This window comes from Entelurus aequoreus, linkage group LG04, assembly GCF_033978785.1.
Source record: "Entelurus aequoreus isolate RoL-2023_Sb linkage group LG04, RoL_Eaeq_v1.1, whole genome shotgun sequence".
NCBI lineage: Eukaryota > Metazoa > Chordata > Actinopteri > Syngnathiformes > Syngnathidae > Entelurus > Entelurus aequoreus.
The window spans coordinates 16,918,479-16,990,567 of record NC_084734.1 but is presented as its reverse complement, the minus strand read 5'-3'; the positions used below and the strand labels follow the sequence as shown (position 1 = coordinate 16,990,567).

At 38.3% G+C, this 72,089-nt stretch overlaps 3 protein-coding genes across 3 annotated transcripts; 1 reads left to right on the top strand and 2 right to left on the bottom strand.

Annotated features, from left to right (window-relative positions):
• Positions 1–3,950: 3,950 nt before the first annotated feature.
• eef1g (eukaryotic translation elongation factor 1 gamma) lies at positions 3,951–17,695 on the bottom strand. Its single transcript, XM_062044330.1, has 10 exons — positions 17,560–17,695; positions 13,392–13,550; positions 13,237–13,300; positions 8,731–8,873; positions 8,461–8,604; positions 7,722–7,851; positions 6,306–6,501; positions 5,749–5,921; positions 5,188–5,312; positions 3,951–4,283 (listed from the first exon to the last, which is right to left on the bottom strand). The coding sequence occupies exons 1-10, from the start codon at positions 17,569–17,571 to the stop codon at positions 4,125–4,127; spliced, it is 1,305 nt and encodes a 434-aa protein (XP_061900314.1). The 5' UTR covers positions 17,572–17,695; the 3' UTR covers positions 3,951–4,124.
• Positions 17,696–24,757: 7,062 nt separating this feature from the next.
• On the bottom strand, positions 24,758–43,644 carry polr2g (RNA polymerase II subunit G). Its single transcript, XM_062044329.1, has 8 exons — positions 43,480–43,644; positions 43,191–43,300; positions 37,663–37,822; positions 31,162–31,212; positions 31,000–31,065; positions 27,869–27,940; positions 26,785–26,818; positions 24,758–25,007 (listed from the first exon to the last, which is right to left on the bottom strand). The coding sequence occupies exons 1-8, from the start codon at positions 43,489–43,491 to the stop codon at positions 24,994–24,996; spliced, it is 519 nt and encodes a 172-aa protein (XP_061900313.1). The 5' UTR covers positions 43,492–43,644; the 3' UTR covers positions 24,758–24,993.
• Positions 43,645–47,989: 4,345 nt separating this feature from the next.
• On the top strand, positions 47,990–57,426 carry si:ch211-175m2.5 (uncharacterized protein LOC568697 homolog). Its single transcript, XM_062044327.1, has 5 exons — positions 47,990–48,224; positions 48,310–48,477; positions 49,911–50,010; positions 52,025–52,155; positions 56,984–57,426. The coding sequence occupies exons 1-5, from the start codon at positions 48,177–48,179 to the stop codon at positions 57,275–57,277; spliced, it is 741 nt and encodes a 246-aa protein (XP_061900311.1). The 5' UTR covers positions 47,990–48,176; the 3' UTR covers positions 57,278–57,426.
• The last annotated feature ends 14,663 nt before the right edge of the window (positions 57,427–72,089 follow it).

Below are 72,089 nucleotides of genomic sequence, written 5' to 3'. Positions count from 1 at the left end.
CCCATCCTTGTTTGTGAATGACTGAGCATTTCATGGAAGCTGCTTTTATACCCAATCATGGCACCCACCTGTTCCCAATTAGCCTGTTCACCTTTGTGATGTTCCAAATAAGTGTTTGATGAGCATTCCTCAACTTTCTCAGTCTTTTATGCCACTTGTGCCAGCTTTTTTAAAACATGTTGTTAGGTATCAAATTCTAAAGGAGCTAATATTTGCAGTTCAAACATTAAGTATCTTGTCTTTGCAGTCCATTCAATTGAATATAAATTGAAAAGGATTTGCAAATCATTGTATTCTGTTTTTATTCACCATTTACACAACATGCCAACTTCACTGGGTTTGGGTTTTGTAGTTGTCAAAATACTATCAGCATTAATGCCACACAGCTATAGTTACCGGTAATGTATTTATTATATGCTAAAAACACACTCCAATTACTGTAACCTTGTCAATTATGACACCAATTTGCCTGAGATGGAACTACACACACTGAGTAGTTCAATATGTTCAGGTTTCGTGTTGAAAAAAAGACAAACTAAAGTCGATTTGCATGATTTTACAAACGTGAACAAGTACTATCAGACCATGCCTGAAGTCAACAACCACATAAGGAACAGATTGGTGAGACCTTACAAGTAGATTTTGTGCGCCTCCTTTGCTCGTGGCCCTAACCTCGTGTTAGAAAGAAAGGGAAAAACACACCCTCCCATCAGTCACTCGTGTGGACAAAATGTGCAAAGAGGAAGAAGAAAAAAAAACTGTGGCCAGCAGAGAAATGAAGGCTGGTATCGCTGGAAGTAAAAAAAATGTTGCCTTTGGCCCAAAGACAACAGATTGTTCTTGTGGCTTTACTCTCAAATGAGTTGATGTTGTTTAGGAAACCTGACGGCAAACCATAAAACTGTTGATTTCATGTTTCCCTCCAACAACACTCCTTGACCGGCGACATTGTTGTAGCCGCAAAAGTTATTTGCTCAACTCGTAATGCTGCGATCTACAGGATGGGTGAGTCATTCGTTCAAGGCCTCAGCCCCGCTTGACTGTTGTGGGAACATTTCCATTTTCTGGATTTCCATGAGAGCACGCAGCAAAACTAAAATGGCCTCCCTGGTTCGACACGAGAGCCAGTCTGCACTTGGAAAAAATGACACACGAGGAGTCATTGTGGGATGTTTTCTCATGCATCTTATTTGGGTTAGTGTGTATTGGGGAGGGGAGTGGCTGAATCAGATGCCATCCATTGGTCAAACAACCCATCCCCACCCCAGAACTACAAAGTGTGAAGTAATAATGAAAGGATGAAGTGTGTGGAAATCAGTAAGCCAAATGCGCACAAGGACCCATCTTAGCTTTGATCAGGACATGAGTCATTATTTGTACAGGAAAATAAGTCTGAAATCAACTTGCACACAAGTCTCAAAGACTGCACCTACATTGGGTGCGGTTCAAAATGTTGTAGCAGGTTTGAGCCTGTCATCAGATAAAAGTTACTATTACACTGTACAAGGTTGAGAAGTCATTAAGTTGCCCTTTAAAATAATTCCAGTAGAGAAGTCTAAAGTATGTTTTGTACTAAAGCAGACACAAGCACCAACGGTTGAATATAAACAACATTCCCATGGTTTTATGCAAACCACCAAACAACCACAAGACTCGTTTTGTGTATATCAGGTTCCCAAAAGCAGCCTTAGGACTGCACAAGAGTGAGCAGTGGCTGCCCTCTGCAGGACGGAGAAGTGCAGAGAAAGTAGTCTCAGATATTGAACTGTGGTACACTCTATGGTTTTAATTCAGCTCAGGAAAGTTCTGCATACCCCATCCATCCATTTTCTACCACTTATCATAACCCTTCGGGGTCGCTGGAGCCTGTCAGCTACAATCGGGCGGAAGGCGGGGTACACCCTGGAGAAGTCGCCACCTCATCACAGGGCCAACACAGATACAGACAACATTCACACTCACTTTCACACACTAGGGCCAATTTAGTGTTGTCAATCAACCTATCCCCAGGTGCATGTCCTTGGAAGTGGGAGGAAGCCGAAGTACCCGGAGGGAACCCACGCAGTCACGGGGAGGACATGCAAACTCCACACAAAGATCCCAGGCGAAGGATCGAACCCAGGACCTTTGTATTGTGAGGCAGACGCACTAACCCGTTTCACCGTGCTGCATACCTATTTCCGCAAATCGTTAGGATTTGTCCTTAAAATGTATATTCCGGTCATTAGTGATAGTAACTGATGGTTTCTTATACAATAAGCAGCTCCACTGCTACTGATCATTTCAAAAATGTGCTGAGGTATAATTGGAGCAGGTGTTTCCATGACTTCACCAAGGCACCCAGTCTGGAACACATCCTTTTTCAGTAGGTTGTAGTCTTTAACTTTAGCTCAGTTTTTAATAAATCTGCCTAAAATATTCCTCTATTCTTTGAATTCACTTGCATTGTGAAATTCAAACCCTTATGTTGATGTCATCTCAGGGCATTCAATCGTCCGCAACTGGACTGCTTGGTTTGTCTCGGAAGACGTTTCGCCGCTCATCCAAGTAGGCTTCATCAGTTCATGCTCATATACTTCGATTGGTCAGTTCTAGTCCAACGCTTGGTTCAGGCCAAGACTCAGTGGTCTACTTACACATTAGGGAGAAACAGCACTCCTTTGGTACGATGGTACAAAAGAGGAGTGAAAGAAGCCATCTATGTCAAGGTTGAAAAACCATCCCTGAACAGTCTGCAATTTAGCCTCCAACAATTAAAAGGGGTTGGAAACATTCTGGCCACAGAAGGTGACCAGAATGCCATTTGTTTACCACTGAATGGAATGTTTACGTGGGGGATTCAGAGTATTTTGGACTGGTAGTAGTCGATCCACAGCAATTGTTCTGCCAACACCTCAATGCTAACGAGGGGAATTTACACATTGGCTTTGACAGTTAGGATTGCTCGTTGGCATCACAACAGTTGGTTTTCTCACTACGATAGGGAAAACCCATTCTTGCCCAGGCACACCCTTCAAGGTTTTTTGGGGTATAAATATTTGGGGTTTTGGCACCAACTGACCTAGACCTGACCAATCTAAGTCCATGAGCACGAACTGATGAAGCCTACTCGGATGAGCGGCGAAACGTCTTCCAAGACAAACCAAGCATGAATGGATGAATGAAAACCTTCAGATACCTTAGGTCTTTGGGATGTTCTAATTCATTCAGATCATTGTGTTCTCAGGGCATTTCATTTTTGGTTGTTTCATCCAAGTAGGTTTTGTCAGTTCATGCTCATTGGCTTGAGATTGGTCAAAACTAAGATCTGACTAGAGCTAGACTAATGTAAGTCTATGAGCATGATGTGATACTTCATATTGGTCAGATCTAAGATCAGAAGAGATCTGACATATCTAAGTCTATAAGCATGAACTGATGAAGCCTTTGATGAGATATGAAACGTCTTAGGACAATCCATTAGAACCTTAGAAGATCAGTGTAAAATGAACATTAAGATTTTGACGTGTGTAACTGAGCAATAAAGGTTATGGTTTATAATTCGGTTTACAGGATGACTGCTGAGCAAGATAGCTTAACTTTGCCGTAATTTGTCCTCAAAGACGTTATCAGGTTATCAAGTAGATTATGGGCCAGGTTTCTACAGCGGTTTAAATTCCCACAATTGAGCACACAAGTGCATTCATGCAGGAAAGTATGGCACAATGCAGTAATGTCAGTACCTGGAAGTGGCGAGCAACACAAGGCGCAAAAAGACCTCACCTTCTTAATGGCATGGGACTAACTCCTGTGGTTGTACTTACTTATTCACATTTTAAAAGAGGAAAGGAAGAAAACCTGTAAATTTCAGTCAAAGCAGTACCTTGCCAAAATTCACAGCATCACAGAATTAAAACAGGGTACAATTTAAAACAAGCTACAAGGGTCATACCACACAACTCAAACATGGGCATTGTGAAAAACACTTTATTTTGCAAGTCACAACAAAAGTTTTGGGTCACAGACAAATCCAAAACACCTTCAGTTGCAATTGTGTTTGCACCTGGCAGCTCAAAGTTTGTAGGGTGAAAGTGTTGAGAGCAGAAGCCTAAAGTGCTTTGGTTCCAGACTGTCCAAGTGTCCACTCACTTGAAGATCTTGCCCTGGTTGACGTTTTTGCCCACATGCTTGAATTCTCCCTCCCACGTGAAGTATTCTCTCACCATGGTCTTGCACTCCTCACTGTTTGGATCCAGCTTGCGCCAGTCATATGACTCATAGTCGATTTGCCAGTCTGCACTCAGCTGAGGAGTGGAAAGAAAAATAGGCTCTTTTGAATATCTTCTATCTGCCCTCAAGTTTGTTTTGCGCTACAGTGTCATATGAGAGATCGCAACACTGCCGCTGGCTCATCTGACTGAATACTTACCATAGCAATGTGCAAAACAAACAAGTCAACATTTACTATTAAACAGCCTTGTATTCTCAGTTCAAATCATGTAAGAAATGTTAAAATGTATATTTTGATTAAATGTGACCACGGCATGAACCAGCCTTTAACTCACTGAACTGAGACGACTGGGATGAAAGTGGACTTACTTTCTCTTCCCCCGTCAGATTAAGATCATGTGCCATGACGAGACACTGCCTTGCCCATAGACAGGGGATTGCAACAATAAGTGCATAGGTAATTTACTGTATCATTGTGAATGTAAGGAAATACAATAATTAAATATTGCCAGGTCTGTCAACATAACACTTCCACTACCACTTAAAAGCAACACTTTGAATAAAGCTTAACAGCTTTCCACCTTTACAATCATTAAAAAGCATAAAGCCTATCTGATGCTGTATTCAGTAGCAGTAAATTAGCTGTCAGTTAACTAGTGCATGGCCGATATACATGCCAATGCACACTAGCATTCCTTTACAGATAAAAGTGTACGGCTTACCTTTAAGCAGACAAAATGTGCCAGCAGATGTCAAGGATTCAACTGACTATGCCGATGGTCTGTTCTGTGGCTTGGCAAAGATTCAACTAATTACGCAAGGCTATGTTTGATTTTTTTGTTAACCTAAAATGCACATGTGAAATGGGCAGTGACGCTTAAGATCTGTACAGTTGATGCTGCTCGAGATTTACATTAACAAAACATTCCAACATTCTGACAAAGCAGTGGATTCTTACTTCTCAACAAGAGCACTTACAGGGAAAGCCAGTTGTTGGCCTCTGAAGACCCACAGTCCAGAGATGGCGCTGTCATTGTTGCCACCAAACAAGAGGACACTAGCAAAGGCATTCTTTCGAAGTTTGTCAAGGCGCTGGAACATACCTGGGGACAATAAAAGGACTATTTGTAAAAAAAAATATATATATATATATATATTTTTTTAAATCATTTCAGACGTGGGCCCAGTATAAATTAGCTTGTTAAATGTGCCCCAAGTACAATTAAGTCAGTCTACATTGTGACCACAGCATGAACCAGCTTTGGACTCACTAATCAGAGGACTGGGATGAATGTGGCAAAACGTTCTCTACCCCATTTTGATTAAGACTTTGTGCCACAAAAAGACACAGCCTTGCCAAATGATAGGGGACTTCCTACATTTATTTTGCATCTACAATTTAATAAAGACAATTGAACTAGTACTTATCAATACAACTGAATGACGCTGAATAAATTCCTGTCAATGGACAAAAGCGGAAGCCACACCAACCAAATGTGCGAATGTCTATTCATGGGATGTCAGAATAGGTCAACTTACCACCGATAAGGTTGCAGCTTTTGAAGACTTCAGTCAGCTCGCCTGGGAATTTGTACTCTGAATACCAGATAGAGTAACCCTCGGGATCAAAGTGCTCCCAGAAATGAGGCAGTGCGACTTTCACGGTGTCCTCATTTGAGTACTTTTTCTTGAAGTCGTCCATGACAAACATGCTGCAACATAAGAAATAAGGCAAGTTAGTAACATCAGAAGTCTCGTTCATCATTTGGTGAATCAGCATTTGCTCTGCATGTCAATTAAGACTCTTGATTTCAAATGTGAGCACAGCATGAACCAGCCTTTAACTCACTGAAACAAAGATGGCTGGGATGAATGTGGACTCATTATTTTTTTCTTCCCCCACCAGATTAAGACTGTGTCACAACCAGACACCACCTTGCCCATTGACAGGGGACAAATATTTCCTTAATGAGAACTATTACAAATAGATAAATGCCAGAATTAACTATTAAGTAACCCTTTACAATAATCAGATTAATAATAGCATTACAATAAACCACCATGAGTCTTTATTAAATAGTGTTGGTTTTCTCTACCTCTTTGGTAGCTCTGCAAAGGGGTCCTTGGTTTTGGGCTCTGCAGCCAAAGCAGCATCACAGTCATCCATTTCCTCCTCCTCTGGTTCAGGCTTCTTCTCTTCCTTTTTCTTTTCTTTCTTCTCCTGGGGCTTTGCTGCCTTCTCTTTCTTGGGGGGTGCTTCTTTTTTGGGCTGCATCTCAGCAAACTTCTTTGCTACATAAACAGTTAACATGTTTTTTATTTCCAAGATACAATAAATCTGACTTTACCAATTCAGTTTTTGGCGATCCGAGTGTCACAAGAAACATTCTAGACCACAGCTAAGTATGTCATCAGTAAGACCCACAGACCCAAAAAAAGTAGACATTTACTGATTTCAATGGTCGCTTACATTGAACAGGTCAAATCAGTCACATCTCTAGAGATGATCTACTTAAAAGGGGCCGTTTGCAGCCTGCTCTGTTGTAAACCAATAAATATGACAGGACCACCACCAGCCAGATTATGTTACAATTAGTGGTTTAAACAGAACACATTTCTTTAAAGTGTCTATATTTTACATTAACGAAAATAAAAATTGCTTGATGGTCAAAATAGTTTGGCATTCAGGCCTTGCCTCAGAGGTGCAGCTTTTTTTTTTTGGTAAAGGGTAATGATCCTTCCGCAGGTTCACATACAGATACTTTTTTTTACAACTTTTACTGCCTCTATTTAATCATGTTTGACATCTTGTTGGCACAGCGCCAGAGCCGAGGACCTCACCAAACAATCCTATCTGTATCTTGTTCATTTTTGTTTATCAGAGTGGTTTAGCCTTCTTTAAGGTGGAAAAATGTGCATATGAAATCTTATTTTGTTCACTGTAGTTAAAGATTGTATTTATTTTATAAATATCTGAAATCACCTTAGTGGGTAGATTTACATCATGTCAGTATACATTATCACAATCTGTTTTTGCTCTTAAACGCCATAGATTGGACAAAATCTATACAAAATCGAAAGAATCAGATTAGACTATGAAAATCCTTCGTCGAATAGAGCCCTAGTCATTAGGTGCTGAGAGCCATAAGAGGGTGGGATTTAATGCTCAACGCATTTAGGCATCGTCATAAGGTTGCCCCGGTGCTTTTAAATTACATATTTTTACCAACCTTGATATATTCTCAATTGTGCATCTTAGTTTGATTTCAAATGTGACCACAGTATGAACCAGCCTTTAACTTACTGAACAAAAGATGACTGGGATGAATGTGGACTCAATGTTTTTTCTACCCCCATCAGATTAAGACTTTGTGTCACAACAGACACTGCCTTGCCCAGACAGGGGACAACGACTCCCGCAAAAGAAGACTTTCAAATAGTTTAGTGGCCATTCAATCATCTATAAATCAAAGGTAGCGTGAGCAGACGAGGTAGCTTATCTGGTGACTTACCGTCAAACTGGGCCATTTTTTCACACAGCTTGACATCCCCGAGGACAGACTTGAACTTAGGCTGGTTGACACAGGTGACAAACCAACGGGTGACGTTGGTGTAAGGTTGACGGAAAGATGGGTCAAGGACCTTTAAGGGGGAAAAAGGGCTGTAAGATCATCTGCTCCAAAATATTAGGTCAGTATACAGTACAGGCCAAAAGTTTGAACACCTTCTCATTTAATGCGTTTTCTTTATTTTCATGACTATTTACATTGTAGATTGTCACTGAAGGCATCAACACGTGTGGAGTTATGTACTTTAAAAAAGGTGAAAACATGTTTTATATTCTAGTTCCTTCAAAATAGCCACCCTTTGCTCTGATTACTGCTTTGCACTCTCTTGGCATTCTCTCCATGAGCTTCAATAGGTAGTCACCTGAAATGTTTTTCACTTCACAGGTGTGCTTGAAGCTCATGGAGAGAATGCCAAGAGGGTGCAAAGCAGTAATCAGAGCAAAGGGTGGACATTTTGAAGAAACTAGAATATAAAACATGTTTTCAGTTATTTCACCTTTTTTTGTTAAGTACATAACTCCACATGTGTTCATTCATAGTTTTGATGCCTTCAGTGACAATCTACAATGTAAATAGTCATGAAAATAAAGAAATCGCATTGAATGAGAAGGTGTGTCCAAACTTTTGGCCTGTACTGTATATTCAAGTTGTAGGAAAGCAAATTTAAGGCTTTGTGGCTAACCTGCTTGAAGAGCCACAGCATGGAGCAGGCCACGGAGATGTCAGCAAGGCTGACCCTCTCGCCCACCAGGAAGGTGCGAGTGTTCAGGTGCTGGTTGAGGACTCCAAGCACCTTTTTCACATCCTCCTTTGCCTGCTCTGTGGCCTGGATACACCCGGACAAAAGAATGACTACGCAGGACATTCAAACAAAAGGGTGGTAGGCAGGCGGGAGGCATAAAATAAATAAACCACATTATGTTCAATTGTACTGCTTTATTTGGCTACACACCTGCTTGTTGAACTGCATGATCCCAAGAGTGGGGAACACCCATGTGCTGGCTGGAGGCACAATCTCAGAGTCCGCAAAGCTCACCCACTGCAGCACCTGAGCTGCAGCCTGGGGAGTGGCACCACGCAGGACATCATTGCTCACTGCATTAGAGAGGGACAAAGGTATGAGACATTAGAGGTGGGAATCTTTGGGCATCTCACGATTCAATCACGATTATGATTCAGGAGCTACGATTCCAATAAAAAACGATTGATGCATCTTAACTTTTATGTATATTGATACAGTTTAACATTTTTTGTTTCACTGAATAAGCGTTTATCACTTGCAACTTATAAAAACAATGCATTTGTAATTAGTTAAATTAATTCCGATCACATTTATCAAATAAATGGAAACGTGTACAAAACTGGAACATAAGTGCCTATAATAAGGAGCTGGTCGGATCTCTCGATGAGGTGGCTCGCTGCAGTCAGACAAATTTTAGAACTCTGCATTACTTTATTTAGAAATAATACGATTACCGATTGACGTTTACTAATCGATTTTATAACTCATCCATGTCCAAAATGTGATGCATCGGAAAATTTATTATTTCCCCCACCTCTACTAGGCATGCCTGAAAACCAGGGTATTGAAAATGTTAAAATAGACCTTTTTTGAATTAGTTTAAAAAAAAATGCAATTGGTTTTAAATAAGTTACTGAGCGTCCACATCACTCAAGTTAGTTAAGTAATATTAAGGGGTTTGCAGTAATTCTACACTATTTTAGTCTTGATTGCCAGGAGGGTTGCACGATATAGACAATATAAACTTGGTCAACGGTAGTTTAATACTATCGTCATGTAAATGACACATTCTAGCTGTGTCTGTAAATTTGACAGCAACGAGCAAACAAACGCGTCAACGCAATGTAGGATTCTAGCTAGCAGCTAACTTCCTTCCACAGTGCAAAGCCTCTTCTAAATCAGCAATCTTCGCCTCCATGGCTGCAAATACGTTTCTTACACGTATCACCCTTAGAGAATGAATAGCTAAACATGCTGCACTACACACTGTCAAGAGGATAAGCTAACCGCAAGCTAGAGGTCTTAAATATTTGATATTGTTACACCGTAATCCTGTGTTTTTGCCAGATTAGAATTGTGATCAAAATAGCCCCATTGAATGATCATGAAAATTTCGAGTATCAACATTGATATACTTCCCCTTTAACTACATTGTATTGGCTCGATACCAAAATTTGTAGTATTGCCCAAAACTAATGTTAAGTATTGAAACAACAGAATAATAAGTGTTTTACATGTTAACAATATAGTAAATAGAAACATGTTATAGCAGAGAGTAACCACCCATGATTAGCAATATATATATATTATATTCAATATCTATATTAGTAGATTACTAATAGTTTGACAACTGGAAATGAGGCAAAATGTTGCAGCATACGTCAGCAGCTAAATAAAAATGTACATACCAAATACATCGTATATATACCAATACATATCGCAGTAGGCTGCAATATGTATTGCGTTATAAATTTCAGGCCATCTCACACAACTGGAGTGCTGGGCATAAAATCGTAACAGTCACTGCATTTCCATGCACTAAATTACTCTGATTTCACAAATGCTTCAGTTTTTTTGTATTTTCACACCTACATGTGAAGTTCCAGTGGACAGCACACTCTGTGACTATTGGTATTACGCTGCGTGTCTCCCGTACACTCGGGAGCACTTATTTCCTTTAAGCTCGGTTAATGGTATTGTTTCTCCGATTTACGTATTATGTCACACCAAGCACCTGCGGCCCCTGACAACACTCAGCAAAGCTCTTTTATTGACATAGATTAGAAATGTTACAGCTCTAATGGCTATGCTGATGTTTTGAGGCAGACAGCATCAATAAATGATCTTGGATTGCGCTACGAACATGACGCTACCACCAAGAATGTATCAGAGCGGGTGCAGGTCCAAAGCAAAGACAGACCGACATGATATTTTCGAAGGGAGAATCATGGAAACAAAACTTTCGAATGTCTGAGTTCATTCATAAATCTCTGTGGATTGATGGGAAAAAAATGTAATCTGAAGGATGCTATTATGGACTATCTTGCCAGTTGTGTAGAATACGGAGTTATTGTAAATCAGTGGGGTGCACAAATGTAGCGTGAGGAGATTTGTACGCTAGGGCTGGGCGATATTGCCTTTTATTAATATCTCGATATTTTTAGGCCATGTCACGATATACGATATCTCGATATTTTGCCTTCGCCTTGATGCATGATGATTCTAAGTGTCTACATTAAAACATTATTGTTCATACTGCATTAATATATGCTAATCTTAAACTTTCATGCAGAGAGGGAAATCACAACTAAGTCAATTGTTCGCCCAGACCTCGTGTACGCTTTGTTATTCGCCTTTATATACCTGCTTCATTCTCTTTCATCTCATGCGTATTTCGTTCGGGAGTCCGGATGAAACCGGCATTCTAAATTTCCTTAGCTACCTTCAAAACTCCTTATCTTTTTTTCCTCCCATTGATGCACTTCAAAATGTTCCCTTTTAATTTGTAAAGCACACATACAGTCACCTCTTCATTACAATTGTTGCTTATGTTTTTATTGGATGTTATCTGCTTCCGGGTTATGTCCCACACGTTGAAACTGGCACACGCGTGATACGAAAGGTCCCCCACCCCCGAGAGATCTGGTTACCAATTGCATAATCCAAGTGTGTTAGTCAGTCAAAAACCGAACACTATCGGATTAAGGTGTTTCCATGAGTTGTCAAATGCATATTTAGAGCCTAACTATTTGGTTACTAATTTAGTGCATAGACATGTACTTAGTGATGCGCTACATCAGTTTTTCTGTGACAGGTCTCAACCCCTGGGAACTTGCTTCGCCCGTATCATGTTTCAAACCTGGCTTCTAAAAGCTGTGCACTACAAAACATGCTCATTTTAGCCATTAATCCGTACTTCATCGTTTTGAATAAACAAATCTGGACATTGTTTTATTCGTTTTTGTATATAGGTTAAAGTGATGAATATATTGTGCTCCCAGTTAATGTTGCTAATCCATTTGAAAGTTTGAGTTTTTGTATTTTTCAGTATTAAATGGTTCAAATTGGTAAAAAAAACAAAAAAAAAACAATTTCAGGCAAATTGATGCACTTTAAATAAGAAAATAAATAAGCCCGGGATCCTGTTTATGTGCCTTGGTTGGTGGGGGGAACAAGGGGTCAATATAATTATAGCCAATTTCTGTCTCTTCGACTCCCTCTCTACTTATAACTGCCCCAAATTCATAATCATGCAAAAATAATAGTACAAACAATGTTTATTCTATTAGCCAACAATGTTTTCTATTATCTGAATAGCCATTTGCGGTTTATAGCATGAAATAACATATCTTGCAGTCATGTTTATGTTTCAAAATGATTCAACTATTCAATGTCAAAATATAAACAGTAGAAATAATGAACAAAATGTCAGCTACTGTGTTGTAAAACACCAATAAAAATGAAATGTAGCATTTAGACAGGCTATACAGTAGCAAAAGTCATCATGTCTGCCACAATCATGTGTGTTCTTAAATGTGTATTCCACCTATTCCATGTCAAGAGCAGTTTTGATTTGGGCTTACATGGTAAATAACTTAATGTTTTATCCAGACGCATACCTTTGTCCAAATGTGGCCAAGTAGACGTATTGTGGGTTTCCTGGACGTCGTCTACATCGCTAAAAGAAAAATCTAAGAAAATCCCTCTACCATCATCCATTAGTTTTTTATATATAAATCGCCTTGAATATTCTGTCTTCTCATCGTCATTTGGCAGGTGCGAGTCCCTTCCTGGTTCAATTAACCGCCCTATCTTGCCTCTGATTGGCCTATCCTTAAAGTTTTGCCCTAATCTTAACCAATCGTGACTCATCATAGTAAACGGGATGTTCTTATACGTGAACCAACCTATCATCATTGATGTTTCCCGCATAGTTTGTCCCCTGCCCGTGGAGTTGCTTCGCTACGTAGCTTCCAATTTTTAGTTAATCGTTTTTTTTATGGAAAACCGTAGTTTCTAACACTGGATCAGCAAACACCGTACTCATTACGAAACAGCCATAGTTGTTGGCAGGTATGGCAAAGAGATGGATCAAGATTAACACACATTGTCAATTGGAAAAAACTTTGAAAAACGTTATTTTTTTTAAAATACATTTTTACAGAAATAAAAACACGGATTTCAGACGAGACGGAAAAATCACATGCTAACTAAATACAATACTGATATTTATTGTAAGTTGAGCTATAGTTCTTAGTTTTCTGGTTCTATTTAAAGTTTAAGGATACAATGTTATTCAGCAGTGTACTTAGAACAATTTTATAGACAAATGGTACTATTTATAGTCGGGGCGGAGCACAAAATGTTCTTTTCTTCCTTGGGAGGGTGTAATTGAGAAGCACTGCTCTACATCAACAATCGAGGCCCTATACTCACAGTAGTGAGCAATGGCGTTGCTCTCGAACAGACAGAAACCGTCATCTCCTTGGTAGGCAGGTACCTATTCCAACAATTACACAAAAGTACTACATGTTAGTCAGTCAAACTGGTTTGCAGTTTATAAACACCATTGTTTGAGGGCATGCACCAACCTTGCCCAGTGGAAAGTTGTTGAGGAAGACCGGGGTACGGTTTGTCTGCCCGAAGGTAAAGGCAGGGGCGCTACTGGCCACTTTGAGACTAGCGCCACTGTACTGGGTAGCAATCTGAGCCTTGAAGGCCCGCCAGTTCTCCGGGTAGGTATACAGAGTCTGAAAAGAGGGAGAAGTGTAGAATGATATGGTCAGATATACCGTATTTTCCGCACCATAAGCCGCACCTAAAAACCACAATTTTTCTCAAAAGCTGACAGTGCGGCTAATAACCTGGTGCGCCTTATATATGGATTAATATTAAAATTTATTTTCATAAAGTTTAGGTCTCGCAACTACGGTAAACAGCCGCCATCTTTTTTCCCCGTAGAAGAGGAAGCGCTTCTTCTTCTACGGTAAGCAACCGCACCCGCCCCCGTAGAAGAAGAAGCGCGCGGATATTACGTTTCATTTCATTTGTGTGTTTCTGTAAAGACCACAAAATGTCTCCTACTAAGAGACACGCGTACAAGGTTCCACTGACTTTTGATATTCCTGTGAACCGCACTGTGGATACAACGGGAACACGTACGGTGAATATTCGCACCACAGGGAATGAGAAGTCGTCCTCACCGTGGTTCTAGCTTGCCATGCTAACGGCCAGAAACTTCCACCCACGGTGATATTCAAAAGGAAGACCTTGCCAAAAGAGAACTTTCCAGCCGGCGTCATCATAAAAGCTAACTCGAAGGGATGGATGGATGAAGAAAAGATGAGCGAAAACACCGGGTGACTTTTTTCACGCAGCTACGTCCCTGTTGATCTACGACTGCATGCGCGTCCACTTCACAGATGGTGTCAAAAAACAAGTGAAGCACACCGAAGAAGAATTCGATGGATTTGTGGATGAGTAATAACTTCAGAAAGTGAGCTTTAAATGTTTATTTTGTGTGTTGTGTGACATTAACGTTCGAGCAACGTTGAGTTATTGATGTTGCTATTGCTCTGCACTATTTTGAGTGTTACTATTTTTGTGATTGCACATTTGCACATTACATTTTGGGAGTGAACAGAGTTGTTAGAACGCTGGTTTGTAATATATTATTAAAGTTTGACTGACCTATCTGACTGTTTTGTTGACATTCCCTTTAGCGTAGCGTAGGTGCAGCTAATAGCACGGGGCAGCTAATAGGTAAACAAAGTTTTGAAATATGCCGTTCATTGAACGTGCGGCTAATAACACAGGGCGCCTTATGGTGCGGAAAATACGGTAGTCAAAATCCAAACTCATTAAAACTTGTTTTTAGCAACCAGCTTTACCATTTTGTCTTCATGCACAAGGAAGCCCATATGTTACCACAATCAGTGTTGGCGTTAACGCACTGTCTTTTTCCGCATTGAAATCAGAGAGGACACAAAAATCCGGAAGTCCATGCCTGGGAAGGCGGTTTTTTTTATAACTGATTATTTTTGTTAATCATATTTCCCGGACTATAAGGTTGAGCTTACTCACCTCAATGCTTTTAAAGCGTTGAAAGGGGTGAAATTGATACTAAATTGAATAGGTCAAGAAAAGCTGTATTTCTTGACGATCATTGCCAATTTTGAATGATTATATTGATTTCCAACACACGATGTACAAATGAATGAAAGGCATTCTTACTCAACAGCCATACATGTCACGCTAAGGGTAGCCGTATAAACAACTCCAACACTGTTATAAATATGTGCCGTATTGTGAAACCACACTAAATAACAATGACAAACATTTCGGGAGATTATATGCATCGCAACACAACAGAACAAATACCCAGAATTCCCTGCAGTACAAACTCTACCTGGACGCTACACTATTTTATTTGGTACAGGGTGTATAAGAGATAAGTCTCAAACACCAACATTTTAGATGTTCCATTAAAAATATAGAACATTACACACAGCGCTCAAAAATCTATCAAAATGTCTTAGTAGTAAATGTTTAAGTGCCATTTCTAACATAAAGTAGTGTAAAGTTCTTATATCGGTCAGTAAACTCGCCATGAAAGCGGTAAAACATACCGGTGTAGTGAGTTTACATTATTCACCCAAGGAACTTTAGTTATTAGAGAGTTCCGGTCGGACGGTTTTTCGCGGGACACATTTCTGGGCGTTGTTGTTTCCGGTATATTTGCCGGGTCAAATTATTAATTATCATACGCACATTCTGGTACAGTTTCTTAAATTTAGATTCGCCGAAAGTTTTATCGATCACAAATACTGCATTTATTTTTAGAGATGTCCAATAATATCGGACTGCAGATACTATCGGCCGATAAATGCTTTAAAATGTAATATCGGAAATTATCGGTATCGGTTTCAAAAAGTAAAATTTATGACTTTTTAAGACGCCGCTGTACGGAGTGGTACACGGACGTAGGGAGAAGTACAGAGCAGTTGCATCTCCAAGTCATACTTGCCAACCCTCACGATTTTCCCGGGAGACTCCCGAATTTCAGTGCCCCTCCCGAAAATCTCCCGGGGCAACCATTCTCCCGATTTCCACCCAGACAACAATATTGGGGGCGTGCCTTAAGGGCACTGCCTTTGCGTGCCGGCCCAATCACATAATATCTACGGCTTTTCACACACACACAAGTGAATGCAATGCATACTTGGTCAACAGCCATACAGGTCACACTGAGGGTGGGCGTATAAACAACTTCACCACTGTTACAAATATGCGCCACACTGAGAACCCACACCAAACAAGAATGACAAACACATTTCGGGAGAACATCCGCACCGTAACACAACATAACACAACAGAACAAATACCCAGAACCCCTTGTAGCACTAACTCTTCCGGGACGCTACAATATACACCCCCCGCTACCCCCTACCTCAACCTCCTTATGCTCTCTCAGGGAGAGCATGTCCCAAATTCCAAGCTGCTGTTTTGAGGCATGTTAAAAAAAAATGCACTTTGTGACTTCAATAATAAATATGGCAGTGCCATGTTGGCATTTTTGTCCATAAGTTGAGTTGATTTATTTTGGAAAACCTTGTTACATTGTTTAATGCATCCAGCGGGGCATCACAACAAAATTAGGCATAATAATGTGTTAATTCCACGACTGTATATATCGTATCGGTAATTAAGAGTTGGACAATATCGGAATATCGGCAAAAAAGCCATTATCAGACATCTCTATTTTCTTTTGTTTTATTTTTATTAATGAATTAAGTGACGTTTGACAGCCTTTTTCCAAAACACAATGTAGAATGTGAGATGAAACAGGATAATTCATACATTTATCATTTGTTTTCAAAACAGTTGCAAAAAAGTGGGACCCCATTTATATATAGTGTGGGGCGGTATAGCACGATTGGTAGAGTGGCCGTGCCGGCAACTTGAGGGTTCCAGGTTCGATACCTGCTTCCGCCATCCTAGTCACTACCGTTGTGTCCTTGGGCAAGACACTTTACCCACCTGCTCCCAGTGCCACCCACACTGCTTTAAATGTAACTTAGATATTGGGTTTCACTATGTAAAAGCGTTTTGAGTCGCTATAGAAAAGCGCTATATAAATATAATTCACTTCACTATATGACTTGATGGGGTCCCTGGGACCACATTTTGAATATTCCTAGCTCCAACACTAACAATGTGCTAATACAATTTCACAAAAAGTATCAGTTAATTTAACATGGAGGGTGGATAATATACGTGTTAAATACAACTTGAGAGTTTATGTTTTAATATAACCTTTAAGAAAAAGGTTATATTATTGCCATCATTGCATCATTTGTGCTACCCAGCAATCTAAACCAAAAATGTAACATTTTAATCAACTACAAACAAGCACAACACTGTTGTATTTTTAGAAAAACATGTAAAAAAAACACTGGCATTTTGAAAAGGAGAGACTGCCAATATGTTTGGTTGATTTAGAATCGCTACCGTGGCACAAGATGGGCGTCATTCTGTTCGAATGCAACGTCAATGTAGCAATGGGCTAACGATTGTTACATCGTTCCCCAGGTGAATTACGTGACAAATACAGCCCGATACCGCAACGGGAGAGCCCCAACGTACAGCCTTCGTTCAATTCCGCCATGTGACGGCTACGATGACAAAGATTTCGGACGGATGGTGAGGCTGGAACCCAAAAAACGAAAGGGATATTCGGGAACACTCCATCTTACTCACCCCTGCCGCCATCTTCAGGACGAGAGAAAGAAAGAACGACGGCGCGCTCCGATGACGTATTTACGCCACGTGACGTGCGCGTACACGAGGGGGTTTTCCCTCGAAAAGGAATTTTTACCTTCGCAACCTGGCTAAGTTTTTAAATTCATAAATGCAAGGTTCTCGATACGAAACCCGCTTTTGCGCCTTTAAAAAAAAAGAGTTAGAATCAGATTTGTTTTTATTGCCATTGTTTGAGAACGGGTTCACAAACTAGGAATTTTTCTTTCATATAACACAGAATAGGTAATAACAATTATAATAAAAACAACTTTACTTTAAAACGCTATGTACCTCTAGCAACCAAAAACCCGTTAAAACTATAATGATAAAAAAAATTATGAAAGTAAGGCCTACATTTTCTAATTGGCTTAATGCAGGGGTGTCCAAACTTTTTCCACTGAGGGCCGCACACAGAAAAATTAAAGCATGTGGGGGCCATTTTGATATTTTTCATTTTCAAACCATAACCAAATATATGGATTTTGTATTTATTTTACCTTTAGGGGTCCCGGGGACCATAAAGGGTCTCAGTCATTAAAATGTTAAAAATAAGTCAGATTATTATTTTTTTTAAATTATTTAACTCTTACAGTAAATCTCTATATCAACTTCTAGTTGATATAAAGTAATACAAATTAAAATAAATGTTTTATGGCTTTTCTGTCAAAAGCAACTTAGTTTTTTTTAATAGTAAAACTGAAATATGCAATATTTAGTAATTAGAGCCCTAAAAGATCAATAATGCAGGACACCATTGATTTTAATTATTTCATATTTTTGAGTAATCACAGTGAAAAGATAAATAAAAAATCACTAAATATATTTGGGATCCAAAAGGTGCCCCACTCATAAAGTGATACATTTTTATTAGGTTTTTCTTTTACTTTCAACACTTAAGTTAAAGAGATCAACTTCAGATATATCTGTCGATTTTATGCTGGAACTATTATTTTGTTTGTTTTATACGCTTTTGTCAAAGAAAACTTTGATGTTTTTATACGGCTACTACACAATATATGCAATATTTACCACATAAAACATTTTAAAGTGAAATATTTGAAGTAATTGGAGCCCTGAAAATAATTCATTATAACATGGATTTTTTGTCATTATTTTTTTTGTTGTTGAGCAATGGCAAAAAAAGAAAAATAAAGAAAGACAAAAGAAAAAAAAACAGCCTGCATGGCAGCTTTTGTGTCAACATTGCAACTTTTTCTCGTTAGATTTCACCTCATTCCACTTTTTTTAATGTTCTTTTTTATTTTTACAATAGTATTTCCAGAATGTGTGGCGGGCCGGTAAACAATTAGCTGCGGGCCGCAAATGGCCCCCGGGCCGCACTTTGGACACCCCTGGCTTAATGTTTACAACAGTGGTCCCCAAACTACGGCCCACGGGCCAGATACGGCCCGCCAGCATCCAAAATCCGGCCGGCGGGTAGTCCCGAGTAAAAAAAAAAAAATTATTATTTTTTAAATCTGTCCTTTCTAGCCCATCTATCAATCCATTTTCTATCACTTGTTACTCTTGGGGCTTCCTAGTTGCTCAGGCAAATCATATTGTCTAAAAATGCATTTTTCCATCGATAACGTGTCGGCATCACGCTCGCGCCGCAGTGTAGGGCGAGCGTGTGGCAAGTGCAATGTATGTATGTCGGTATATGTGTGTGTATATATACATACATATATATATATATATATATATATATATATATATATATATATATATATATATATATATATATATATATATATACATATATATATATATATATATATATATACACATACATATATATATATACATACATATATATATATATATATATATATATATATATATATATATATATATGTATATGTATATGTATATAAACATATACATATATATATATATATATATATATATATATATATATATATATATATATATATATATATATATACATATACATATACATATATATATATATATATATATATATATATATATATATATATATATATATATATATATATATATATATATATATATATATATATAGCCCGGCCCCTGGCTAAATGTTTATAACCCAATGCGGCCCCCGGGTCAAAAAGTTTGGGGACCCCTGGTTTACAATTATCAATGAAATCTTGGAGAATGATTTAGAGTACAAAAGCCCTTAAATTACTTTTGATTGGAAGTGTATTGACATCTTAAAGAATTGAATCAATGTAATGCTTTAAAAAGGCAAATGAATGGCACAAAAAGCCAAAAGGCTTGTTTCCATTGTGGCCCATTAAATATTCATCACATTTGATACCATCCATCCAGTGTTTCCCACACATTCATTTATTTGTGGCGGCCCGCCACGAAAGAATTACGTCCGCCACAAATTAAAAAAAATAAAAAACTTGTTTTTTTTTGTGTCCTGTCCAGCTTCTCAGGCAAATCATATAGTTGATGTAGATGCCCATATAGGCTGTTCAGATTTACTTTACAAAAGAGAAGTGTAGGATACTTCTCTTGTTGCCTTATTTGTATTTGACCACTATTGTTTTCTGTTTATTTGTTACTGATTGTGGCAGGACACCTCTGCCTCTGTTTCACTTTATGTTGCTGGTAAATAATATGGTTGTAGTAGTAGGCTAAAGTTAAATTATTTAGTATGCACTAATTAAAGGGGCAGAGCTTTAAGAGACATTTTATATTTTATAAGATATATTTTTTGTAAGAACCACAATTAATAAATATATTTTAGTGAATAACTTATTGTTCAAATCTGTATATAAATATGTACATAAAGTGTTGTAATTATATTGTAAAATGGATGGATGGATTGACGTTTAAAACAAAACTGTTATTATTATTTAGTAAGTAAACATTTTTTTAGCCTTTTTAGAGAAAATCATATCATTGTAGTAAATTATGCAAATTACTTGATGTAATGGTGACCACGCCCATAGCCACGCCCCCACCGCCACAGGTATCTTGGCAGTTTATGGGAAACACTCTTCTTCTGCTTATCCGAGGTCGGGTCGCGGGGGCAGCAGCCTAAGCAGGGAAGCCCAGACTTCCCTCTCCCCAGCCACTTCGTCCAGCTCTTTCCGGGGGATCCCGAGGTGTTCCCAGGACAGCCGGGAGACATAGTCTTCCCAACGTGTCCCATACTTGCCAACCTTGAGACCTCAGATTGGCCCGCTGGGGGTCATATATATATATATATATATATATATATATATATATACATACATATATATATATATATATATATATATATATATATACATATATATATATATATATATATATATATATATATATATATATATATATACATACATATATATATATATATATATATATATATATATATATATATATATATATATATATATACATATATATATATATATATATATACATACATATATATATATATATATATATATATATATACATATATATATATATATATATATATATATACATATATATATATATATATATACATATACATATATATATATATATATATATATATATATATATATATATATATATATATATATATATATAAAATTTAATCTTAAAATACAGGACGACTCCGTATTAGGGACGGGTGGCCAGGGGCGCCGAAAAGGCGGGGTAAAGGAGACGGACTCTAGGGCCCCAAGATGGAGGGGGGCCCAGAGAGGCCCCTAATGATGATGAAATTATAATACTTTTAAAACTGTGATGCTGTTCTTCTTTCAAAAATATGGTAATGATAGTAAAAAATACCATTAAAATGCATAATTGTATGTAAAATAGCATCAAAAAATGTTGCCGCTGTGTTGGGGGCCCTGTAAAGATTATTTTCATGGGGCCCAAAATCCCTAGCGGCGTCCCTGCGGGTGGCAACCCTATACACTCACCTTTCACTATTTGAGTAGCCTTTGTTCTGCCATTTGCGTACTGGTGAGCGATCTCGAAATCCGGGAACATATCCTTCACGGATTTGTTGAAAACATCCGCAAATGAGAACGGGATGTTGCTTGCAGCTATCAGCATAGCCATCTTTGTCTCGGCATAAGTTACACCCTCGGGTCTCCATTTAGCAAGGTGGCCCATAATACTGGGCAGTGACCGGTGCTGCGTTGTCGCAGCCTTGTGCTTCTCTGACCGTTCATGAATGACTATATCCGTTCGGCCACCGTGTTCAATGGAGAAGTCTGATCTACAAAATTTGCAGGCAGCATACACCTTCCCCTTTGAGCTGTCCTGGATGAACTGAAGTTATTTTTTCCAATCATTTTGGAACTTGCAAGCGTACTTCTTCTTCTTACTCGTCGTCGACATGTCTCTTCTTCTGCTTCGTCTTCTTCTTCTGTTCTGATTGCTGCGTTTCACTTCGAGGTGTAACCGTTAATATTGTCCGGCCGGAAACTGCGCCCAGTGAAGAATGGTGTAGCAATATTGTTGTCTGGGTGGAAATTGGGGGAATATCGTGAGAATACTTGCCCCGGGAGATTTTCGGGAGGGGGCACTGAAATTCGAGACTCTCCAGGGAAAATCGGGAGGATTGGCAAGTATGACGTGTCCTGGGTCTTCTACCTCCTACCGGTCGGACATGCCCTAAACACCTCCCTAGGGAGGCGTTCGGGTGGCATCCTGACCAGATGCCCGAACCACCTCATCTGGCTCCTCTCGATGTAGAGGAGCAGCGGCTTTACTTTGAGCTCCTCCCGGATGGCAGAGCTTCTCACCCTATCTCTAAGGGAGAGCGCAGGAAACTAATTTCGGCAGATTGTACCCGTGATCTTGTCCTTTCGGTGACAACCCAAAGCTCATGACCATAGGTGAGGATCAACCGGTAAATTGAGAGCTTTGCCTTCCGGCTCAGCTCCTTCTTCACCACAACGAATCGATACAGCGTCCGCATTACTGAAGACGCCGCACCGATCCGCCTGTCGATCTCACGATCCACTCTTCCCTCACTCGTGATCAAGACTCTGAGGTACTTGAACTCCTCCACTTGGGGCAAAGTATCCTCCCCAACCCGGAGATGGCACTCCACCCTTTTCCGGGCAAGAACCATGGACTCGGACTTGGAGGTGCTGATTCTCATCCCAGTACATATACACAGTATACATGTCAGGTGATTTGAAAAACAATATATACAAAAACTGGGAGGGGTATATGCACTATGTACATGACACTATGTACATGACTATGCACATGTTGAACTCCAAGAGTGTGCAAAACAGAATGAGAAAACATATGTACACTATAACCACATATAAACCTGTTTGATGCTCCGGAAAGTTGATGGGGATCAATTTTGGTTCAGATCAGGTAGAGGTTGAGCTGAGCCATGATTAAATTAAAGGCACAGATTCGGTGACCACAGATAAGGCGCTAGCTGTCCAAAGTCGGGCCCAAGGGTGGACCACTCATCTGTGCATCAGTTGAGGACGTCTCTGCGCTGCTGACCTGTCTCCTGTTAAGATGATCTCCTGCTGGCCCCACTATGGACTGGACTCTCACACTATTATGTTAGATCCACTATGGACTGGACTCTCACACTATTATGTTAGATCCACTATGGACTGGACTCTCACACTATTATGTTAGATCCACTATGGACTGGACTCTCAAACTATTATGTTAGATCCACTATGGACTGGACTCTCACAATATTATGCTAGATCCACTCGACGTCCATTGCACCGGTCGCCCAGAGGGCGCGTCCCCACATCTGCGGTCCCCTCCAAGGTTTCTCATTGTCATCCCATTGGGTTGAGTTTTTTCTTGCCCTGATGTGGGATCTGAGCCGAGGATGTCGTTGTGGCTTGTGCATCCTTTTTAGACACTCGTGATTTAGGGCTATATAAGTAAACATTGATTGATTGATTGATTGATTGATTTTATGGCAGTTTTTAAATTTAGTAGGGGAATTCGAATTTTAAGGTCTGTTGGTAGTGCATTACACTGTGTGGTAGCAAAATAGTGTAATGCATTTTTTTCCCATTAGTCTTGAATTTGGGGGGGACGAGGTCTGAATAACTCCCTCTCGTGTAGTACCTGTGAGCATCAATTACTCTGGTGTGTGTGTGTGGGCCCAGCCTACAGGGTGTTGTGATGCATTTAGTGCAGTAGTTAGAGGGTTGCATGTCTACTTCCCACCTGCTTGCTAACCTCTCGCTTACAGACACTGCCACTGGCTAGCCCTTGTGGTGAACGGAGAAGCAGCCTTGTGTCTATGTAGATATTGCACCAAAAAACAGACATTTGCAGCTAGAATAGTCATTTACCACATTAGCAATGTAAAGAGTGTATTTCTTTAAAGTTAAGACTAGTTTAAAGTTATCTTCATTGAAAAGTACAGTGCTTTTCCTTAAAAAATAAGGACATTTAAATGTGACCCCAAACTTTTGAACGGTAGTGTATAAACTCAGTAAATACATCCCTGGACACATGAGGACTTTGAATATGACCAATGTATGATGATCCTCCTGTAACTACTTGGTATCGGATCGATACCTAAATTTGTGGTATCATCTAAAACTAATGTAAAGTATCAAACAAGAGAAGAATAACTGATTATTACATTTTAACAGAAGTGTAGATAGAACATGTTAAAACAGAAAATAAGCAAATATTAACAGTAAATGAACAAGTAGATTAAAAATTCATTTTCTACCACTTGTCCTTTATAATGTAGACAAAATAATAGGTAGATAAATGACACAATACGTTACTGCATACGTCAGCAGACTAATTAGGAGTCTTTGTTTGCTTAATTACTACTAAAAGACAAGTTGTCTAGTATGTTCACTATTTTATTTAATGACTAAATTGCAATAATAAACACATGTTTAATGTACCGTAAGATTTTTTTGTTAAAATAAAGCCAATAATGGCATTTTTTTGCGGTCCTCTTTATTTAGAAAAGTATCCAAATACACTTTGGTGCCTGTACCAAAATATTGGTATTGAGACAACCCTAGTATGTTCCAAGAATGCCTCTTGAGAGACTCTGCAAGACACTTGCAAGAGCCTCCCAGTTGTCAATGTCGAAAGTCCCTCTTGATTAAGTCTTTAAAACGTAGGCGAGGATGTACTTGTTTGCAGCGGAAGTGAAATGCATTGAGGCGATACTAATATAGAGCCAAATAAGAACCCCAGATTTAACAAAAACATTTTATTATGATCGTGACATACAAAAAAATAGAATACCAAGTTAACATGTAGATGCAAACTATAATAAAGTAAGGTGTAAATGGAAGGTAGTTCCCCACTCAAAACCCCCTAAAAAGTCACTGTTTAGTTAGATGAAACACACTTTAAGAGTCTACAAACTGTAATTTAAAAAAATAAAGGGGTTTTGATAAAAAAACAAAAACAAACATTTGTATACTTCATGGCTGATCAGCTCACGAGGCCTAGAAAAATACAAAAACATGTAATTATTATTAATTCACAAAAATAGGACCGTAGAATCAACTGGTATTTTAACTTAACTTTTAACCAAACTTTTTTGACAATCAAAAAATGATCGTAACAATGCCTATTTTGTGTTATTGATGCACGAAAATTTCAGTGGCGGGCCGTGCAATTCCCACCTAGGCCTTCAGTGATGTCAGACTTCAATGATTACCTCTCAAAACACCATCATTTATGTCACCACATGACTACTGCTATAGAAATACCATACAGAAACACATTTATGCACTGCTGGGCATTGTACAAAACGGGCTATTTTCTGGCGCATTTAAAAATCAATGAACCCGCATCAGCAATGAAAACATATCTTATGTGGTACCGTCCAAATTAAAATGGCAAAAAACATATTAAACGTGAAAAAATAAAGAAATAAAATATCTGAGCTCACATCGCCAGGACAGCTGAGCTAGCTTCCGGGGTTGGCCGACATTGTCTCACAAGATGTAGTTTATCTCTAAATATCCTTTTTGAAAATGGCCTTGAAAATATATGTGTTGTCTTGTCTAATCAGAAAAGATGCAGACGAGGTGTGTTGGCTGAGTTCTTAAAGTTTACAGTTTACTCCTCAGCGTGCTTATCAAAAACATCCAGCTGCCAGCATGTCTACGTTCAACAACCTAAACATGGCTACTGTGGCTTGCTGGGTAATGGAGTTCTTATGTTACCTAGCTCATAGCATCACTATATATCTGCCTTAGGCAATCTAGAAGGCCTTACTGACAACTCGTGATCTGATTGGCTAACGCAACTGTCTTGTCAAATGTTTTTGTCCGTGTACAGACACCCACATTGCTGACTCTGAAGGCCCCAGCAGATTTCGTACAGCATGGCAACATAAGATAGCTTTAATTCTGATTGGATAAAAAAACTCTATAACCTAAAAATAAAAACAGCGCTGGAAGGAGCATAATATGAGATGAAGAGAATATGAATATGTTTAGATATTTAGGGAAAGTAAATAAAAAATTACTTTTATCTTTAGTTATGATCATGATTTCTGGTTATGTTAGGCCAGCAGAGAAACACGGAAGTGTAGCTCCTTCTCTGCAAACAAGTGCTCCGACAGCAGGAAATAAAATGTTGTATTCCTACAAAATACAAAATCTGGCAAGACAACAACCCACTGCAGGTATTTTTTTTTTGTAATTAAAAGCGTGTTTATGTTCATTTTGTGTTTAGCTGTTTAAAAAAAGCATAAGGTTTCATAAAACATTTCATTAAAGCTAACCAGTTGCCCAGTCATGGTATTAAAAACTTGAAAATGATCTGTCTAGGGTACCTCTATTAATGATGAAAAATATTTGCGATTAATTTATGAACAAAATGTGATGACATATTTTATTTGTTTGACAGCCTTACTATTTATTGATGTCTATGTAGTGAAGGCTTTTAGTTACACATTTAATTATTTTTTAAGTAAAAAAGCGAGTGGAAAAATTTTACGAAAACCATCTAGTGTGGCCTGACGTATTTTACCCAAGTCGAATTGATATTAAATACTCTTTGATCAGACCAACCAAATTGATTCGGACCCCTTTAGATTTGTTTTCTTTTAACAACAAATACCCCAAAAATCTCACATCTTTTTTAGGCAATGACCTCATCTAACCCCCACCCACATTTTAGGTGCAGTTCTGTGGGAAACACTGAACATGTGTTATACATTTTCTTACACTATTGTGTAATGTGCAGTACAGTACAATACAGTACACTCACCTAAATAGTCATCCATGAGAGAGCCAATAGCAAACTGGAGAAAAAAAAAAAGGAATGAAAGTTGATTTTCAACTGGTTTGTTAGACTGACATGGAGGGTCAAATGGGACAGAATGAAATAAATACATCTTAAAATAATTACCTAAATGTGTCATTAATTAATTGAAATTGGATTTTAAAACATACACATGTTATTAAATGTGTCAACTAATTTAAGGTAAAATATATATAGTTATTTTTATATTTACTGTATATTAATTTTAATAGTATTTAATGAATTATTTCTAAATTAAATTATTTCCTGATTTAAATTAAAAATATTGCAGAAAGCAATTATGAATTCTCTGATTTAATTGATTATTCCTGGCTTAATTAATTATTTAAAAGTTTTTCATGAGTCTGTGGAGGAAGCGCTTCATGGACTTACAGTAGTTATTCTGTGAAATTTACTCACCAAAGTCAGTGGGCGGAGATAAATCCTAGTCTAATGGTTGCTATGGTCTGAGGCCTGGAAGTCTTTCAAAACATGGCGGCTAAGGAGGATATACTCCTACTTTTTTAGACCTTGCACAATACGTGGAAGCAAGACCTGCTGATCCAGAGCATGTAGCAGCTAAAGTAGAGGAATTTATTGAAGCTAGTTCTGCGGTTTCCGACCTAGATATCGACCAGCATTCCTCCACTTCTCTGACAAGCAGGCGTGCCGGGGAACCAAACAAATGTTAGGATCTGCCCCCGGACTTTGACGGCTGAATTTGACAGATAAAACACATTCATGAAGTGCTTCCACACAGGTTGACTCATGAAATAGTTAACATCAAATTGTGTAATAAATATTTTAATTATGAAATAATTAAATTGTAAAAAAATATATATTTCTACATTAAATTATTTATACGTTATTTCCATTTACTTAATTCAAATAATTTTAATTAATGACACATTAAAGTAATTCAAGATTTAAAGATAATTTCTTTTTGTCCCATTTGACTTTCTATAGACTGACACTGTACATCACTTGCAAATAAAACACAAATGAAGAATGCCAACACATTATAGCATTGCAAACTGACAAAAATACGTACAATATCATTCTTGTCCACTCTCGTTCCCACAATCTTAAGCCTGATCTCATCATCTTGCTGGATTACGATATCCTTGAAAACAAAGCATTGTTTATTAAGGCAACTTCCTTTAGAAAAGCATGGGGGAAAGATAGTTTGCTTAGGGACCATTTAGACAACACTTTAACCAGGGGATCAGCAACCCATAGCTCTTTAGCGCCGTCTAGTGGCTCTCTGGTGGTTTTTAAAAAAAATTATGAAATGGAAAAAGTTGGGGAATATGCAGTACGGGCCAATAGTTTGGACACCTTCTCTTTCAATGCGTTTTCTTAATTTTCATGACTATTTACATTGTAGATTGTCACTGAAGGCATCAAAACTATGATTGAACACATGTGGAGTTATGTACTTAACAAAAACGGTGAAATAACTGAAATCATGTTTTATATTTTAGTTTCTTCAAAAAAGACACTCTTTGCTCTGATAACTGCTTTGCACAATCTTGGCATTCTCTCCATGAGCTTCAAGCACACCTGTGAAGTGAAAACCATTTCAGGTGACTACCTCTTGAAGCTCATCGAGAGAATGCCAAGAGTGTGCGAAAAGGTAGTCAGAGCAAAGGGTGGCTATTTTGAAGAAACTAGAATATAAAAAATGTTTGCAGTTATTTCACCTTTTTTTGTTAAGTACATAACTCCACATGTGTTCATTCATAGTTTTGATGCCTTCAGTAACAATCTCATACCAATCTGATATTGATACTTTCCTGGTGAAATTAAAAAATGAGTGTATTTCAAATTTTGCTGCTCTTGGGGAATTATCTTCAAACACTAAAAAAAAAAAAACACAGGGAAAAACTAATTATGGCGTTTTTCTGCACTGAATGTTCTCTTATGCAAATTCGACTCTGTATGCAGTGTCTCCAGATAGCCTACAATAAAAGTATACATACACTTGTTTTTTTTATAATACTGAGTGACTCGTTTTAATTGCCGGTTGTTTTCTTGCTAGCGCATTATCTACTTACCTGGGGGAGGAAAATGTTGTTCCCACCAATCATGATTCATTTAGACAAGATTTGGTTATTAAGTCATGTTACACTGTGTTGCTGCTGGTGATATGCAAACCCCAAAACCAGTGAAGTTGGCACGTAGTGTAAATGGTAAATAAAAACAGAATAAAATGATTTGCAAATCCTTGTCAACCTATATTCAATTGAATAGACTGCAAAGACAAGATCATTAACTGGTAAACTTTGTTACTTTGTTATTTTTTTGCAAATATTAGCTCATTTTGGATTTGATGCCTGCAACATGTTTCAAAAAATCTAGCACACGTGGCAAAAAAGACTGAGAAAGTTGATCATCAAACAAATCATCAATGCTCATCAAACACTTATTTGGAACATCCCACAAGTGAACAGGCTAATTGGGAACATGTGGGTGCCATGATTGGGTATAAAAGCAGCTTCCATGAAATGCTCAGTCATTCACAAACAAGGATGGGGCGAGGGTCACCACTTTGTCAACAAATGCGTGAGCAAATTGTCCAACAGTTTAAGAACAACATTTCTCAACCAGCTATTGCAAGGAATTTAGGGATTTCACCATCTACGGTCCGTAATATCATCAAAAGGTTCAGAGAATCTGGAGAAATCCCTGCATGTAAGTGGCAATGCCCGTGACCTTCGATCCTTCAGGCGGTACTGCATCAAAAACCGACATCTGTGTGTAAAGGATATCACCACAAGGGCTCAGGAAGACTTCAGAAAACCATTGTCAGTAACTACAGTTTGTCGCTACATTTGTAAGTGCAAGTTAAAACTCTACTATGCAAAACAAAAGCCATTTATCAACAACACCCAAAAACGCCGCCGGCTTCGTTGGGCCCGAGCTCATCTAAGATGGACTGATGCAAAGTGGAAAAGTGTTATGTGGTCTGACGAGTCCACATTTCAAATTGTTTTTTGAAACTGTGGACGTCGTGTCTTCCGGACCAGAGAGGAAAAGAACCATCCGTACTGTTATAGGCGCAAAGTTAAAAAAACAGCATCTGGGATGGTATGGGGGTGTATTAGTGCCCAAGGAATGGGTAACTTACACATCTGTGGAGGCACCATTAATGCTGAAAGGTATATACAGGTTTTGGAGCAACATATGTTGCCATCCAAGCAACTTGCTTATTTCAGCAAGACAATTCCAAGCCACATTCTGCATGTGTTACAACAGCGTGGCTTCGAAGTAAAAGAGAGCGGGCACTAGACTGGCCTGCTTGTAGTCCAGACCTGTCTCCCATTTAAAATGCGTGGCGCATTACGAAACCTAAAATATCACAACGGAGTCCCCGGACTGTTGAACAACTTAAGCTGTACATCAAGCAAGAATGGAACATAATTCCACCTGAAAAGCTTCAAAAATTGTTCTCCTCAGTTCCCAAACGTTTACTGAGTGTTGTTAAAAGGAAAGGCCATGTAACACAGTGGTAAAAATGCCCCTGTGCCAACTTTTTTGCAATGTGTTGCTGCCATTAAATTCTAAGTTAATGATTATTTGTTCTCAGTTGGAACATTAAATATCTTGTCTTTGCAGTCTATTCAATTGAATATAAGTTGAAAAGGATTTGCAAATCATTGTATTCTGTTTTTATTTACCATTTACACATCGTGCCAAATTCACTGGTTTTGGGTTTTGTACATTATCTCAAATAACTGAGGTACAAAAAGTATCGTTATTTTGATTTGAGAATCGATATTATAGCATAAGTATCTGGTATCGGCGCTATCGATATTCTAGTATTGATTCACACATTACTGGAGTACCAGCCGGCAGAGGAGGTGTGCCGCCTCAACATGTCTTGCCTTCCTTATAAGGCTTATAAAAGGCTTTTAATTTTTTGCGGCTGCAGACTTATTTGTTTTTGTTTTTTTCGGTCCAGTATGGCTCTTTCAACATTTTGAGTTGGTTCATGCGGTTTCTTCTTTGCATCAAAAATTGGAAAGCAGGTTTCAAAGTGTTGTGGTTTCATCCATCCATTTTCTACCGTCTACACTAAAGATGGTCGTCTGTCAAAGTCAGGCATGTTCATAACGTGTTCAGTGCAGGCCAACGTTCTTATATTTACAAGGGAGTTGTCGTGTAAAGGTTTTTCCTCACCTCATCAACTGTCTTATAACATGGCGGGTTAGAGTTGGGATCAAACTCCATTTCTGAGGGGATGGACTGTAAGGAGAACATATTTGTTTAGAGTGGATCGGGGGGAGTTTAGAGCATTGCAGACCAGACCGTGTCTAGGGTTCAGCTTGAAAGTGGACTCACGTGACGGGAGATGAAACAAGACATTGGTCCAATTTCTGTGAACAAACCAACCTGCAACATACAAGAAAGACAAGTCAAGTTTATTTGCGGGGCACGTTTCATGCACAAGAAAATTCTAATGGAATTACATGAAATATCATACGTCAGTTAACATTGTACATCAGCACATTACATAATCACCGTCCAGAACAGCATACAATGGATAAGATAATGAGATGGACGAATATAATAATAAGAGACAAGCCAAAATAATGTAAGAGTAAAGAAGGTGGAGTAAGCTGAATTACAGAGAATTTTTTTAAAAGTACAATACCCCGTTTTAGGGGTACAGAGTGGTGTATAAATATGTTTTTACGTTAGATTTAAAAATGCTGAGAGTTTCAGCAGACTTGCCATTTTCAGGAAGTTTGTTCCACAGAAGACGAGCATAAAAACTAAATGCTGCCTCTCTGTTTTGTTCGGACTCAGGCAACAGGAAACAAACCTGCTACCGATGGTCTGAGGGCTCTGGATGGTTTAAAAAAACAGACCAGTTGATCAAACATGTCTTTTGGTCCAAACCCATTAAGTGTTTTTTCAACCAACAGTAATATTTTGAAGTTGATTCTTTGTTATAAAAAGGAAGCTAGTGTAAGGATCAGAGTAGGGATGGGCGATACCACACTTTTAGGATTCGATACGATACCGATACTTTTTCTTGCATTTTCATCGATACCGATACCATTAATTTCTTATTGGCAATTTTTGTCAGTCATAAATACTATTACTATTGTTATTATTTAAGACAAATCACAAGACAAATACAGACCATTTATACCACATTTATTATGGTCAATATATAATAAAAGTAAAATTTAAATAAATAACATAAATATGAAAAATAAATTAAATATAAACAAAAATATACACATTTTCACTTTTCTTATTTCTCAAAAAAAAAGTCTTGGTAGAAAAAGCTTAAAAAAACAATTATTCATAACAATGTTATGTTTCAAACCTCTTTGTGGAAGTAAACTTGTAACACTTCTCTGAAGCAAAGTCAATAATTTCCTTATCACAATAAAATAGGATTTCCTTGTCCTATAAACCTGCATACGAAAGACAGTTCCCTGAGAAAATGAACTTGGAAAAATTATCTACAAAAATGTCTGACACCATCACACCTTTAGTGTACTCGAGATATGTCGTCACACGTCACACTTTACTGAAGTCTCAGATTGCTGTTCAGGAAAAGTAACATCTTCACGTTTTCTGCTTTGATACGATTACGCCTCCGGCTGATTATTTATCCGGCCTTAGAGAAGAGTCTCTCTGCTGGAACAGACGTTGCAATAGTTCCAAGGTATTTTTTCGCAACTTTGTTCAGCATTGGGAATGTGGTTTCATTTTTTTTCCACCAAACCAAAGGGTCCTCACTCATAGGGATCACCTTTTCCTCCATGTATCTTCTCATTTCAACATACGCATCTGTGTTTGCTGTGCGATTGCTCTGGCTGCATCGCTGTCGGCTGGCTGTGTGTGTGTTGCACGTTGACGACGCTCATTCGCTGTCTCCTGTCACGTGACTGGGCCAGCTCTATGCTCTGCCAGGTACAGGGGTGTCCCAGCACATAGTAAGTTAAGTAAGTAATCAAAAACATCTGAAAGTGATGCTTGCACCCCCCACACGCCGTTTTTTGGTTTATATCGATACTTTTTTCAGAAAAGTGATGCCAAATGCGTAGCGTGTGAGTATCGATATATCGATACCACAGGATCGATACGCACATCCCTAAATCGGAGTGCTGGGGGTTTGTGCCTTTTTTTCTTGGCAGTTGTAATGATTCACACAACAGGATTTTGGATGAACTCTAGCTGTTTGATAGATTATTAGGAGACCGGTAAATAGGGCTGGGTGATGATCGTGATTAATTTTAGTTTGATCGCTATGATCAGCTGTTAGCATATATTACCTCGATCAAACATGGTAGGAATGTCTGTTAGAATATACCGGAGAAGTAAACAATAAGGATGCAATGGTGCTTGGCATAATCCTGCACGGAACAATCCACCTATATTGATCGTGATCCTGTGTGTGTACGTGTGTTTGTGTTATTGTGTGTGCAACCATTCCTGTCCATCGTCGCAAAAAATCAGGCTGCTCACGCCGTAATAAAGTCCAATCAGCGTTGTGCCTCTTCCCCTTACAAAGCTTGAAGTGCAGTCCAGAAGAATAAAATAAAGAACTATGGCTAACACTAGCATAGAAGTTGAAACACAAGATTTATAAGACGTAGCAATTTCAGTGACGGCTGAAACTCAGCAGTAATCCTGCCCTCAATGCGGACTCGCAGGCACTCACAGAATGTCTTTGTGATTAAACTACTGTGTTGGTCGCAACTGGTCGAATAAACACACTTTTAATCAGAAAATGTTTTTATTTTTATATCAGTTAGAATAATTATGTATATATTATCACACAACTCTTATGCTTAAGGGCCGTTGCTATAGTTATTATCAATTGTGCTGAAGTTGTACTTTTTCTATCTGTGCAAAGGGACATCGTCTCGTATCAGTGTTTTCAGACCCTGAATCGGCCTGCTGACTGCCAAGAGAACATCGAGTGCCGTGACGCAGACAGAACAGAGACAGGGCGATATCACGAGTGTCAACACATTTGTATTTCATTAATAGTCATATATTGTGTCTAACTGGAGCTGCTGAGATTAATCCCTTCCTTCAGCGGCAGCTTCAGTGATGTAACCAGGGACCTCCCAAATAAATAGAGGAAGCACGTGGGCTGGACTTTAGAGCGTAGTTTGGATCTGTAACTAGAGTACAGCCCAAAAAACGTCTCTCCTCATTTGAGCCAAATTGAACTCTGTCTCTGCATGATTCCTTGCTTCTTATCTGTTTAATAATGTCATCAGTGTTTGAACCTGACAATATCTAAATATTTTGAAACACTTTTTATTTATGTTTGCTCTGATTGAACTCCTCCGATATAACATGAACTAAAAAACTATGCAGACACTTTGTGTTCAAATTATTTTTGTGTTAGTGGATAAAAACATTTTCATTCCTGAAATAATCATTAAACTTGTTGTTTGTGTTAGTACACATTATTTAACAGTACTTCGAATTTAAACTGCATTTTATTGTACTTTCCTTAAATATAAGCTACGGTATTTGAGTTTTAAAAAAAAATGGTGATATTAATTGTGATCAGATGATATGAAAAAATTAATCATGATAATTTTTTTGATATCACCTAGCCCTACCAGTAAGGACAGCCTTACAAATGTTCAGTGTACCAAAAATAAACAAATGTGTTTTTAAATGACAATAGGCTGATTCAACAAAATAAACTTCCTTAATGTGGATGTTGAAATTCAGGCCATATACCTAGGTTTTTAGCTTGGTTTGTGCTTTATAACATTACTGACGGAAGCTGAGTGTGGACTTCAGATTGTTCTTCTTTGGCTCCAAAAAATATTTCAGTTTTTCCTTAATTTAACGGAAGAACGTTTTGACGTATCCAATCTTTCAATTTGACCAAGACATCTGGTCAAATTTGACTATTGTCTCTAGGAGATATGGTTTTATAAACGTGTGTGTTGTCTGCGTAATTGTGGTTACATATTATTTCCATGAGCTCTGCCAGTGGGAACGTGTGCTCAGCTGGTGCTGAGAGCGGAGAACCTCACAGAACCCCCTCCACATCCCACCCCCCGGATTGTAAATAATGTAAATAATTCAATGTATATACTCTGATGATTAACTTGTGTGATGACTGTATTATGCTGATAGTATATATTTGTAACATGAATTGATTAACGTGGACCCCGACTCAAACAAGTTGAAAAACTTATTCGGGTGTTACCATTTAGTGGTCAATTGTACGGAATATGTACTGTACTGTGCAATCTACTAATAAAAAGTTTCCAATCAATCAATCAAAGGGAGGGAAGTGCAGTGCGCAAATCATTTGTCGTCTGGACTTTTATGGTGCGTTTCATTAATAGTGGAGAGTCTGAATTTCCGAGTTCCTGGCTGGAAGTTTCGACTGGATTTTTAAAATGCAAATGTTTCTTTACTGTCACACTTAAATAAATCCCCTAATTTGATTTGCCTACCATACACCGCCTCAGTCACTTACTCACCTGGAAATTGTCTGTGTGTGTGTGTGTGTGTGTGTGTATGTGTGTCTCTGTGACAAAAGTTGAACATCTGGCTAGCTAGCTCATCACATCAGTGCAGAGGAGACCCATACGCCTCCAGACTGCAAATGAATTGCACATGTGCAAAGCTGCCCCTGTTGCCACTTGGTTTAAAGAGTGAGATGTAAATATTGCTTTAATGTCATTAGATGTGAATATCATAACTAGGGATGATGTTTAATAAGAAATTATCGAGTTCGAGCCTATTATCGAATCCTCTTATCGAACCGATTCCTTATCGATTCTCTTATCGAGTCCAGATAGGTTGTTGTATATGGAAAAAAACACACAATATTTGGTTTAACAAAAGCTCACTTTTATTATATGAGAAAAAAAGAAAATCTGATAAATAAATATTGACTGTTACCCCCTAAAAAAATAAAATAAAATAAATAAATATTGACTGTTGTTACCCAAAGTATATTAAGTGGGATTTATCAGAAAAACAAAAATATACAGTAACACAAAAACAACCTGTCTCTGTGATCACTATAGGTGTATAAATAATAATATAGTGTTAAATAAAATCAGTCCCTTGGGCACAAAGCTGAAAATAATACAGCGCTCCAAAAAGTGCACTTCTGCTGCTATTGGAACATACTAACTACAGCTATTACTCAGGAAAAGGCTCAACAGGACTCAGCTGGACCTGCAGAACTTGCTGACACGGAGCCTGACCTTGCTGACCAAGGACTGACAGCAGTGTCTGTGTCACCTGCTGTTGAGAGACTGTCTAGACCTAAGAGACATGTTCAGCCACCTAAGAGGCTGATAGAGAGTTGTAAGAACTCTTGGTTTTTTCGAGTTGTTTTAAAAATTAAAAATAAAAAAATAAAAAAAGCGTGTTGACATAACTGTTTGTTATGATGCTTTGACATTTTTGCACTTTATTTCTTTATTGAAAGAAAATTCTATGAAGAGAAAAGTTGTTTGCAAATGTGGTTACAATGCTAAAAAATGAAAAGTTAAAGCTAAAAAAGAAATACACTTTATGAGTTAACATTATTTCTTGATAGGGGGAAAGATGTGAGCTAGGGAATACAACAACTACACTACCCAGCATGCAACGGGAGTGACGAGCATGCGTGGTAGCCCCGAAAAGTGTAGTTGCATGCCGCCACGCCGGCAGCTAAGAATGAGGTTATGAGCACGCTGTGAAAGTAAACGTCAAGAACTCAGCCAACACGGCTCGTCTGCATTATATATAATTACACAGACAACACATATACAGTGTGATTTTGTTTTGTTTACAAGGAAAGAAAAACAAAAGTTAAAAAAGGGAGATGTCATATATGTTTTATATATATGTATGTGCTGCGGTTGCTTTAAGAACGTTGCGACAGCTGCCGTAAAGGAGGTGCGTTGCTGGCCTGGTTGCTATGTTTCCGGTTGGTCGTAAAAGTGTTCGTCATGTGTTTGTACCCTGCTCAAATCTCTCAGTAAAGTTATTCATTGGATTATACCTTTTGTTTTGAACTTTATTACACCTTGGAGCACTTTTTCCGGTGCATTTTGTTCCTGTTTCCCTATCTGCGCCTAATGACTGAGCTACGTGACGTAATTTCTTGTGATGTCTCACGGGGCATTTCTTGTTCGGCGGGATTCGTTCGCAGGGATTCGAATAAAGAACCAACTCTTTTTCTTTACTATAGTGGTCTCGATAACGGGTACCGGTTCTCAAAAAGGGATTCGAGTCCGAGGACTCGGTTCTTTCCTTATCGAACAACCGGGAAAACCGGTTTCGAGCATCATCCCTAATCATAACCCTCCATTCTTTTAATCTGAGTCATCAATAGTCCCAAAGTAGTTGTCGTTTTGCTCTCATGAAGTCTGTCATGATTAGTAGTAGTAGTTGTTGAAGGAAACAGCGACCATTGTGAGGCGTCTGTGAAATAATGTGCTGCTATATGCTTAAAATGGCCAAAATACGTAAATACTACATGTTATTATGGATGTGCCTGTTACTACTATACTTTACTGTACTTGTTACTATATACTTACAGCGTGTATACAAAATGTTGGAGGTTTTTAGAGCGCTTTATGGGCGCAATTACTTTTGCAAGCATTTATTTACGAGTTACAATGCATAAAAATTAAAAACATGTATTGTGAAAATTCCATAAAGGTGTAGTTCCCCTTTAATCGAAACTACATTTAAACTTGGACTATTTTCAGGGCAATGTGACGTGTGTATTCTGAACATGTTCTTATTATATTTATATATGGTGTTGCTAAGCAAACACAAAAGTCAACAGACTGTGACAAAAGCAGTTCAAAATGTGCGCCCTAATAAGGACCTTACCTTGTTGACCTGAGTCACGACCGCGTCAACCACTTCCCCTTTAAATGGCCGGAACACTATTGCCTTGTATTTGACTGGATACAAAACAAAGCCTCTGCCCGGCTGGATCACACCTGCCCCGATGTTGTCGATGGTGGTGACTGCGATGACAAAACCGTATCTGCAAGAGAAGCATAAACAAAAAAGGGCCTTTTTGGTCGTGTCTGCAAATGGGGCTGTGGCACTCACACTATCCCACCCACTGGCACACACTCGCACGATGCTGTGCGCATATTTTTGCGCGTTGCAACACTTACACTGCAACATTCCTGGCTTTGCAGATGTAAATCTGTTTTTTTTAATGCTAAGTGATGTTAGTTATCATTATCGCAACTAGAGATGTCCGATAATATCTGACCGCCGATATTATCGGCCGATAAATGCTTTAAAATGTAATATTGGAAATTATTGGTATCGGTTTCAAAAAGTAAAATTGATGTATTTTTAAAACGCCGCTGTATGGAGTGGTACACGGACGTAGGGAGAAGTACAGAGCAGTTGCGTCTCCCAGTCATACTTGCCAACCCTCCCGATTTTCCCGGGAGACTCCCGAATTTCAGTGCCCCTCCCGAAAATCTCCCGGGGCAACCATTCTCCCGAATTTCTCCCGATTTCCACCCAGACAACAATATTGGGGGCGTGCCTTTGCGTGCCGGCCCAATCACATAGTATCTACGGCTTTTCACACACACAAGTGAATGCAAAGCATACTTGGTCAACAGCCATACAGGTCACACTGAGGGTGGCCGTATAAACAACTTTAACACTGTTACAAATATGCGCCACACTGTGAACCCACACCAAACAAGAATGACAAACACATTTTGGGAGAACATTCGCACCATAACACAACAGAACAAATACCCAGAACCCCTTGCAGCACTAACTCTTCTGGGACACTACAATATACACCCCCCGCTACCCCCTACCCCCACCTCAAACCCCCCCACCTCAACCTCCTCATGCTCTCTCAGGGCATGTCCCAAATTCCAAGCTGCTGTTTTGAGGCATGTTAAAAAAAACATAATGCACTTTGTGACTTCAATAATAAATATGGCAGTGCCATGTTGGCATTTTTTTCCCATAACTTGAGTTGATTTATTTTGGAAAACCGTGTTACATTGTTTAATGCATCCAGCGGGGCATCACAACAAAATTAGGCATAATAAGGTGTTAATTCCACGACTGTATGTATTGGTTGATATCGGAATCGGTAATTAAGAGTTGGACAATATCGGAATATCGGCAAACAAGCCATTATCGGAAATCTCTAATCACAACACAAATTGGCTCGAGTTCAGGCTTTCGACATGTGACAAAAAGGAGACAAAAAAATGTTTGTGTTTAAAATAGTCGAATTATGATTTTTTTTCTACATTTAAAATACTTCCTACCCCGACTTAAACAAGTTGAAAAACTTATTTGGGTGTTACCATTTAGTGGTCAATTGTACGGAATATGTACTTCACTGTGCAACCTACTAATAAAAGTCTCAATCAATCAATCAATCCTTGTGGTCTACGTCAGTGTTTTTCAACCTTTTTTGAGGCAAGGCACATTTTTTTCCCTTTAAAAATACGGAGGCACACCACCAACAGAAAACGTTAAAAAATGATACTCAACCAGGTCGTTGTGCCTTATTTTGAGTTTGTTGGTGTTTTCCTGTGCTTTAGTTCTTGTCTTGCGCTGTTATTTTGGTGGCCCTTCCTGTTTTGTTGGTGTTTTCCTGTAGCAGTTTCATGTCTTCCTTTGAGCACTATTGCCCGCACCTGCTTTGTGTTAGCAAGCACGGCTATTTAAGTTGTTGCTATCCTTCTTTGTGTGGACATTGTTGTGCGGATGTACTTTGTGGACGCCGTAAGTCTTTGCTGTCGTGCAGCATTCTGTTTCTGTTTCCTTTGTAGCCAGTTCAGTTTTACTTTCGTTTTGCATAGCCATTGCCTTTTCCTTTCCCTTTCGTTCATTTTTGGTTTAAGCATTAAATACCTATTTTACCTACACACTGTCTCCCGCTGTGGTCAGCATATTGGGATCACAACAAACCATCCTCGTCTCACCCGACACGAGTGGCCTAGTGGTTAGAGTGTCCGCCCTGAGATCGGTAGGTTGTGAGTCATACCAAAGACTATAAAAATGGGACCCATTACCTCCCTGCTTGGCACTCAGCATCAAGGGTTGGAATTGGGGGTTGAATCACCAAAAATGATTCGCGGGGACGGCCACTGCTCCCGTCACCCCTCACCTCAAATGCAGAGGACAAATTTCACCACACCTAGTGTGTGTGTGACAATCATTGGTACTTTAACTCTTAACTTTAACTAAAACGGTTACAAAATAAGTGGAACCCCAAAAATTTACTCTGGAACCCATTTTTATGACTTGATGGGGTCCCTGGTACCCCATTTTGAAAATTCCTAGCGCCACGGAGTATCGGTGCGTACAGCAGGCAGCTTTGGCCTGCGGGCTGATTCTAATACTAATCAAATATCATCCCGGGGACCATAGATCATTCATTGGCGGGCCGGATCTTGACTTTGACACTCCTGCTTTACAGTTTGATTTCATATTTTCGGGACTTGTGCAGATCCTAAATACACAAAAACAGGTACAAACAGGTAAGAAAATGTTGTTTTTAGAATGTTATTTCTAACATGTGAGCAGTGTTTTTAGAAAAATGGAGCTGATAGACAACACACAATTTAGTTGGAATCGAAAACAAAACACCCCTTATTCGGTGTGATGGCGGGCTGAGAGTAAGAGGTTCAAATATGACAATATGATCTGGTCCCTACACACCGGAGCTCTTCTAAAAAGAGCTCAGCAGCGCATGCACTTTTTGCGTCGGATGAAAAGAGAACAGCTCCCCCCCCCCGTCATTAAAGTTTGTCTAAGTCTAAGTCACCACATTCTACAGAGAGCCTACTGACCAACTGCATCTCTGTCAGGACTGGAGCCTGCAGTGCCTCAGACTGCAAGTCTCTGTAGAGGGTGGTGAAGACGGCGGAAAAGATCATCAGGACTCCTCTGCCACTATGTAAAAGCGCTTTGAGTCACTAGAGAAAAGCGCTGTATAAATATAATTAACTTCACTTCTTCCTCCTATCCAGGAGATCGCAAAAAAGCCGCTGCCTGACCAGGGCTCGCTCGGAAAATGTGCAGAGACTCCTCCCACCCCCACCAAGGACTGTGTTCACTGCTGGACTCTAGAAAGAGGTTCCGCAGCCTCCACAGCAGAACCTCCAGGTCCTGTAACAGCTTCTTCCCTCAGGCCGTAAGACTCTTGAACGCATCAAAATAATCCCCTCAATTCCCCCCCCCAAAAACGGATTAACTCGCTGGAATATAAAGACAATATAACATACATCCATAAACCTGGATGCATATGCAAAAGTGCAATATATTTATCTGTACAGTAATCTATTTATTTATATCTGCACCATATTTGTATCCCCACCTAGAACTGCCACCCTCGGGCAGACGCTATAGGGTGCTAAAAGCGGGCACAGATAGACTGAAAAACAGTTTTTACCCAAGAGCCATAGTAGCATTAAACAGGCCCTGAGTGAGCACAATGTGTCCGTCATGTCTTTTTATTTTTCGGACTATAATGTGCAATAATGTTGGACTGTGCAATATATCCCAAATGGCCTCTTGATAAGTGCAATAATACATACATGTGTATTTATATATATGTATATATATATATATATATGTGTATATATAAGTGTTTTGTATATATATATGTATATATAAGTGTTTTGTATATATATATATGTATATATAAGTGTTTTGTATATATATATATATATATATATATATATATATATATATATATATATATATATATATATATATATATATGTATATATAAGTGTTTTGTATATATATATATGTGTGTGTGTGTATATGTATATATATATATATATATTAGGGCTGCAACAACTAATCGATTAAAATCGATTATAAAAATAGTTGGCGATTAATTTAGTCATCGATTCGTTGGATCTATGTTATGCGCATGCGCAGAGGCAATTTTTTTTATATATATATATTTTTTATAAACCTTTATTTATAAACTGCAACGTGTACAAACAGCTGAGACACAATAATCAAAATATGTATGGTGCCAGTATGCTGTTTTTTTTCCAATAAAATACTGGAAAGGATAGAAATGTAGTTTGTCTCTTTTATCCGATTATTAATCGATTAATCGAAGTAATAATCGACAGATTAATCGATTATCAAATCAATTGTTAGTTGCAGCCCCAATATATATATATATGTGTGTGTGTACGTATATATGTGTGTGTAGATATATGTATATATATAAATGTGTATATGTAGGTATACATATGTGTATGTATGTGTGTATGTATATATGTGTATATACTGTATGTATGTGTATATATATGTGTGTGTGTATATGTATATATGTGTGTGTACATATATATATATATATATATATATATGTGTATATATATATATATATGTATACAAATGTGTATGTATATATATGTGTATGTATATATATGTATGTGTATATATATATGTCTATATATATATATATGTGTACATCCATCCATCCATCCATTTTCTTTCGGTACATGTATATATATATATATACATATATATATATATATGTGTCTGTGTACGTATATATGTATGTGTATATATATGTATATAAATGTGTATATGTATATATACATATGTGTATATGTATGTATATATATGTATGTATATATGTGTGTGTGTGTATATATATATATATGTATATATGTGTGTACGTATATATGTATATTATATGTATACATATGTGTATGTACGTGTGTATGTATATACAGTATATATACACATACATATATATGTGTATATATATATATGTATATATATATATATATGTATGTGTGTGTGTACATGTATATATATATATGTATGTGTACGTACATATGTTTGTGTGTATATATGTATATAAATGTGTATATATATGTGTATATGTATGTATACATGTGTGTATGTATGTGTGTATGTATATATGTATGTATATATATATATATAAAAATATATATGTAGTATATGTATGTCTATATGTATATATGTGCATCTGTATGGATGTATGTGGAAATATACATATATATAGATATATATCTTCTTTTTTTGTTGTTTTGACTATTAAATTACTATATTATTGGGTATGCACCTTAGGGGATCTGCTCCAATTTGGTTGTTCTTTGAACCTGTTCACTGTAATAATGACAATAAAACTCTATTCCTATTCTTATTACTCTTTTATCCTGCACTACAACGAGCTAATGCAACGAAATGTCGTTCTTATCTGTACTGTGAAGTTCAAATGTGAATGACAATAAAAGGAAGTCTAAGTCTAAGTCTAAGTCTAAGTCTAAATGCTGGCATATCTGGCTATGTTGACATTTGTTTATGCCCAGAATCCACACAGGACCCCAGTTGGCCCCTGATGTCAATTTACTCACTTTCCGGTGCAAGTCCCCTCCACCTCAGTAAACAGCTTCTGCTTGACGGTGTTAAGAAGGTTGGGGCCAAAATACCTCGGGTGAAGTAACGTTTCATGTTCCAGTGATATCTGGGATCATAAAGGACACATGTGAGTCAAAGATGTTGGATTTGGGGTTACTCGAGTACATTTTTTTACCACAAAAGGCCCACGACATTTTTAAAATTGTTCAGATAGATAATGATGGCCACCAATGAAACACGTGCAACAAATCCAATTTGTTAAACACTATGAAAAGAACAACTTACATGATAAAACATTCCCTTGCTTTGTGTGTTCAATTTCACTCGTTGAAAGTGTTTTAGAGAAATAAATGACCTCAAAGTGAAAGAATGCTACAATGCTAGACCTATCTTTAAAAAAAATGGACGCTAAGGCGGGACTTCCGTTTTTTTTTGACGAACGTCTTTTTTTTTTTTTTTTAGGTGTTGGAACGTTCATAAATGACGCATTAAATTTCAACATTAAGTGACTGGAGGACACCACCGAGTTGAATGTCTCACCGGAACAGTTCGAAAACGAGAACAGATTCATTTTGAGGGACAAATGTGATATATTTGCTGCTATGTCATTTTGTTAAAGACTGAAACGACATCTAGTGGCGCGGAGAGAAATTACACCAAGTCACATAGGTCGGAAAAATGATGCCGTATTCCGAACGACCTGTCGCAAAAAGAATTACCGTAAAACGGATTGACAGGAAATTACGTAGTTTTTTGTTGTTGTTGAGAAATTTACATTCATGAATATAAAACTTAGCCAATAAATATTTTGCATTCTATTTTAGTTACTTTGAATTTACAACCCCCCGGCGCTGTTTTGTACGGTTTTGACCTGTTTTTGTACATACCATGAATTGATTACGTGGTTAAACAAGTTGAAAAACTTTGTTCGGGTGTTACCATTTAGTGGTCAATTGTACGGAATATGTACTGAACTGTGCAATCTACTAATAAAAGTTTCAATCAATCAAAAAAAAAAAAGACTGATTATTATTTCTCAACTGTTTGTAAATGTCAAAATTTATAAATAAAGGTTAATAAAATTTAAAAAACAACAACAAAAAAACTTAGCCAATAGTATAATGGGGTTGCAAAGGTAAATTTAATTTTAAATGTCTTTCTCATACTGTGTAAATCCAAATAGCACGTCTTTAAAACAAAGTGTTGAATAAGTCCTTTCTCCGCCTGAAAACAGGCAATTGTGCAATGTGCCACAGTGGGACTTGTAGTCTTTTAGGCAATAAACAATCGGAAATACAAGTAAAACCTCCAAGAAAATGTCATCCATCCATCCATTTTCTACCGCTTGTCCATTTTGGGGTCGTGTATCATAAAATGGAGCCCGGTCAAAGAAAGTGAGGTATGCCTTGTTTTTTTTAAATGTATTTTATTGAACAACAAACATACAGTTATAATTCACATAAAAGTCAAAGCACTATCAACATCAAGGACAGAAAACAAAAGCAAATACAGATAGAGTATTAATACTAAAAAATATGAAAAAAAGAAGACAAAAAGGTCTACCTAAATCTCTTTAAATGTTTTTTCTTTATTGAACAACAAACATAATTCACACAAAAGTCAAAGCACTTTCAACATCAAGGAAAGAAAACAAAAGCAAATACAGATAGAGTAATAAAACAAAAAAATATGAAAAAAAAAAACACAAAAAGGGCTACCTAAATCACTTTAAATGTTTTTTTTCCATTGAACAACAAACATACATTTATAATTCACACAAAAGTCAAAGCACTTTCAACATCAAGGAAAGAAAACAAAAGCAAATACAGATGTTAGGATCCGCTGCTCGGATCACAGTTTGTTTACTTTTTAGTGTCACGTGTGTTTTCAGCACCTTGTTTTTGTTTCTGTTGCCATGACGGCAGATTGTGCTCACCTGCCTCTGGTTAGCGTTCGGGACGCACACCTGTTGCCCGAGCGCTAATCAGAGGGCTATTTAGTCTTTGCCCGGGCCTCACTCGGCCTGGCTTGCTAATTTGCTTATATGCAACAAGTAACGACAACTTCGATTCCCGCTAGCTTACACGCTATGCCTTTTTTGCTTACTAGCTTCCACGCTAGTCCCTTTGTTTTTTTTGTATTCTGTGCTATGAGCACGTTTTTGTTTTTCCTGTCTGATTTATTTGCTTAAATAAATCATTTTCCTACCTGCACGCTGTGTCCGAAGCCGTCTGCATCCCTGAGAGAACACCACGATGCGACCCAGTCGTTACAACAGATAGAGTAATAATACAAAAAAATATGAAAAAAAAGAAGGCAAAAAGGGCTACCTAAATCACTTTAAATGTTTTTAACAAGGATATCAGTTTAAGGGCTTTTGTACTATTATACTTCTCCAAGATTTGATTGATAATTGTAACCCATTAAGCCAATTAGAAAATGTAGGCCTTACTTTCATAAATTGACATTTATATACAATAATGTTGACAAACATTTCTATGTTACAATCGTTTACAAAAATACCAAATGTGATCTTTTCTATAGGCGCGGAGAGAAATTAAACCGAGCCACATAGGTCGGAAAAATTATGCCGTATTCCGAACGACCTGCCGGAACACAAGTTGACGGGAAATTATATAGTTTTTTTGTTGTTGTTGTCGAGAAACTTACATTTATGAATATAAAAGTTAGCCAATAGTATAATGAGGTTGCAAAGGTATAATTCCTTTGCAAATATTTTTCTCATACTGTGTAAATCCAAATAGCACATCTTTAAAACAAAGCGTTGAATAAGTCCTTTCTCCGCCTGAAAAACGGCAATTGTGCAATGTGCCACAGTGGCACTTGTAGTCCACATGATGTTTGTAAACGTTGCCTTTAAGGCAATAAACAATCAGAAATACAAGTAAAACCGCCAAGAAAATGTCATGTTGTGTATCATAAAATGGAGCCCGGTCAAAGCAAGTGAGGTATGCCTTGTTTTGTTTTTTTAAATTGAACAACAAACATGCATTTATAGTTCACACAAAAGTCAAAGCACTTTCAACATCAAGGAAATAAAACAAAAGCAAATACAGATAGAGTAATACTAAAAAATATGAAAACAAAGAAGACAAAAAGGGCTACCTAAATCACTTTAAATGTTTTTTTTTATTGAACAACAAACATACATTTATAATTCACACAAAAGTCAAAGGACTTTTAACATCAAAGAAAGAAAACAAAAGCAAATACAGATAGAGTAATAATAGTAAGAAATATGAAAAAAGGGCTACCTAAATCACTTTAAATGTTTTTAACAAGGATATCAATTTAAGGGCTTTTGTACTATTATCATTCTCCAAGATTTGATTAATTGTAACCCATTAAGCCAATTAGAAAATGTAGGCCTTACTTTCATAAATCGACATTTATGTAGAAATGTTTTTGCCTGGAGCATAATAATGTTGACAAACATTTCTATGTTAGAATCGTTTATAAATATACCAAATTTGATCTCTTCTATAGGCGCGGAGAGAAATTAGACCGATCCACAATAGGTCGGAACATAGACATCTTATAAGTAGAGGCAGCATTGGCTGCTGTGACGCGAGAAATTTGGCCGCCATCTTGAAGTGGTGATGAGGAGCCGGCGAGCAGCCTAAACTGACAGTTGACAGGTAGAAAACAAAGATGCAGGACTGGTGTTCAGCGTTTTCCTGCTCAAATGAGCGGACTGTTGAAAATAGGAATCGTGGGATTACTTTTCACAAGTAAGATTTAACATTAACGTACTATGTTGTATTTTGTGAAAATAATATTTACCACAGAGTTGAGAAGGAGCAAAGATCTTCAATAGTACTGAAATCGTAGCCGCTAGCAAACAAGAGTATGACCATATTAGAATTGCTTGTCAATGAAATTAATTAAATTTAAAAATGTCATGAGGTGGCGACTTGTCCAGGGTGTACCCCGCCTTGCGCCCGATTGTAGCTGAGATAGGCTCCAGTGCCCCCCGCAACCCCGAAGGAAGCGGTAGAAAATGGAAGGATGGATGAATACTTGAATAACATAAAGTTGAAATAAATGATGAAGATAAAGATTGTAAAAGCCAACAGGGGTAAAATTTAGGACCACAGTCCAGATTGTGTAGGGTGGGTATAAAGACTTTCAGGTGTTTATATCTGTTTATGTTCAAGTATTTGGCAGACGCTTTTATCCAGAACGACATACATAAAAATAAATATAAGACAATCACTGTAAACATGATCATTTAAGGGAAGAATGTAATACCAAATATCAATACAAAGTGTCTAGACAGAATAAACTCTCTGCTGCTGCAGCAACAGAGTCTATAGGTCCCTAAGATACATAGATATCTAATGTATTCATACATTGTTTATGTAGGATATACGCATGTATATATAACCCAATCATATTGTTTCTTGAACATAAAAATAGCTCACCGTTTTTTGCCCCCTTCCCAGTTTTGATCTCGGACGTCTGGTCACTTATAGCATATTAGAATATTGGTAAGCAAACTATGAATAATAGAACACGCCAAAACATGTGTCATTTATCATAGCTACACGTATGACAAAAAACCGCGTGAAAATCAGTGGTATTCAGTGAGGTAAGATGAATTAAATGCGCTGACAGTTCATTGCTCCTGCCAAATGAATTGCACTGAGTGGAGCGGATCACCACTCCAAGATGGCAGCCCCGCGTCTCGTCAGCGCCAGTAGGCAGTAGCGCTCGATGCTGCGTACCCTTATCGGAAAAAGGATACCGTATTTCGAACGACCTGTCGCAAAAGAGATTACCGTAAAACAAGTTGACAGGAAATTACGTCTTCTTCACGCATGCGTGGACCGATCGTGGTATGTCACCACAGGCGGTACCCCAACACGGCACTATGATTGGATAATGAAAGTAAAACTTCATGTTCAGACTGATTTAAAACAAATAGCTAACTTCCTCCTTCTGATACTAAACAAAATCTAATGGCGAGCGTCTTTGTTCGGAGGTTGTTTTTGGCGTCCCGTCACCTTGTGAGTTGCCCCAACAAGTCGTGGTGCGTTTACGTGTCTGTTTGGTGCGTTTACATGTCTGTTCTAACGCATGTTTCCCGTGCAGACGTCCTCGCGTTGGGGTTGCCTGCTCCTGGCCAAGCGGGCCGAGGGGACGGCCAGGGTCAGACCTTTCTCCAGTGATCCCCCGGAGACCATCAGCCGCTATCCGGTGCCGTACAAGAAAGACCTGCCTTATGACATAGTGGAGCTTATGGAGGAAGTGGAGTCCAAGGTAGCAACAAAAACAAGCATTTTTTTTAATGCTCTAAACTAGGGGTGTCAAACTCAAATACCGAGTGGGCCAAAATGTAAAACTGAACAAAGCCGCTGGCCAAGGTTGTACAAATTAACCTTTTAATAGGGACCCAAACAAGTTTTGCATTGAATATTGAACAAGCAAGGCTTATATAACTTTATAGTGACATGCAAAATCGAGTTTCAAATAATAATAATAATAATTAAAAAATATCAATAGCATATCAAATACAATTTAAATAAAAATTGAATGCCTCTTTTCAATTTGCAGCCTTCTGAGGTAAATATCAACATTACATTTTTCCACAGGCTAATAAATTAGAAAATAAAATAACAATGAATACACCAACCATTCAGGACTTTAAACTGCTCAGTTTGCAACACACTGATCTAATCTGATGTGCCCAAGCCTGGCATCTTTTCTTGGATGCTAGTTCATTAATGTTGGGGCTCAGGCTTTGAGCTGAGGCAACCTTCATTATCGAACGAAGATGTTCATCAGTCATTATATCTCGTAGTCCACCCGGACTGCCTTTAACGTCCTCTACAAGCTGTCGTCACGTCCGCTTTTCATCCACTCTAACAACGTGCTTGCCCAGTCACAAGATACAGTATGTGCAGCTTCTGTACGCACACTCACGTGAATGCAACGCAGACTTGATCAACAGCGATACACGTTACACTGAGGTTGGACGTATAAACAACTATAACACTGTTAGAAATATACGCCACACTGTGAATCCACACCAAACAAGAATGACAAACACATTTCGGGAGAACATCCGCACCGCACCGTAACACAACAGAAAAAATACCCAAAACCCTTTGCAGTACTAACTCTTTCGGGACGCTACAAAATACACCCCCGCTACCACCAAAACCCGCCCCCCACACACACACCTTGTAGCGTCCCGGAGGAGATAGTGCTGCAAAGGATTCTGGGTATTTGTTCTGTTGTGTTTATGTTGTGTTACGGTGCGGATGTTCTCCCGAAATGTGTTTGTCATTCTTGTTTGGTGTGGGTTCACAGTGTGGCGTATATTTCTAACAGTGTTAAAGTTGTTTATACGGTCACCCTCAGTGTAACCTGTATCGCTGTTGATCAAGTATGCATTGCATTCACTTGTGTGTGCGTGGAGAAGCCGCACATTTTATGTGACTGGGCCAGCACTCGTTGGACTGGATGAAAAGCGGACGTGATGATTTTCGGGAGGAGCACTGACATTTGGGAGTCTCCCGGGAGGGTTGGCAAGTAGGAGAATTAGCGGTGAATGCGGTGTTACCGCGGCACCGCCGCTGTATATAATCGGCGGGCCAGCTCTAGTGTTAATTTGATATTGCCACAAGGGCCAAGTGAAATTACACGGGGCCAGAGTTTGACACCCATGCTCTAAACATATCTGTTTACAGGGAGGTTTCCTACCCAATGTCTTCAAAGTCCTTTCTCATAGACCTGCAGAGTTTAGAGCCTTCTTCTCCTACTACAATGAACTCATGAACAAGGAGACAGGTGTGTGTTTTATTTCCATTTGAGCAAGCACAATAAATACAGCAGCATTAGTTGCTTGTGTACTTTGAAAGTTGTTGTTTTTTTAAAAATCAGATGGATAAACAAACACGTGTAACATAGAAAATAATAACCATACTAACCACAAAGTAGCCAGTGACAATATACTAAAATAGATAACACCATATATATCAACATTATACAAAACCCAAAACCAGTGAAGTTGGCACGTTGTCTAAAAGGTAAATTAAAAACAAAATACAATGATTTGCAAATCCTTTTCAACTTATATTCAATTGAATAGATTGCAAAGACAAGATACTTAATGTTCCAACGGAGAAACTCAATTTTTTTTTGCAAATAATCATTAACTTAGAATTTAATGGCAGCAACACATTGCAAAACAGTTGGCACAGTGGCATTTTTACCACTGTGTTACATGGCCTTTCCTTTTAACAACACTCAGTAAACGTTTGGGAACTGAGGAGACACATTTTTGAAGCTTTTCAGGTGGAATTCTTTTGCATTCTTGCTTAATGTACAGTTTAAGTTGTTCAACAGTCTGGGGTCTCCGTTGTGCTATTTTAGGCTTCATAACGCGCCACACATTTTCAATGGGAGACAGGTCTGGACTACAGGCAGGCCAGTCTAGTACCCGCACTCTTTTACTATGAAGCCACGTTGATGTAACACGTGGCTTGGCATTGTCTTGCTGAAATAAGCAGGGGCGACCATGATAACGTTGCTTGGATGGCAACATATGTTGCTCCAAAACCTGTACCGGTATGTACTTTTCAGCTTTAATGGTGCCTTCACAGATGTGTAAGTTACCCATGCCTTGGGCACTAATACACCCCCATACCATCACAGATGCTGGCTTTTGAACTTTGTGCCTATAACAATCCGGATGGTTCTTTTCCTCTTTGTTCAGGAGGACGTACATAGTTTCCAAAAACAATTTGAAATGTGGACTCGTCAGACCACAGAACACTTTTACATTTGGCATCAGTCCATCTTAGATGAGCTCGGGCCCAGCAAAGCCGGCGGCGTTTCTGGGTGTTGTTGATAAATTGCTTTCGCTTTGCATAGTAGAGTTTTAACTTGCACTTACAGATGTATCGATGAACTGTAGTTACTGACAGTGGTTTTCTGAAGTGTTACTGAGCCCATGTGGTGATATCCTTTCACACTGATGTCGCTTTTTGATGCAGTACCGCCTGAGGGATCCAAGTTCACGGGCATTCAATGTTAGAATGTTAGTCTCCAGATTCTCTGAACCGTTTGATGATATTACAGACCGTAGATGGTGAAATCCCCAAATTCCTTGCAATAGCTGGTTGAGAAATGTTGTTCTTAAACTGTTGGACATTTTGCTCACGCATTTGTTGACAAAGTGGTGACCCTCGTCCCGTCCTTGTTTGTGAACGACTGAGCATTTCATGGAAGCTGCTTTTATACCCAATCATGGCATCCACCTGTTCCCAATTAGCCTGTTCACCTGTGGGATGTTCCAAATAAGTGTTTGATGAGCATTCCTCAACTTTCTCAGTCTTTTTTGCCACTTGTGACAGCTTTTTTGAAACATGTTGCAGGCATCACATTCAAAATGAGCTGATATTTGCAAAAAATAACCAAGTTTACCAGTTCGAACGTTAAATATCTTGTCTTTGCAGTCTATTCAATTGAATATAAGTTGAAAATAATTTAAGTTAAGTTAAAGTTAAAGTACCAATGATTGTCACACACACACTAGGTGTGGTGAAATTTGTCCTCTGCATTTGACCCATCCCCTTGATCACCTCCTGGGAGGTGAGGGGAGCAGTGGGCAGCAGCGTAGCCGTGCCCGGGAATCATTTTTGGTGATTTAACGCAAATCATTGTATTCTGTTTTTATTTACCATTTACACAACGTGACAACTTCACTGGTTTTGGGTTTTGCACGAAATCAGTGAGTATATTTTCCTGCTATGGCTTCGGAATTTACCGCACAACCTGAACTCAACACCTGTGTTTGCAGGCAGATTAACGAAGGCCGATCGCGAGCTGATTGTGGTGGCGACCAGCGTGCACAACAAGTGTCTTTACTGTGTGGTTTCCCATGGTGCATTGCACCGCATCTACTCCAAGAACCCCACACTTTCAGACCAGGTAACGTGAACCCGCCTCTCGTTCCGTGTCTGCTAAGTTAGATCCAGTTGTGTGTTCATCTACAGATCTACAGCAGTGGTTCTCAAAACGGGACTAGGGATGGGTATCGTTTAAAAAAATGGTAGTATCAACTAGATACGCTATTGTACTTGGTATCATTACAGTGGATGTCAGGTGTAGATCCACCCCATGGCATTTGTTTACATTGTGACGCCGGTGAGCTATTGTATCCTCCTACGATGTGTAGTGAAGCATGTTTAGCTATTCCTCGTCCTCCAGTGATACTTGTAAGAAACTCACTTTATTTGTCGCCATGGAGGCGAGGATTAGTGATTTAGAAGTAGCTAAAACACTGCCGACTGCGGATGGATGTTAGTTGCTAACTAGTGTTGCGTCGGACTAGTCTTCCTCTCAGGGAATACAAATCACTGGTCAATCCCAAATTCTTTCAGATGACATATATGCAGAGTAAGAAGGACCATCAAGACAGAATAGGAATATTATCAAGTTTTACTAAAGCTTTAGGAGACCAGTCCTACAGTCCGTTAATAGCGGCATCTAGAAGCGGTCTGAAAATCAAACTGGAAGAGACAACTTATTGAATACGAAAACAGCCCCCACCCTGCCCAGAAAGGAATACAGCCTCATTGTTCTAATACTGATAAGGTAAAAAGGGAGTATGCCATACTCCCACATTCCAACCCTTTAAGGTAAAGCACAGAGTTTACTTGCGGACATAAGATACAACTTTCTGGTACGAATCCAGCTTCTGCCATCCTGGTCACTGCCGTTGATGGGTTGTCAGTTCTCACTGCAAAGTGCTTTGCGTGTCGAGAAAAGTGCTTATGAATCTAATATTAAAATTTCTTCTTCTCCAGATTTTGCGCGCTCTACCTTCCACATTTTCAAACCGTTCCAACTTCTAACCGTTCAGCCTATTTGGGAATCGTGGGCTGTCCCTTGACAAATTCCCAGATTTCCCAGAATTCCAGGTTTTCCGGGACATTTTTCCCATTCAAAATGAATTGGCCATTTTTAAAACTTTCCCCATTTCCAAATTTTTCAAACGATTCAAACAATTCCATCTTCAACACGTTCCACCATCCTGGAAATTCAATCTACCTTTTTTACAAGTTCAAAAAAAATTCCAGGATTTTCCAGAATTCCTGGTTTTCCAAAGCCGTATTTCCACCCTTTTTTCTGGCGACTACTCCTCGCACATTTTTCAACCCACTTCAACCGTTCCACCGTCAAACCAGTCCTTTTAATCAGGACAAAAAACAACGTTGTTTTTTGAACTGGAAAAATTCCCGGTTTTCCCGAAATTCCAGGAATTCCGTAATACCATTTCTCAATTCAACGTGTCACTACTTCAACATTTCTCGACCGATTTGAAAAATTCCAACACCAACCATTTCAACTCATTCAGGCCATTCAAGTTTTTTTTTTTTTTTTTACCATTTTCCCCAAAATTCCCACTTTTCCCGAAATTCCCCAATTTTTTGGAAATTCCCATTGAAATCAATGGGAAATTCTTCAAAGTTCCCCAATTCCCACATTTTTCATCTTATTCAAACCATTCAGGAATTGTGTGCTCAACTACAACAACTCTAAAAAAAAAAAAATCCCGGATTTACCAAAATTCTATTTTTTTTTTTTTTTCCATTTTTCTCATTCAAAATGAATTGGCCATTTTTCAAACTTCCACAATTCCCAAATTTGTCATCTTATTCAAACCATTCAGGAATTGTGTGCTCAACTACAACAACTCTAAAAAAATATTCCCGGATTTACCAAAATTCAATTTTTTTTTTCCATTTTCCTCATTCAAAATGAATTGGCCATTTTTCAAACTTCCACAATTCCCACATTTTTCAATCGATTCAAACCATTCCACCTTCAACATATTCCACCATCCTGGAAATTCAAACTACCCTATTTCCAAGTTCAAAATAATTCCAGGATTTTCCAGAATTCCTGGTTTTCCAAAGCCGTATTTCCACCCTTTTTTCTGGCGACTACTCCTCCCACATTTTTCAACCTACTTCAACCGTTTCAACGTCAAATCATTCCTCTTAATCAGGACAAAAAACAAAGTTGTTTTTTGAAGTGGAAAAATTCCCGGTAATTCCCGAAATTCCAGGAATTCCGTAACACCATTTGTCAATTCAACGTGTTAATACTTCAACATTTCTCGACCGATTTGAAAAATTCCAACACCAACCATTTCAACTCATTCAGACCATTCAAGTTTGTTTTTTTACCATTTTCCCCAAAATTCCCACTTTTCCTGAAATTCCCCAATTTTTTGGAAATTCCCATTGAAATCAATGGAGAATTCTTCAAAGTTCCACAATTCCCACATTTTTCATCTTATTCAAACCATTCAGGAATTGTGTGCTCTACTTCAACAACTCTATAAAAAATTCCCGGATTTCCCAAAATTCATTTTTTATTTTTATTTTTTCCATTTTCCTCATTCAAAATTAATTGGCCATTTTTCAAACTTCCACAATTCCCACATTTTTCAATCGATTCAAACCATTCCACCTTCAACATATTCCACCATCCTGGAAATTGAAACTACCCTATTTCCAAGTTCAAAATAATTCCAGGATTTTCCAGAATTTCTGGTTTTCCAAAGCCGTATTTCCACCCTTTTTTCTGGCGACTACTCCCACATTTTTCAACCCACTTCAACCGTTTGAACGTCAAATCATTCCTCTTAATCAGGACAAAAAACAAAGTTGTTTTTTGAACTGGAAAAAATCCCGGTAATTCCCGAAATTCCAGGAATTCCGTAACACCATTTCTCAATTCAAGGTGTCACTACTTCAACATTTCTCGACAGATTTGAAAAATTCCAACACCAACCATTTCAACCCATTCAGACCATTCAAGTTTTTTTTTTTTACCATTTTCAAAAAAATTCCCGCTTTTCCCAAAATTCCCAATTTTTTTGGAAATTCCCATTGAAATCAATGGAGAATTCTTCAAAGTTCCACAATTCCCACATTTTTCATCTTATTCAAACCATTCAGGAATTGTGTGCTCTACTTCAACAACTCTATAAAAAATTCCCGGATTTCCCAAAATTCTTTTTTTTTTTTTTTTCCATTTTCCTCATTCAAAATGAATTGGCCATTTTTCAAACTTCCACATTTTTCAATCGATTCAAACCATTCCACCTTCAACATATTCCACCATCCTGGAAATTCAAACTACCCTATTTCCAAGTTCAAAATAATTCCAGGATTTTCCAGAATTCCTGGTTTTCCAAAGTCGTATTTCCACCCTTTTTTCTGGCGACTACTCCTCCCACTTTTTCAACCCACTTCAACCGTTTCAACGTCAAATCATTCCTCTTAATCAGGACAAAAAACAAGTTGTTTTTTGGACTGGAAAAATTCCCGAAATTCCAGGAATTCCGTAACACCATTTGTCAATTCAACGTGTTAATACTTCAACATTTCTCGACCGATTTGAAAAATTCCAACACCAACCATTTCAACTCATTCAGACCATTCAAGTTTGTTTTTTTACCATTTTCCCCAAAATTCCCCAATTTTTTGGAAATTCCCATTGAAATCAATGGAGAATTCTTCAAAGTTCCACAATTCCCACATTTTTCATCTTATTCAAACCATTCAGGAATTGTGTGCTCTACTTCAACAACTCTATAAAAAATTCCCGGATTTCCCAAAATTATTATTATTATTATTTTTTTCCCATTTTCCTCATTCAAAATGAATTGGCCATTTTTCAAACTTCCACAATTCTCACATTTTTCAATCAATTCAAACCATTCCACCTTCAACATATTCCACCATCCTGGAAATTGAAACTACCCTATTTCCAAGTTCAAAATAATTCCAGGATTTTCCAGAATTTCTGGTTTTCCAAAGCCGTATTTCCACCCTTTTTTCTGGCGACTACTCCCACATTTTTCAACCCACTTCAACCGTTTGAACGTCAAATCATTCCTCTTAATCAGGACAAAAAACAAAGTTGTTTTTTGAACTGGAAAAAATCCTGGTAATTCCCGAAATTCCAGGAATTCCTTAACACCATTTCTCAATTCAAGGTGTCACTACTTCAACATTTCTCGACAGATTTGAAAAATTCCAACACCAACCATTTCAACCCATTCAGACCATTCAAGTTTGTTTTTTTTTACCATTTCCAAAAAAATTCCCGCTTTTCCCAAAATTCCCAATTTTTTTGGAAATTCCCATTGAAATCAATGGGAAATTCTTAAAAGTTCCACAATTCCCACATTTTTAATTTTATTCAAACCATTCAGGAATTCTGTGCTCTACTTCAACAATTCTAAAAAAAATTCCCAGATTTCCCATAATTCCTTTTTTTTCCCCCCATTCAATATGAATTAGCCATTTTTCAAACTTCCACAATTCCCACATTTTCAATCGATTCAAACCATTCCACCTTAAACTCATCCTAGACATTCAAACCAAATTCTGGTTTTCCTAGAAATCCAAACTCTTCCACATTCAAACCATTCCAACTATTCTTACATTCATACTACATTCTGTCAGCATTTCAGTTCAACTTCAGCATTGGAACATTCACACGCAATTCCTTCAGGAATTGCCTCTTCTAGTTAAGAAGATGAACTTCAATAAAAGGAGTTGCTGGAATGTGAGGATTGTGCTAAAGTGTGTACTTCCTGTCTGACTCTCCCACAACTTAATCCTCTTGTGGAATTCGAACGTAAAACTAGTCTGTTCAGTTTGATTTCTTTCAGCAGTTGTCGCGTGACACGCTTATTTCTAGAGATGACAATATCTTCATGACCGCCCTCACCCAGGTGGCCATCAACTACGAGAACGCGGCGCTGGGACCCAGAGAGCGCGCCATGCTGGACTTCGCCCTGGCCGTGTGCCGCGCCGACACCATCACCGAGCAGCACTTTAAGTCCTTGGAGGACGCGGGCTTCGACCGCGAGGACGCCTGGGACATCGCCGCCATCGCCGCCTTCTTCGCCATGTCGAACCGGCTCGCCCACCTCACTGACATGCGGCCCAACATGGAGTTTTACAACATGGGGCGTGTACCGCGAGACAAGAGCAACCACAAGGCGGGCAAAGATGGCAACAAGTGACATGAAAGAACTGCTGCCATTCTCACCTTGGCCTCCTTTCTAAAACTCAAATACTGTTTAAATTAGGATGAAAAACCCTTACATGTATTGTTTATTCTGCCTACAAAAGTCTACATTTAAAATAAATTAATAATAAAAAGGTTTTACCAGTATTGCTGTTTCCGTCTTTGATCTTCATCCACTGTTGTTTAACTTTGTCAACACTAGAGGGAGCCAGAGCACCACACTCCTGTCATGTGAAGCCCCAACGTAAAAAAAAAATAACTTCACTGATACAAAGTGAAAGGTACAAAACCCAAAACCAGTGAAGTTGGCACGTTGTGTAAATGGTAAATAAAAACAGAATACAATGATTTGAAAAGCGCTATATAAATCCCAGGTATTATTTGCAAATCCTTTTCAACTTATATTCAATTGAATAGACTGCAGAGACAAGATACTTAACGTTCCAACTGAGAAACTTATTTTTTTTTGCAAATAATCATTAACTTAGAATTTAATGGCAGCAACACATTGCAAAAAAGTTGTCACGGCGGCATTTTTACCACTGTGTTACATGGCCTTTCCTTTTAACAACACTCAGTAAACGTTTGGGAACTGAGGAGACACATTTGTGAAGCTTTTCGGGTGGAATTCTTTCCCATTCTTGCTTGATGTACAGCTTAAGTTGTTCAACAGTCCGGGGGTCTCTGTTGTGGTATTTTAGGCTTCATAATGCACCACACATTTTCAATGGGAGACAGGTCTGGACTACAGGCAGGCCAGTCTAGTACCCACATTCTTTTACTATGAAGCCACGCTGTTGTAACACGTGGCTTGGCATTGTCCTGCTGAAATAAGCAGGGGCGTCCATGGTAACGTTGCTTGGATGGCAACATATGTTGCTCCAAAACCTGTATGTACCTTTCAGCATTAATGGTGCCTTCACAGATGTGTAAGTTACCCATGTCTTGGGCACAAATTCACCCCCATACCATCACAGATGCTTGCTTTTCAACTTTGCGCCTATAACAATCCGGATGGTTCTTTTCCTCTTTGGTCCGGAGGACACGACGTCCACAGTTTCCAAAAACAATTTGAAATGTGGACTCGTCAGACCACAGAACACTTTTGCACTTTGCATCAGTCCATCTTAGATGAGCAAAGTTGGCGGCGTTTCTGGGTGTTGTTGATAAATGGCTTTGGCTTTGCGTAGTAGAGTTTTAACTTGCACTTACAGATATAGCGACCAACTGTAGTTACTGACAGTGGTTTAATGAAGTGTTCATGAGCCCAAATGGTGATATCCTTTACACACTGATGTCGCTTTTGATGCAGTAGCGCCTGAGGGATCGAAGGTCCATGGCTTACGTGCAGTGATTTTTTATAGATTCTCTAAACTTTTTGATATTACGGACCGTAGATGGTGAAATCCCTAAATTCCTTGCAACAGCTGGTTCTTAAACTGTTCAACAATTTGCTCCCGCATTTGTAGACCAAGTGGTGACCCTCGCCCCATCCTTGTTTGTGAATGACTGAGCATTTCACAGAAGCTGCTTTTATACCCAATCATGGCACCCACCTGTTCACAATTAGCCTGTTCACCGCTAACAACAAGCTAGCACTCCTCAATGTAAACAAATGCCATGATTGGATTTATACAGACATCAACTGTACCAATACCAATTACAAAAACCATAAAGAGTCGATACTACAATGGTTACATTGATATTTTTTATTATCTCAAAAAAATCTTTGGTCATTTTTTATTATTTATGAACTCAGGAAATATGTCCCTGGACACATGAGGACTTTGAATATGACCAATGTATGATCCTGTAACTACTTGGTATCGGATCGATACCTAAATGTGTGGTATCATCCAAAACTAATGTAAAGTATCAAACAACAGAAGAATAAATGATTATTACATTTTTAACAGAAGTGATATTAACCATAAATAAACAAGTAGATTGAATTATTAACCTACTTGTTTATTTACTTCTCTGGCATTGTTGAAGAAAGTTATACATGTAAACAAACTACGGTGAGTTCAAGGAGCACCAAAATTAGTCGGACAAAATGACGCTCGCCAAATACATTAATCAGTGAAGCATGTTTAATACAGTGGGATTTCTAACAATTAGGGAGGTTTGTGCTATAGAGCCACATGTTGCAGACCCCCCCCCCCCCCCACCCCCCGCATTAAGGGAACAACATGAATAAATTAAATTTAAATGTATTATGTCTGCAGATGATACACATGTATATTGTTCAGGAGAAGACTTGAAGGAAGTGCAACAAAACCAGTGGTGAAATGTCCTTGCTCCTAAATACTCCAAAGTCAACTGTCGGCTTTATTATAAGAAAATGGAAGAGTTTGGGAACAACAGCAACTCAGCCACCAAGTGGTAGGCCACGTAAACTGACAGAGAGGGGTCAGCGGATGCTGAAGCGCATAGTGCAAAGAGGTCGGTTGCTACAGAGCTCCAAACTTCATGTGACCTTCCAATTAGCCCACGTACAGTACGCAGAGCGCTTCATGGAATGGGTTTCCATGGCCGGGCAGCTGCATCTAAGCCATACATTACCAAGTCCAATGCAAAGTGTGGGATGCAGTGGTGTAAAGCACGTCGCCACTGGACTCTAGAGCAGTAGAGACGCCTTCTCTGGAGTGATGAATCACACTTTTCCATCTGGAAATCTGATGGACGAGTCTGGGTTTGGAGGTTGCCAGGAGAACAGGAAATTTGGGACTGCATTGTGCCGAGTGTGAAATTTGGTGGAGGAGCAATTATGGTGTGGGGTTGTTTTTCAGGAGTTGGGCTTGGCCCCTTAGTTCCAGTGAAAGGAACTTTGAATGCTCCAGGATACCAAAACATGTTGGACAATTCCATGCTCCCAACCTTGTGGGAACAGTTTGGAGCGGGCCCCTTCCTCTTCCAACATGACTGTGCACAAAATAAGGTCCATAGAGACACGGATGACAGAGTCTGGTGTGGATCAACTTGACTGGCCTGCACAGAGTCCTGACCTGAACCCGATATAACACCTTTTGGATGAATTACAACGGAGACTGAGAGCCAGGCCTTCTCGATCAACATTAGTGTGTGACCTCACCAATGCGCTTTTGGAAGAATTGTCTTAATAATTGTATATAAGTTATCACAATACTTTGTGTTGAAGTGAGTTCCCGGCGAGAAGACAAAAGCTGTCTTTGAACCTACCAAGAAGAAGGCTTGTAAAACTCCACTGTGTAGGGGGGGAAGCAACATGAAGGTGTTCTGTTTCTTTCATGTATTGTAATCAACAGAAGGATATTGTCTTGACCCAAGAACTACAAAAGCGAAGAGGAAGCAGGACCAGACTCCCCTCCGGGCACCGCTTCTTTGAACTGTTTAACGACCTTTTCTGCGAACTGTTTACGACTTTTTCTTTTGAACTGTTCTGTAACCAAAGGCGATGGCTGTTTACGACCCACGCCCCTTAGAAACAGCTGTTGCCATGTAGTCAGGGAAAGTCCAAATAAAAGAGGTGGCGTACAATCTTTTGCCAGAGTGTGCTGAAAGGGTACAGTGTCCAGGCGTCTCTCCTCAAATTGAGCCAAATTTAATTCTGTCTCTGTTTAATTATTTGCTTCTTGTCTTGTTTAATAGATGTCATCAGTGTTTGAACCTGACAGAATGGTGGAAAATTCTAGGGATGTCTGATATTATCGGCCAATAAATGCTTTAAAATGTAATATTGGAAATTATTGGTATCGGTTTCAAAATTATCGTATCGGTTTTATGACTTTTTAAAACACCACTGTGTACACGGATGTAGAGAGAAGTACAGAGCGCCAATAAACCTTAAAGGCACTGCCTTTGCGGGCCGGCCCAGTCACATAATATCTACGGCTTTTCACACACACAAGTGAATGCAAGGCATACTTGGTCAACAGCCATACAGGTCACACTGAGGGTGACCGTATAAACAACTTTAACACTGTTACAAATATGCGCCACACTGTGAACCCACAACAAACAAGAATGACAAACACATTTCGGGAGAACATCCGCACCGTAACACAACATAAACACAACAGAACAAATACCAAGAACCCCTTGCAGCACTAACTCTTCCGGGACACTACAATATACACCCCCCGCTACCCCCTACCCCCGTCCCACCTCAACCCCGCCCACCCAAGCCCGCCCACCTCAACCTCCTCATGCTCTCTCAGGGAGAGCATGTCCCAAATTCCAAGCTGCTGTTTTGAGGCATGTTAAAAAAGATAATGCACTTTGTGACTTCAATAATAAATATGGCAGTGCCATGTTGGCATTTTTTTTCCATAACTTGAGTTGATTTATTTTGGAAAACCTTGTTACATGGTTTAATGCAGTGGTCCCCAACCTTTTTGGGTGGGGTGGGGTAGTAAAACCTTTTTTTTATTTTTTTTTATTTTTTTTGTCATCAAGAAATACAATCATGTGTGCTTACGGACTGTATCCCTGCAGACTGTATTGATTCATATTGATATATAATGTATATATTGTGTTTTTTATGTTGATTTAATTAAAAAAAAAAAAAAAAATTTTTTTTTTTTTTTTTTAACTTCTTGTGCGGCCCGGTGGTTGGGGACCACTGGTTTAATGCATCCAGCGGGGCATCACAACAAAATTAGGCATAATAATTTGTTAATTCCACGACTGTATATATCGGTATCGGTTGATATCGGAATCGGTAATTAAGAGTTGGACAATATCGGATATCGGCAAAAAAGCCATTATCTCTAGAAAATTCCTATAAACACACCCCGCAACCTTGTGGACAGCCTTCCCAGAAGAGTTGAAGCTGTAATAGCTGCAAAAGGTGGACCGACATCATATTGAGCACTACAGGTTAGGAATGGGATGGCACTTCAAGTTATATGTGAGTCAAGGCAGCTGGCCAAATTTTTGGCAATATAGTGTATAAACCATGGCTTCAGCCTATTTCTTTTTCGGTCATTCTTTTTCTTTTTGTGTGTGTATATACGATTGTTAATATGTATAATCTGTGCTGTTAAATTGGTCACACAAAATGGTTGAAGTAAACTGATTTCATTCATTCAACTGCATGTCAACTCGTGACCACAAACTCCAGACTTAATGGCCGCTAGCACGCTTTCGAAGCTTGTTAGAATAATAAAATAAATAAAAAAGTGATCCTCCCGACTTGTCTAACTCTGGACGGAGAGGCGTTTCAGATTAGAGCTCCGCGGACTGATAATCCAAATGCATATTCGCTCAGATTACTTCATCCCGAGGGATTACGGGTCATGTGCCAGCTCGTGATTTTGTTTTGCATCTGTTCTATTTGTGTTTGCTATTGTTGGTGTGGCCCCCGTGGGGGTCCATGGCCTGATTTCTGATATGTTGTTTACTGGTGAACAACCTTGATGTGATTTACTGACTGAGAGCATCGAACAATCTCAGAAGTTATTTTTTTTCCCCCCCGTCCTTGAAACCTGGCGAGAGGCCCTTCTTGGCAAAGGTTTGTTGGCCGGGTGTGCCTGGAATATGAAGACGAATCCTCTCTCCTGCCGCGTTACGTCTCATAACTTGTAGGAACATCCCTGGCTAATGAAGGATGGCCCCCGTAAAGTCCGACTCAAGTCTGACTGCGGTGTTTTCTTTCGCCTTTTTGGTGATGCATGGCAGTCGCGTTCAGGCTCCTCCGTCGTGGAAATAACAGCGATAAACACGCCATGAGGAGATTCAGCAATACAAGCGCCGGCAGAAATGATGGAATCGCCACACTTGGACACGTGCATCAAGCTGCAGACACTCCAAGTCATGGCCACTTAAAGACGCTCCCACGGGGGTGAAGCTGGAGAGACAATATATATATACACTACCGTTCAAAAGTTTGGGGTCACCCAAACAATTTTGTGGAATAGCCTTCATTTCTAAGAACAAGAATATACTGTCGAGTTTCAGATGAAAGTTCTCTTTTTCTGGCCATTTTGAGCGTTTAATTGACCCCACAAATGTGATGCTCCAGAAACTCAATCTGCTCAAAGGAAGGTCAGTTTTGTAGCTTCTGTAACGAGCTAAACTGTTTTCAGATGTGTGAACATGATTGCACAAGGGTTTTCTAATCATCAATAAGCCTTCTGAGCCAATGAGCAAACACATTGTACCATTAGAACACTGGAGTGATAGTTGCTGGAAATGGGCCTCTATACACCTATGTAGATATTGCACCAAAAATCTGACATTTGCAGCTAGAATAGTCATTTACCACATTAGCAATGTATAGAGTGTATTTCTTTAAAGTTAAGACTAGTTTAAAGTTATCTGCATTGAAAAGTACAATGCTTTTCCTTCAAAAAAAAGGACATTTTAATGTGACCCCAAACTTTTGAATGGTAGTGTGTATATATATATATATATATATATATATATATATATATATGTATATATATGTGTGTATATATATATATATATATATATATATATATATATATATATATATATATATATATATATATATAAATATATATATATATATATATAAATATATATATATATATATATATATATATAAATATATATATATATATATATATATATATATATGTGTGTATGTATGTATGTATGTATTGTGTATATATATATACAAACCCCGTTTCCATATGAGTTGGGAAATTGTGTTAGATGTAAATATAAACGGAATACAATGATTTGAAAATCCTTTTCAACCCATATTCAATTGAATGCACTACAAAGACAAGATATTTGATGTTCAAACTCATAAACTTTATTTTTTTTGCAAATAATAATTAACTTAGAATTTCATGGCTGCAACACGTGCCAAAGTTGTTGGGAAAGGGCATGTTCACCACTGTGTTACATGGCCTTTTCTTTTAACAACTTTCAATAAACGATTTGGAACTGAGGAAACTAATTGTTGAAGCTTTGGAAAGTGGAATTCTTTCCCATTCTTGTTTTATGTAAAGCTTCAGTCGTTCAACAGTCCGGGGTCTCCGCTGTCGTATTTTAGGCTTCATAATGCACCACACATTTTCAATGGGAGACAGGTCTGGACTGCAGGCGGGCCAGGAAAGTACCCGCACTCTTTTTTAAAGAAGCCACGCTGTTGTAACAAGTGCTAAATGTGGCTTGGCATTGTCTTGCTGAAATAAGCAGGGGCGTCCATGGTAACGTTGCTTGGATGGCAACATATGTTGTTCCAAAACCTGTATGTACCTTTCAGCATTAATGGTGCCTTCACAGATGTGTAAGTTACCCATGTCTTGGGCACTAATGCACCCCCATACCATCACAGATGCTGGCTTTTACACTTTGCGTCGATAACAATCTGGATGGTTCGCTTCCCCTTTGGTCCGGATGACACAATGTCGAATATTTCCGAAAACAATTTGAAATGTGGACTCGTCAGACCCCAGAACACTTTTCCACTTTGCATCAGTCCATCTTAGATGAGCTCAGGCCCAGCGAAGCCGACGGCGTTTCTGGGTGTTGTTGATAAATGGTTTTCGCCTTGCATAGGAGAGTTTTAACTTGCACTTACAGATGTAGCGACCAACTGTAGTTACTGACAGTGGTTTTCTGAAGTGTTCCTGAGCCCATGTGGTGATATCCTTTACACACTGATGTCGTTTTTTTATACAGTGCCGTCTGAGGGATCGAAAGTCACGGTCATTCAATGTTGGTTTCCGGCCATGCCGCTTACGTGGAGTAATTTCTTCAGATTCTCTGAACCTTTTGATGATATTATGGACCGTAGATGTTGAAATCCCTAAATTTCTTGCAATTACACTTTGAGAAACGTTGTTCTTAAACTGTTTGACTATTTGCTCACGCAGTTGTGGACAAAGGGGTGTACCTCGCCTCATCCTTTCTTGTGAAAGACTGAGCATTTTCTGGGAAGCTGTTTTTATACCCAATCATGGCACCCACCTGTTCCCAATTAGCCTGCACACCTGTGGGATGTTCCAAATAAGTGTTTGATGAGCATTCCTCAACGTTATCAGTATTTATTGCCTACCTTTCCCAACTTCTTTGTCACGTGTTGCTGGCATCAAATTCTAAAGCTAATGATTATTGAATATGGGTTGAAAATGATTTGCAAATTATTGTATTCCGTTTATATTTACCACTAACACAATTTCCCAACTCATATGGAAACTGGGTTTGTATATATGTGTATATATATATATATATATATATATATATATATATATATATATATATATATATATATATATATATATATATATATATATATATACAGTATATATGTATATATATATGTATATATATATATATATATATATATATATATATATATATATATATATATATATATATATATATATATATATATATATATATATATATGTATATATATATATATACATATATATATGTATATCTGTATATATATATATATATATATATATATACACGTTTTGTGTGTACATATTATATTAATATAATGGATATATAACTAATAATTAATATAATTGGATATTAAGAGTATGTGAAAATTGGATTCCTACGTTGTTTACTTCCATGACAACCTCCTTAAAATGTTGTCATCTTTCAGAAATATCATGCAGCTAAAGTGTAAATATAGTTTTTGCATTTTTCCCGTCATGCTTTGTAATGGATTTAAATGGGTTTAATTGTGACATTTTCCATGGTGCACGGATGTTTTGTCATAATATCCACAAATGAAGCTACATTGTGTTATGTGTGACCATGTCTGCTTGCATTTTGTGTTGGTTGGATTTTTTTTTTTTTTTTTTCACCATGACTAGGGAATGTTGTTTGCATTGGGTCATATCAGTAAATGCTGCACTCTGTTTAATTCTAAGCCTTAATGACTTATGTTGCCAACAGAACAGCAGCATATGAGCTGACTTTCAAATTTAATTGAAGCCTTACTGCTGCCAGATTCCTTACGATTAATCAAGTAATCGGATAAAGCGCACTTTGTAGCATCAATGCGTATTTTAGGGAAAATAGTTGCGATAAACAAGGACTTCATTCTTTTTAAAAAATTTTTAAATAATGCACATCATCAACATTAAAATTACATTCCTAATATGAGAATGCATGTATGTAAGTTTTATTGAGGTCAGAGGTCGATACCTTGAAACTGTTAAGGTCAACAATTCAAAACAAATTTTCCATGCATATTAGTGGGATTTAGGGTTGCACGGTATACCGGTACTAGTATAGTATCGCGGTACTAATGAATCAAAAACGGTACTATACTCTGTTTGAGCAGATGAGCATGTTCGGCAGCGCACACACACTGAGTACTTACAAGCAGACACAGTGTGTAGACAGAAAAGGGAGAACCGACGCATTTTGGCTTAAAAACTCAAGATAAAGGTGAAGTTATAACACTGAAACGCCCTCAGGAAGAGGTGCTTTAAGACTAATCTAACATCCATCCGCAGTCGGCAGTGTTTTAGCTACTTCTAAATCACTAATCCTCGCCTCCACGGCGACAAATAAAGTACGTTTCTTAGAAGTATCATTATCACTGCAGGACGAGGAATAGCTAAACATGCTTCACTACACACCGTAGGAGGACACGATAGCTCACCGGCGTCACAATGTAAACAAACACCATGGGTGGATCTACACCTGACATCCACTGTAATGATACCAAGTACAATAGTGTATCTAGTCGATACTACTGTGATTACATCGATATTTTTTCCTTTAAAAAAAATTATTTCATATTATGTTGGGAAATATGTCCCTGGACACATGAGGACTTTGAATATGACCAATGTATGATCCTGTAACTACTTGGTATCGGATCGATACTTACATTTGTGGTATCATCCAAAACTAATGTATAGTATCCAAACAACAGAAGAATAAGTGATGATTACATTTTAACAGAAGTGTAGATAGAACATGTTAAAAGAGAAAATAAGCAGATATTAACAGTAAATGAACAAGTAGATTAATAATTAATTTTCTACCACTTGTCTATATGAGTTGGGAAATTGTGTTAGATGTAAATATAAACAGAATACGATTATTTGCAAATCCTTTTCAACCCATATTCAATTGAATGCACTACAAAGACAAGATATTTGATGTTCAAACTCATAAACTTTTTTTTTTTTTTTTGCAAATAATAATTAACTTAGAATTTCATGGCTGCAACCTGTGCCAAAGTAGTTGGGAAAGGGCATGTTCACCACTGTGTTACATCACCTTTTCTTTTAACAACACTCAATAAACAATTGGGAACTGAGGAAACTAATTGTTGAAGCTTTGGAAAGTGGAATTCTTTCCCATTCTTGTTTTATGTAGAGCTTCAGTCGTTCAACAGTCCGGGGTCTCCGCTGTCGTATTTTACGCTTCATAATGCGCCACACATTTTCGATGGGAGACAGGTCTGGACTGCAGGCGGGCCAGGAAAGTACCCGCACTCTCAGAGTTCGATACCTTGAAACTGTTAAGGTCAACAATTCAAAACAAACTTTCCATGCATATTAGTGGGATTTAGGGTTGCACGGTATACCGGTACTAGTATAGTATCGCGGTACTAATGAATCAAAAACGGTATTATACTCTGTTTGAAAAGTACCGGTTCCTGGGCATGACGGCGCGTCGTGTTTTGCGAGCAGAGGAGCATGTTCGGCATAATGTTGACAAAATAATAGGTAAATAAATGACACAATATGTTACTGCATACGTCAGCAGACTAATTAGGAGCCTTTGTTTGTTTACTTACTACTAAAAGACAAGTTGTCTAGTATGTTCACTATACTATTATTTAAGGACTAAAGTGCAATAATAAACACATGTTTAATGTACCCTAAGATTTTTTGATAAAGTAAAGCCAATAATGCCATTTTTTGTGGTCCTCTTTATTTACAAAGGTATCGAAATACATTTTGGTATCGGGACAACACTAGTGTGATTATATTAGTTGTATTCTTACAAAGATTACAAATGGATCAGTACCGCCTCCAAAAAAGTGCCTCCAAACTTTTTGTAACCCCGTGAAGTTGACATCAGCTTCCCACTGATCTCAGCGGTATGACCGTTTGACACGCACACACACACACACACACACACACACACACACACACACACACACACACACACACACACACACACACACACACACACACACACACACACACACACACACACACACACACACACACACACACACACACACACACACACACACACACACACACACACACACACACACACACACACACACACACACACACACACACCCATGCTGTGCACAGCCGCCACCAATGTGTTTGTATCCCCGGCAACCGTGTTGATGTTTATTTACACCCCGCCATGCTTTGCGTCGCCGTCTCGTCACGCCACACCACTTTCCCGACGCCGCCGAAAACAAGCAGGAGTCAACAACATATGTTGGCACGTCGTCTCTGAGCGGCTCGGAGGTGTGATCGCCCGGGAAAAGTCCTCCTCGGCGGTGCTGATGAGACCCATCTGTGACAACAACTTGTCAAATTGATACCAGCCATGGGAGGACGGAAGAAAAGCTCAGCAGGAGACAAAAAGTTCACGTCTCTGAGCTGCGTCGATCACTTTCGCCATTGTTCATGCAACGTCTGTAAAAGTGTAAAAATAAGCTAACCAAACTCAAATAAGACACCTCATAGAGAGGGAACAGGAAGGCGTTACTGTCACTTTAAGGGGCGCCATTACACGAGCAGTAATCAGTGTACAGGAGGGAACAATTGCTGAAAATGATGGAAAGCGCCACTCTCCATAGCAACCGACGCCGCATTTTGACACTCTGCTGCCATAAAGTGGACAGTGCATCAAAAGTCATAATTTTACTCCAAAAAAACGTCACTATTTTACGACAACAAAAAAAATTGGCGATATTGTGATGAAAGTCATGACAAATGTCACCATTTTGCATTAAAAAGTAATAGTTTTTACATAAAAAAAAAGTCATAATTTTACGAGAAAATATTGCAATATTACAGAAACAGAAAGAATATGAGAAATAGTTCCCAATTTTATAAGAAAAAAGTCGACACATTGTGAGAAAAAGACTGCTTTTGTTAATTTTTTGTTTGTAATTGGTTTTTAATCTTCATTATTTATTTCAAGTTATTACAGTAAATCTCTATATACATATTTATTTATTAAAACAAAAAGAAAAAATTGGCCAAAGGGGGCGCATTTCAATTTCTTACACACACTTGTTATTTCATATGCTGACCAGAGGGGGAGCACTTTTAAAACCGACACACAGTCAATTTGAAAAATCCCTCCATCCCCTGTCACATTTCATGTGCCAGGTAAACCGCGACAAACGGGTCCAGATGAATCCCCCTACCTCATGTCCCTTTGTTTTTTGAGTAATCTTTTCCGGAAGACTGAATTGTACAGAAGCTGAGAGAAAAAAAAAAAGAAAAAATCTCCATTGGAAATAATGTGAATTAAATCTGCGAGCAGGGTCACGCCAGTTGATTTAATTAAATTAAATTGTTTTTTTTTTAAATTTGATTTAATTAAATTAAACACTTTTTTAAATTTGATTTAATTGAATTTAATTACTTTTTGATTTAATTGAATTTAAATTAAATAAATAACAAATGTAATGAAAGAAAATAAAACCACTTCAGTCTGTCATCATCATTTTGTAGCAATCAGGATCCAGATTTATTAGGGCGGTATAGCTCGGTTGGTAGAGCCAGCAACTTGAGGGTTCCAGGTTCGATCCCCGCTTCCTCCATCCTAGTCACTGCCGTCGTGTCCTTGGGCAAGACACTTTACCCACCTGCTCCCAGTGCCACCCACAATAGTTTAAATGTAACTTAGATATTGGGTTTCACTATGTAAAAGCGCTTTGAGTCACTAGAGAAAAGCGCTATATAAATACAATTCACTTCAATGTTTCGTGTTTTGTGGCGAACCATGAAAACAAAGTTTGGCGCCATGCCACGCCCACTTCCTGTCATTTTTCAAAACGTATTTTGCAGTTTATGATCACCCATCAGTTTTAGTCTCTGATCACCTAAAGTGCAGAAATGACAGATTGGGCAGTTTTCGAGCAGTTTTCGCCAATAGGCTCCTCCCACTACGAGCTGGTAGGAACAGGAATTTTTGGAAACTTTTCGACCTTGGAAAATGGTCTTTTGATTGTCCAAGGTGAGCGGAGCGTGTGGATGGTGGAACGGTTGGAATCGGGAAATAAATGTGGGAGATATGCATGTTTGACAATTGGTCCGTTCATTTTCAATGGGCAAAACGTCCCAGAAAACCGAGAATTTTGGGTAATCCGGGATATTTTGGGTGGCAGCTCACAATTCCCGGTCGAGCCGAACGTTTTGATACCTGACCGGTTTTGATCGGATTAGAACTGTGGGCTGCCAAACTTCTACGGCGGAATAATAATAGATTATTTTCTACCCATAAAATCGTCAAGTGGCGCCAAGTATCAAAAATCATTATTTTTAGGTTTAAACATACAAAATTAGCTAAAAAGCTGACAAAAACAATAGCATGCTAATACAACAAGAGGTTAGCACACTTCCAGTACGGTGCCACGTAAAGAAAAAAAATCATGGTTATTAGGTTAAAACATACAAAATGAGCGAAGATGCTAATATGCTAACATTAGCATGTGATCGGATAAGAGAAAATACCAAAATGCACTATTTGTAGGTATAAACATACATTTGTGAAAATGCTAGCGTAAAACGTTAGCATGCTAACGTCAGCATGCTTCTTATAAAAGATGTTAGCATACTTCCAAGATGGCGCCAAGTATAAAAAAATCATGCTTTTTAGGTTCAAACAAAAAAAAAATACCTAAAAAGCTAGCAAAAAAGGTAGCATGCTAAAAATTGTATGCTAGCACATGAACGGATAAAAGGAAATACCAAAATGCAGTATTTGTAGGTGAAAACCTACAAAACTTGCTAAAAGTTGGCATAAAACGTTAGCATGCTAATGTCTGCATGCTAATATATGAGACGTTGGCATACTTCTAAGATGACGCCAAGTATCAAAAATCATGATTTTTAGGTTTATACATACAAAATTAGCTCTTAAGCTAACAAAAACAATAGCATGCTAATATAAAAAGAGGTTAGCACACTTGCAGGATGGTGCCACGTAAAGAAAAATCATGATTTTTAGGTTAAAACATACAAAACAATAAAATATTAGCATGCTAGCATGTGATCGGATAAGAGGAAATACCAAAATGCACTATTTGTAGGTGTAAACATACAAAAATTGCGAAAATGCCAGCGTAAAACGTTCTATAAAGAATGTTAGCATACTTCCAAGATGGCGCCAAGTATAAAAAAAATCATGCTTTTTAGGTTTAAACATACAAAATGACCTAAAAAGCTAGCAAAATGCTAACAATTGTATGCTAGCACATGAACGGATAAGAGGAAATACCAAAATGCAGTATTTGTAGGTGAAAACCTACAAAATTAGCTAAAAGTTAGCAAAAAACGTTAGCATGCTAATGTCAGCATGCTAATATAAGAGATGGTAGCATATTTCTCAGATGACGCCAAGTATCAAAAATTATGATTTTCAGGTTTAAACATACAAAATTAGCTAAAAAGCTGACAAAAACAATAGCATGCTAATATAAAAAGAGGTTAGCACACTTCCAGGATGGTGCCACGTAAAAAAAAATAAATCATGATTTTTAGGTTAAAACATACAAAATGATAAAACATTAGCATGTTAGCATGTGATCGGATAAGAGGAAATACCAAATTGCACTATTTGTAGGTGTAAACATACAAAAATTGTGAAAATGCTAGCGTAAAACG

Coding starts and splice junctions, on each gene's coding strand:
- eef1g (XM_062044330.1), bottom strand. Junction 6,502..7,721: donor AAAAATGGCCCAGTTTGACG/GTAAGTCACCAG, acceptor CTGTTTATGTAG/CAAAGAAGTTTGCTGAGATG. Junction 5,313..5,748: donor AAGCTGCAACCTTATCGGTG/GTAAGTTGACCT, acceptor TATTGTCCCCAG/GTATGTTCCAGCGCCTTGAC.
- polr2g (XM_062044329.1), bottom strand. Junction 31,213..37,662: donor TCGTGACTCAGGTCAACAAG/GTAAGGTCCTTA, acceptor TGTATGTTGCAG/GTTGGTTTGTTCACAGAAAT. Junction 27,941..30,999: donor GTTATAAGACAGTTGATGAG/GTGAGGAAAAAC, acceptor TTTGTTTTCAAG/GATATCGTAATCCAGCAAGA.
- si:ch211-175m2.5 (XM_062044327.1), top strand. CDS start 48,177: ATGGCGAGCGTCTTTGTTCGGAGGTTGTTTTTGGCGTCCCGTCACCTT. Junction 48,225..48,309: donor TTTTGGCGTCCCGTCACCTT/GTGAGTTGCCCC, acceptor TTTCCCGTGCAG/ACGTCCTCGCGTTGGGGTTG. Junction 48,478..49,910: donor TGGAGGAAGTGGAGTCCAAG/GTAGCAACAAAA, acceptor ATCTGTTTACAG/GGAGGTTTCCTACCCAATGT.